General features: G+C 46.8%; 1 protein-coding gene across 1 annotated transcript; it reads left to right on the top strand.

The window, feature by feature from the left end:
* The first annotated feature begins 42804 nt into the window (after positions 1–42804).
* On the top strand, positions 42805–69722 carry LOC129384400 (fatty acid synthase-like). The gene is made up of 9 exons (XM_072284116.1): positions 42805–42868; positions 44432–44570; positions 53725–54051; positions 55625–55825; positions 64140–64262; positions 65032–65265; positions 67400–67701; positions 68161–68553; positions 69711–69722. Exons 2-9 carry the CDS (start codon positions 44438–44440, stop codon positions 69720–69722), a joined length of 1725 nt encoding a protein of 574 aa, XP_072140217.1. The 5' UTR covers positions 42805–42868; positions 44432–44437.
* The last annotated feature ends 2367 nt before the right edge of the window (positions 69723–72089 follow it).

Genomic DNA, 72089 nt, shown 5'->3' with positions numbered 1-72089 from the left:
CGCGTTCTTGGTGTCTGATGCTCCACTAAGACGGTCGTGTTTCTGAGTGCTCAATAAACCGAGTTACATAGTTGGTGGAGCTATGCTGGGTACTCCTTCCCAACCACCCTGGAACTACGTAATCGGACACGGCCGGCCATCATGCCTCACGACGCCAGCCAAACAACACCTCCGGCGTCGCCAAGATTCATTTGTCGTGGCTCAGTGCGTCAACGCGAGCCTCCCATTTTCAGCGGTTCCGACGAATACGACGTAGAGGATTGGCTCTCGATATATGAGCGGGCGAGTGCCCACAATAAATGGGACGATGCTGCGAAGCTCAGTTATGTGAATTTCTATCTCACGGGTGTCGCTAGCGTGTGGTGCCACAACCACGAATCCGACCTCAGCATCTGGCCAGATTTCAAAGCGCGCATTACGCAAGTCTTCCGTCGCCCTGAGGTGCGGAAGCTCCGTGCCGAAGAGCGCTCGCGCAGCCGTTCCCAGCTACCCGGTGAAAACTTCACCAAGTACATAGAAGACGCTGTGGACCTTTCAAAGTGCGTCGATCCATCGATGACTGAGTGTGACAAGATCGCGGCATGTAATGAAGGGCATTGAAGACTTCCTAGGTGTACGTTGTGGCCCAAAATACATTTCTTGAAAAGGCACAGAAGAAAGGAAAACAGTGAAGGCAGAAAGACAACGCTTCACGGTCTTCCTTTCTTCTGTCCCTTTTCAAGAAATGTATTTTGCGCTGCAGCGTATACCTAGAAAATGTAAGCACCAACTTGCCCAAGAAGTCCTTTTGGGTTGAAGACGACGCATTCCAAATGCTCCTCTCCAAAAACCCGCGGACCGTGGTCGAAGTCGCTGAATTTTGTCAAAGCTACGACGAACTCAGGAGGCAACGCTACTCACTCGACACTCTTCGATCCCCCATACTTGCATTTCAAGTTTAGCCGCTGTGACAAACAACGACCATCTGCTCGGCGAACTCAAGGAACTTATACGCTCCGAAGTCGCCCGCCAGCTATCCCACTCACTGCAGTCGCAACGCCGTCCTTGGCTTCTACATTGCGTCAGATGCTCCAGGAACAAGTGTCCGAAGCTATTAAGGCTCCTTGTGCAGCGCCACCATTGCCTGTAGCTCTAAGCTACGCCGCGGTTGCAGCACGACCACCTCCATCAACTTTTTTGAGCACCACCGTTTGCTGCACCGCCACGTCCAATCCCTCCAATGTTCACCACCAGATCACCAGCTAGCACGGGACCCTGGCGTACACCCGACTATTGCCCCGTGTGCTTCTTCAGTGGAATCCCTGGTCACGTGGCACGGCACTGTCGCCGTCGCTTATGGCTTCAAGGTAATGACCAACCTGTCCTCTCCTACGTTACGCCAGCTTCGTCCTTCTCGCCACCAAATGACTCGCACTTGCCGTCTACGAGCAACGTCATTCCTTCTGCCCGTGATCGGCGCTCGCCATCCCCACGTCGCCGCTCACTTTCCCCCTTGCGGCGGTGTCCGGCGCCATCGGAGCAGGAGAACTAGCTACCGCAGTTCAAGAGGCGAGAACTGCGTTCCAGTCGAACCACACAAAGCCTCGCTCTCTTCCGACGAACGAATTCGAAGTATCTGCAGAAGGTGTCGTCACACTGGCATTAGGCCGCACAGGCGCCGCCGTTTCTGTAGTTACGGAAGAACCTTGCCGCAAGCTTGGAAAAGTAATGAGGCCCTTATCTGCACTGTCACTCCGGACAGCAAGTTGCCGCATCAAGTTGCCCCTGTTGCCGCATCATCATTCAAGGATACACGTATACAGTCAAGTTCGTTGTCCTCTCATCCTGTTCATATGACGTGGGACTTCCTTCCCGATCATCAGGCCATCATTGATTGTTCTCGCGCCGAAGTTGAATGTTCTCCGCTCCCGATACCCGTTTACATGACCTTGACGATTTTGGTGACAAACTGGCCGTTACAGAAGACACCACGATCCCTCCACACTCTTCTGTGATTGCGAATGTCTGCTCTACTTTCGCCGCTGACACTACTGCCCTGTTTTTCCTATCGGACACTTTTGTTCGCCGACGATGTTTCCTTCCCTTCGCTTTCCTAACTGTCAGCGGTGGCTGCACGCGACTGCTCGTTTCCAACGCTAAGTTCACGCACCTCGTCTGACGTCGTGGGGAGTGCCTTGGACGTCTTCAGCCTGTCGACTAAGTAACCATCTTTGACACACCTCTTGACAACACCTGTTCAGACATCAAGTCGTTGACTTCTAGCTTGCCTTGTTGCCAGCCTACGCAAGACGTTTTCCATAGCTCAGTAGATGCCCTCCTGAGCCCTACGCAGCGTTCGCAGCTTCTCAGCCTTCTACGAAAATACCCATCTACGTTCCACTGTCAACGAGCCCCACTAGGCCACACATCGACTGTACGTACGACATCGACACCGGCACCCACGCACCACTGTGCCAGAGGCCCTATCATGTATCACCCGTGGAGCACTGTATTATTGAAAACCAAGTAAGCGAAATGCTTGAGGGTGGAGTGGTTCAACACTCTAATAGTCCCTGGGCGTCACCTGTAGTCCTGGTCAAGAAAGAAGGTGGCTCAATTCGATATTGCGTCGACTACCGCTGCCTTAATAAAATAACTCGCAAGGACGTCTACCCTATACCGCGCATCGACGATGCTCTGGATTGTTTGCAAGGCACCGAGTATTTTTCATCGCTAGATTTACGCTCAGGCTTTTGGCAAGTGCCCATGAATCCTGCCGGTCGCCCGAAGACAGCCTTCGTGACCCCAGACGGCCTATATGAATTCAACGTTAGGCCATTTGGGCTTTGCAACGCCCCTGCTACATTCGAATGAATGATGGAAAATCTCCTTCATGGGCTAAAATGGAAGACATGTCTGTGTAACTTTCACGATGTCGTCGTCTCTTCTCCGGATTTTCCCACGCATCTGTACCGTCTCGAACAAGTCCAGCAGTGCATCACCGAGGCAGACCTCCAGCTCAACTTGAAGGAAATGTCGCTTTGGAGCCAAGCAGCTTACAATACTCGGACACGTCGTATCGAAAGATGGCATACTACCTGATGCTTCCAAACTTCGCGCCGTCGCCGAATTCCCGAAACCCACGTCCCTGAAAGAACTTCGGAGCTTTATGGGGCTCTGCTCCTACTTTCATCGTTTTATCCGAAATTTGGCTTCTATCATTACTCCCTTGACTCAGATGCTTCGCGGCGACACGCGATTTTCTGCTTGGGTCACAGCTTGCGATGATGCTTTTGAACAATGCGGCATTTGCTCACTTCGCCTCCCATACGGCGCCATTTCGACCCCACGGCTCCCACGGAAGTCCACACCGATGCCAGCGGCGTAGGACTTGGTGCCGTGCTTGCAGAGCGAAAAAGTGGGCATGAAGAATACGTAGTAGCCCACGCAAGCCGAACACTAACTAAAGCAGAATCCAACTACTCCGTCACCAAAAAGGAGTGCCTGGCTTGGAACTTGGAACTTGGTGAGTGCTTGGCTTGGAACTTGGTCTGGGCACTTTGAAAATTCCGACCCAACTTGTGCGGCCGCCCCTTCGACGTCGTTACAGATCACCGTGCTCTATGTCGGTTATTGACTTTAAAATATCGGTCTTGCCATCTTGCGCGATGGGCTCTACGGTTACAAGAATTCGACATTCGCGTCATTTACCGGTCTGGCCGTAAACACACCGACGCGGATGCCCTCTTTCGGTCGTCCACACCAAGAGACATGACTTGCATTTCAGTCATCGAATCGGCGTTTTCGTCGCCTGTGCACGTCGACATGGCTGTGGAGCAACACAAAGATCCCTGCATTGTGGCACTTATGGATTGCATTTCTGACACTTCAACAACACGCTCTTCACGCGCTATCCACCACCAAACTTCTCATTTTGAGTTGCGGGATGGTGTTCTCTATCGTCTAAATTACGCTTCCATTGGCCGCAAATGGTTATTAGTCGTCCCCCGACATATGCGCACATATGTATGCTGCGCTCTCCATTCAGACCCGCAATGCGCCCATGCCGGCCTCTTCAAGACTTACGCCAGGCTTCGCTCCCGCTTTTATTAGCGTGGCATGTATACTTTTGTGCGAAAGTACATTCGCTCGGGCACAGCGTGCCAATGACGCAAGCTTCTTGCCCCTCGTCCTTCTGGTCCTTTGCAGCCCATTCCTTGCCCGTCCCGACCATTCGACCGTGTCGTCATCGATCTCTACGGTTCTCTTCCCTGCACATCAGCTGGCAATCGTTGGATTATTGTCGCTGTCGGCCACCTCACCCGCTATGCAGAAACTGCGGCACTGCAAACAGCGACAGCCCGCGACATTGCGTCCTTCCTCCTGCATCACTTCATACTGCGTCATGGGGCACCGCGGGAACTTCTGAGTGACAGAGCGCGTGCGTTTCTTTCCGAAGTTCTTAACGCCCTTCTGACTGCGTGCCATACCGTCCATCGCACCACTACAGCTTATCATCCGCAAACGAACGGCATAAGAGAACGGTTCAATCGTACTTTGGGCAGCAGCATGCTATCCATGTACATTACATCGGATCATACAAACTGGGACCTTGTTTTGCCATATGTTACGTACGCCTATAACACCGCTTCGCAGGCTACAACAGGATTTTCGCCATTCTTTCTCGTATATGGCCGTGAACCTGCGTGTACGCTAGACATCATTCTTTCCTACCCGCCTGAGCCATCAGAGGGCACTCCTCTGTCTGAAGCCTCCAAGTATGCCGAGGAATGCCATCAGCTGGCCCGTTCGTTCACGGCGGAAGACCAGAGTCCCCAAAAATTCCGTCGCGATGATGACCGACCTCCCTGCACATACCAGCCGGACTGACTAGTCTGGCTGTGGATACCTTCAAGCACCCCTTCAAACTCCTCGTTCAATACCACGGTCCCTACCGCGTCGTACAATAGACGACGCCACTCAACTACGTCGTCGAGCCGCTTACGCCATCTAGTGACTTGAGGCGTCGCGGACGCGAGACAGTGCACGTCCAGAGGCTTAAACACTATTACGACCCCCTTGTCCTCGCTTCTCCTTGAGTCGCCACGATGGCTTCTTCTTCTCCAGGCGGCAGTTGTAGCGAGGAATACTCGCGCGTCCTGTGGACGCAGTATCGCGCTATCGGTGTCTGACGCTCGACTCAGGCGGTCGCGTTTCTGAGTGCTCAATAAACAGCGTTACAACTACAAATAAAGCACTACAAATAAGGACCCCATACCATCAAGCAGTGCTTCGAATGCACTGCTATTTCGCTTACCTTTTTCTAGCAAAAAACAGTTTACAAATTAATCGTATGTGGCAGCACCGATTGTCCCCTTCATGCTTATCACCGTTAAGTTTCGAGATGTGTAATATACCCCCTCCCCTCGCGCCCCCCGCCTTAGTAAGATAATAAAGCAAACTGCGGAAATGACGATCATCGATACTGCATTTCGATTTCTCATGCAAAGAATGGCCGCCTGTTTGCGCAGTACAGCTCAAGGAGGTATTTTGGCGCCTTTCCCTAAATATTTCGTGCATAGGCTTTGCGACAAGTCCTTTGCAATAAAAATAAAACGGAGCAAGTCTGAGGTACCCAATAATCACTTTTGACCGATTTTTGCTTGCTGTAAAGAAGATGTGCGTAGAAATCAACAGCATATGTCGTCTGTAGATTCAATGCACAACTTTAAAATAAATGTCACAGTTTCGCCCGACAGGCGAAGCATCGATTTCAATAGCAAATCATTAGAAGCTACACTATGTAAGGTGAGTCTTTTTATCAGCTGCATAAGCTGTTGTACACATTCGTTTACTCAATGAATTAACAAGCATGTTGCCAAGCGCTCACTGGCAAACATAAACACACGGAACTCCATGAGTGCGGATACATCCAGTCAGAACTCTGGCTTGATGAAGAGCAGCAGCAGCGCTTAGCGAATTCCATTTCGGGCTGCCTCTCGCTTCCATGCCAAGTAGGCATACGACGACACAACGAACACGAAGCCATCACCTATCTCAGGGCGTCTTGCCTTCGAACGCAGCGCAGGCCTCCTTCGAGATAGGACGTGCGCGTCCACGCTCATCCGCCGCAGCTGGAGTAGAAGAGGAGATGCGCACTGACCTGACCGCTTTACCCCCATCCCCCTGCTAACACGCGCATATCTCCCCGCTCCACGCCTGAGAAGACGGCGCGCACCATCCCCGCCTGCCTTCTTTGCGAGCGCGAGAAGACGCCGCCGCATCAAGCCACTAATGTCCTCCTCGTTTCACCCTCGCAAGGTTTCGCTGATCACTAAAAGCAAGCAGGATGCGGCCGCGATGTTATCTCACTTCGACTTGAAACGAAACATCGCGGCGATATCAATGACGGCGGCGGAAATTCTGCTGGAATGTCCATATCATTGCTATCCCTATAATAAATAAATAAATAAATAAATAAATAAATAAATAAATAAATACCAGGTGTCCCTAGTTACCGCCCACGAAACGCGATGGTGAATGCCATGTAAAGCCTGCAGTGATTCACCTTAAGCCAGCTTAATCCTCTTTAACCTACGGTAATCCATCCTAATTTATCTTAATACACCTTAATCCGCGCTAATGCACCTTAATCCACCCTAATCCACCTTATTCCATTTTAATCCAATCACTGATCAACCATTAAATAACTTTGCTTAAAATATTTCGAATGCTTATATCCACTTCATCGTGTTTCATTATTCCAACGCAACTGCTGAAACTAGTATTCATGAATTCGTGCAGGTGCGACCGAAGGAGGGCTGCTAGAGCACTGGTCCTAGCCCAGCGTTTGCCGTCGATGCTTTTCCGCGCGTCTATTTGTACGAAAGCAAGGCCTACGTCATCGTTGGAGGCCTGTCCGCCTTCGCTCTAGAACTGGCGCAATGGTTGATAGACAGAGGGTGTCGCAAGCTGCTTCTGAACACTTCACTCGGGGTGAAAGAAACAGGGTTCCAGCGTTTCCGCGTTCACAGATGGCAGCGCGCTGGAGTCACGGTGCTCGCCAGCGACGTCGACATATCAACGAAAGAAGGAGCGTCACGGATTGTCCATCATGCCGCAGACATGGGGCCCGTCGGTGGCATCTATAATCTGCTTGCTGTGAGCCGGGGTCATTTTTGTGCGCTAAAGAGCCTGCACAGCAGGGTCAGTTAGAATAAACTGAAAGGCTACATGTGCTCCTCCAAAAAAAAAAACTATTATCCGGAGTCTAATCATTGTGTTCAGCGTTTTCATCACTCTGTATATTGTCACGTGGTGGTGACGTTAAGAACACAGTAGCAATACTGTGAAAGGGAAAACTAGATTTTATTGGGCGAACCTGTGCCCACAAAACAGGCTACACTTATAGCACAACGAAAGCAGCGAACACAGTCAGCGATCGTCGGAAATCTGATCAGCGGGTCAAGCACGTCGGCTTTTATACAGAATCGTCGAATGTTCCAGACTAATCGTTGGGACCCGCGTGCCTTCCACAAAGTTCTACACCATTCGCGTCAGGCGAATAAATCAGATAACACAAGGTTCGGCGACAACAGACTGCGGATAGAAGCATCGATAACTTTCCAGAAACTTCGGATACATGCAAGCGCGTCCCGCGCTGTGCGATAAGATTTGTTAGACGGCGAAACGTGGTCGCCCGATAAATATAAGTACACGTGTCAATACGATACAAAGACTGCTTTTCGACGTCATCGAGGATTCGACAAACACCAGTCGCAAAGCATCGCATAATAACCGAAGAGTGCGCTCGACCACTACGCCAGAGCCCTTACCGAGTTTCGACGCGAGAACGCGAAGCTATAAGACAACAAGTCGACGAAATGCTGCGCGACGACATCATCCAGCCGTCGAAAAGCCCGTGGGCCTCTCCTGTAGTCCTGGTAAAGAAAAAGGACGGAACCCTACGCTTCTGCGTCGATTATCGTCGACTGAACAAGATCACGAAGAAGGATGTGTACCCCCTTCCACGGATAGACGACGCATTGGATCGGCTCTGCAACGCTAAATACTTCTCGTCGATGGACCTCAAGTCTGGCTACTGGCAAATAGAAGTCGACGAGAGAGATCGCGAAAAGACTGCCTTCATCACGCCAGACGGCCTCTACGAGTTCAAGGTCATGCCATTCGGACTGTGCTCGGCGCCTGCAACGTTTCAGCGTGTCATGGACACGGTGTTAGCCGGACTGAAGTGGCAGACGTGCCTTGTTTACCTGGATGACGTCGTTGTCTTCGCCGGAAATTTCGACGATCACCTTAGGCGGCTTGCGACAGTGTTAGAAGCCATCAAGTTATCAGGGCTCACTCTGAAGCCGGAAAAGTGCCGTTTCGCTTACGATGAGCTTTTGTTCCTAGGCCACGTGATCAGCAAATCAGGAGTACGCCCCGACCCACAGAAGACAGCTGCCATCGCAAAGTACCCAGCACCTCCACCAGATGTCACGTGGTGGTGACGTTAAGAACACAGTAGCAATACTGTGAAAGGCAAAACTAGATTTTATTGGGCGAACCTGTGCCCACAAAACAGGCTACACTTATAGCACAACGAAAGCAGCGAACACAGTCAGCGATCGTCGGAAATCTGATCAGCGGGTCAAGCACGTCGGCTTTTATACAGAATCGTCGAATGTTCCAGACTAATCGTTGGGACCCGCGTGCCTTCCACAAAGTTCTACACCATTCGCGTCAGGCGAATAAATCAGATAACACAAGGTTCGGCGACAACAGACTGCGGATAGAAGCATGGATAACTTTCCAGAAACTTCGGATACATGCAAGCGCGTCCCGCGCTGTGCGATAAGATTTGTTAGACGGCGAAACGTGGTCGCCCGATAAATATAAGTACACGTGTCAATATTCTAAAGTACCGGATACAAACAGGTGGAAGCTGCGGACAGGCACAGGGCAAGAAATCGTAGCTCATGGGCGGTCCCATTTTCTGGCTTGTCGTCCGTTTGTATCTAACCTCTCGCGCCAAACATGGGTTGCTGGTTATGGGCCTCTGTATACGTGTAGATATACATGTAGATCCTCGTGGTCTATACTGGCATGTGACCACTCTGAGGTTTGGGCCGGGAATCGGGTGGGCGAAAGTAAAATACAAAATAAGACTTCAAAATTTTACATGCATGACTTTAAGGAAAGGAAGGTTCTACCACAACCATAAAAAATAAAACGATTCAAATCTAATGTGAATGAAAGAAAAGGAAGCTTAACATTTCTTATTATGTGGCGCTCTTCGGTGAACCTCTTTCAGGCCAATTTGTGCCACTGGCCATAATCTTCAACGACAAAAAAAACCTTTAAAATATCTCTTCTCTCGTTCTGGGCGAAACTGTCATGCACATTCAGACAACCTTGTCTGAATATATATATATTGGCATACGCGTGCACTTCACGGCGAAGGCGCTAGATGGCGCAGCGTATCCAAATAGAAGTGGTACAGAGGAGCTCACCTACAGTGCACGCTTCAAATGTCGCGCGTTTTGCCCGTGCCAATGTGCTGTATCGCTACATTGCTTCAATGCTAATTGCATTAGTGTCCACAGTCGTCCCGAAATGGGTTCTCCCGGAGTTTCTTTTTTTCGTGAGCACTCTTTCCCCTTGAGCGGTCGCTCTCGCGAATGATGTGTCCAACTTTCCAGTGACTGCCATCAATTCTTACGAACAGTTCAACTGTTACTGCTTTGTTTTTGTCGAAACGAGTTCTGATTCTACAGCGATGACCGCTAATGGTTTGCATTCTTGTCGTTTTGATGTCCCTCGACATTGCCTGTCGCAGGACTCCGATAATGCTTCGCGAGATATTTGTAAAAAATCAAAAGCCGCAGTGTCCCGTGAAGCTTTGGACTCCACGCCCAGGGGACGTCAGTTGAATATTCTCCCTCACAATCATTGCACCCACACTGCAGCAACGAAGGTTCTTAGCCTGAAGAACAGTCTGACTGGCCTCTTGACTGCTCCGTTCAATCAATGACTGATGCGGTGCGCTTGAACTATTAACGCGATAGTGTCGCAGAAAATCTGGCATCGGCGTCCAGCGTCGACCGTCGTTTCGGAAGAAATCTTTCCGAACCAAGCATACCCAACCACGCAGGCCCTACTTGTAGCGCAAGTAAGTTACTCAAGTGATTGAATTTCTCAAAGTAAAATGCGCCAGGAAAATTGTAAAGTACGACTCGCACACAGCCTGCAGGCATGATAGCGTCGGATTGTAATTTGAATATGCGAGAAAATATAATTCCGTTACGCGGAAACTCAAACACAAACCCCTTTCAACGCGATAGAGTTTTCCAACTGCCGCTTGGGGTCTGTCTTAGTAGAAGCGGCGCGGCTTCCTTGGTTCCTTGCACACCATCAAAAAAAAAAAAAGAATGAGCCACAATCCTCGCCTTCGTGCACAGCATTCGCCGCCAGCGTTTCCCGCTAAACATTGCTGTTATATAAGCTGCAGTTACTGGGAAGCGTGAAAAGCACTCAGGGATCTTTGAATGCTATCTCTCTCCACTATTAAAGGCGAAGCTTAAGCGTCCTCCACATTTTTCACAAACCAGAGCCGCGGTAAGAAGCCGAAGAAGCGATTGGAAGGAGGAACAATAAATTGTCGTGTCACACCTAGAGACGTATTCTCAGACCATCGCTTTCGGCGAGTACGCTTTCAGTGAGCGCTTATTTTCTCGTTAGTCAAGTGTTCGATGAAAACTCGTCTGGCGAGGAAACATATTGGTGCCAAAGAACATGCACTCGCCAAGAACAAAATAAAAATAAAGAACAGACGTTTCAGGCCCGAGGAAAAGCAATGCATTTCCTCGAGCACCTAAATTCATTCAAGCCGAGTATACAGTTCACGGCTGAAGATGAAAAGAGTGGGCGAATTCCCTTCCTGGATGTCCTCGTAGAGAGGACTTCAAGCTGCTTGAGGACTAGTGTGTACAGAAAGCCAACGGACACGGGAAAGTACATGAGCTTCGACTAGGCGCACCCAATAAGGCGAAAGCGATCCATCACAGCAGCACACTTTTCCCGGGCATTCCGCATCTGCTCCGGCCCCACGAAACATAGGCAACGGCTACAGGTCGTGAAAAGGGACCCGTTGAACAATGGCTACCCTCTACAACTGATCAGTACGCAGGAGCGCAAATCAGCGAAGCCCCGCTGGTAAACGACGAAAGAAACAGTGAAGCGCGGGATGGTACCATACACAGTGGGAACAAGTGAATCCCCTTGGACGAGTTTTTAAGGGCTACGGTGTTCAAATCGCCCACGTGCCTTCCCAAAAACTTGGCCAACAGCTGGTTCGCGCAAAAGACCCTTTGCAATACACCGACTCTCCGGGAGTGATATGCAAGCTACCATGCAAGGACTGTGCAGTGCCGTACTTCGGCAAGAGCGGAAATTTTAAATGGCGCCTGAAACAACACATGAAAGACGTCGCCAAGGGCCACACAGCAGCGAACGCCTTGGACGACCATCACGAACTAACCGGGCACATCATTGACTGGGACTCGGCAGCCATCATCGCAAAAGGGGAACACTTATCTGCCCGTTTGCTTTTAGAATCATTTTACATCCAATCAACTAGACACGCAATAAACAGAACGCGAGGTAATCTTCCCGAGATATACACTCAAATGCTGCGCCACCTCACACATAAACAGCCACGGGCCCATGCTTACACCTTCATTGTCATCAAGGGACCCGTACGGGGCCCGAAACGTATGTCCTTTATATTTTTTCTTGGCAAGTGCAAGTTTTTTGTCGCCATTGTTTGCTGGTTGGGCAAACCGCATGAGCTGATTGGCTGGCTGAGCGACGCGTCACGCAGAAGCTGTAGTTTGGCCGCAAGTGTTCGTCCGAGAATGCGTCTCCATTTGAGTGAGTCATAGAAGAAAATCAACCAACAAGCTCACCATCCAATGCTCCGCCACTGGGGAGGCCAACCTTCGGAAACGAAGACGACTCGTGCTGCTTTCTTCGTCTTCCCAAAAGGAGAATGCGCACGCATAATTGGCGAATGTCAACTCCAACCGAGGCCTCATGAAGCTACTTAATAATTACTGCGCCTAACAATGAGCCAGCTATCACATCACTGCTCAGCAGTACTGTATTAACTGCAACATTTAACTTCTCTGTCGTTCTCGTTGCACTAAAATCTTTCCCACAGTGCTTCGGCCCTCCTATCGCTTTACTCATTCGTTCTGGCCACTGAGAATGAAGCATCACAAGTTCTGTGTCGAAGTCGACTATAGAGAAGTTTCGTTTTTGTGAAACTGACGCATTCCGGGTAAAGAGTGAAAACAACCACTTTGTCATTTCTCTTAATCATGGGCCTTAGCCGATTCTAACAGAAGTCTTCGCAAGTGACTTCTTTCAAATTTGGCCTCGTATCGTAATGTTCCCTGCTCCAATCTTTCACGCCAGCTTAACAGGCCAAGTTTGTTTGGCCGGCACCGAATGCGACAACACTGTCACTTCATTTTGATGATGTCACACTTTGCAGTGTATCTACACCGTTTGAAATTCTAAATGCGACAATCTTAACCATTCTCACATTACGGAATTTTGTCTCTAAAGCAAGGTAAAAGTCACAGTAATTATATCATTGCCCCTGCTCCTGCCGAGGAACCTGTAGTGCCTGGGTTATCATAACAAGGCTTAACTTGTTGGCACTACACTTCGCACTTATAAAAATATGGCTGATACGAGTACTTTCGATCTGTGGAACCCTGGTGAGAATGAAGAGCTTTTCTCATTTTTTCGTAATACAGTTACCTCTGGACGCACATGTGATGGAACATAATGGCGATGAGCTCGACCTTTTCATCAAGCTGAAGGTTGACGGCACCCGACATTTGGACGAGCTGTCTAGGAAATGTTGCCCACACCTCCACCACTTCCTCGTCTTCTCATCTCTATGCTCAAGTTGTGGTAGCCCTTGGGAGCCATACAGTACTTACGCCGGCTCTGTCGTTGAACGCATTTGCGAGAACCGAGCCGTGGATGGACTACCCGGTGAGCTGTCTCTCTTTACGGCGAGATTTAAGGGGTCAAATATTATTACGTAATCTTAGTCTAGAAGCCACAAATAGAAGGACTTGAGGCTTTTGAGCGCATTCTTTGTAGCCGCTCGTTGATAACACAGACTCAAATGCAGTATATAGCCGGAGTGCGCGGGCGTTTCCCTCACCTCTTCCAGCCGACGCAATAAGAAAGAGGGGCCTAGCTATCAATAAATCTAATATAGAAACGACGTGCTTCGTTTACATTTATCAACGAAGTTTGTTTATAAGCCTGACTTCATGTGTGCTTACCACAATACAGAAAAATACAAAAAAAAAATGTATTTCCGAGCACCTTAAGGTGTCTGCGATTCGGAGAAAGGAGTTTGGCGCCATGTGATCGGCAGGGCCTTTTGTTGAGCCGGGCAGTTTCCGTATAAGTTTCTGTCAACTTGATGGAAAACTTTCGTGCTCAGAACAAAGGAGTGTGAGATTTTTCGAGTACGAATGACTATTCTGTATAATATAAGAAAACTAAAGCGGGAAACTGCGAGTCGCTTTCATTTCTTTCTTCGTGCATTTGCACGGAGTTGCAACAATAGGAACCCAGCGACGTGCTATATAAAGCTCGTCCAAACCACTAGCCATAAAACACTATCAAATGTTTGTTTTACAAATTGCTACAAGGCTCATATTTAATCGTAGATCTTGCTTACCGATCATCCCTATCTTCCTTCTAATTTTCCTGCGAACAAAAACTCGTTCCCACAATTAATTCTACGAGAAACATCGGGGCAGCCAACGTAGAATCTGTTAGAGTACTTCAGATGCACTAACAGCTTCAGAAAGATTATTTTGCATGTCTTTCTAGGACTCGCCATACAGTGGGACGCCCTCGAAGACGGTAGCCCCACTGACGATACGACGAGCCCCGAGGGGACGTTGGATGGCACACTACCCCAGCGATTCAGCTCCTGCTGGAATGTAATTGAACGGTTCCTGAGCCAAAGCCATCCGGTCGTCTCAAGCTTTGTCAGGACAAACCTGTCTTCGGAGTCCCACGAGACCGCAGATAAGCCTGACCTCGTCTACTCCGTGACACGCATTTTCGGCATTCCAATAGTGTTTTCGAACTTATCTGATTCATCCTGTCGCGCATCTATTTAAAAAATTCCCGCCTTTGGCACGCGAATCTTCGGGAAAACAAAGGTTACTTGCGAATTATGCACTCGTAACATCAAGATAAGGCCAGTTGGCATGCACCCGTATGTATTTCTACCTCTGTGACGATTTATCTAAGTATGAGTGTCCTACACATTTGCTTTTCTCTTCTTAATGAGGAGGTAAAGAAATTGTAGAACCAACAAAAAGATGGGTCTTGCTGTAGAAATCATGGCTGTTCCGAGCAGCAGCCTCAACCACTCCGCATCGTTTCGGCGCATCAAAGAGAAGGGTTCTACCATTATGCAGGACTAGCCTAAACTCACTCGGTGTAAGTAACCGTGCTAACTCTGCTAATAACGTACCTGGATTGCTTTACCGTAACACTAGATTCCCACCATTCTCAGTTAAGCACCTTGCTTATTAAGTTTCCTTCTTAAACTTGAACATGGCAATGTTGCATTATGTATCTACAACTCTAACTAAAGCTATAGAATAAATACAAAACCACGAGACTAGGCTCGTTCTTGAGGGGTACTTTTGTAACACGGGCATTAGGAACACTGCTTTAACGTGCTGCGCTCGCTTCTCGCTTTTTAGATCACACCCCTCTGCCATTACCACAATGTATTTATGATTTCCCAGCATTCAACAACCCGATCCCCCCCCGTCCCTAATGCTTCCAACCGCAGCTACCACAACGCCGTTTTTTTTTTTTTTTCGAGAACTCATACACCCACAATGCAGTGGTCCTTTTTCCTACGCACAGCCAAATACTGGAATCGGCTGACAGCCCGTCATGGCCAAGATGAATGCTCCATCTCGGCTCAAAACCTCCATTACTCTTGGACCTTGTTCACTGTACAAATGTGGCGCCACTTTCAACACTCATCCTCCTTGTAATATCCCACCATGGGTACAATGAATGAATGAATGCATGAGAAACAAATAAATCAGCCAATACACACGACAATAGAGTTGATGGCGGCTGCTGTTGCTAAGTGGTGCACCACCGCCCGTGCCATGAGGTAGTTGTAGCCTTGCCTTTATCTGAGAAAAGGGGTCTTTTCCGCTTTCGTTTCCATTTTCCTATTCATTGTGCATTTCAGTGAAGCGTCACAGTTAATTTCTCTTGTGGTTTTCATCGCTGCATTGTTTGTTTATTTATATATTCGTAACTAACTTGTTTCCGCACGGTTTCAAGATCAGATCAAGTTGGATCCTACGATGAGCCTCGGCGAGTTGTGCATGGACTCTGTGACGGACGTTGAAGTTCAGCGACTGATTACGAAGGAATGTGGACTCACCTTGTCTGTACAGGAGATCCGACAGCTCATCATCGACCACTTGCGAAAGAACTGCGGTGTCAAGAGTGATAGCGCAGCTGCCTTCAAACGCAGTTCCACGTGCCATGACGCAGGCGGTGGCAGATGGGGTTGCCTGCCTGCAGTTTTGCACCAACGGATAAATCAAATTCTGCGCGGCTCTTTTTCACGTTATGCCACAACGCAATAAAATCTATGTTCATTCTTTCGTCTCTGAACTGATCTACGGTTGGCAGTAACACAGTTTTCACCGCGGACACTGTATTCTAAAATATTTTCGCATCGCCGTGCTCGTCCGTGTTCTTTGCATAAATATACTCGCTCGTGTGGACTCTTCTGATGGATGACCGTACCATTGGTGACTCAAACTAACGTTAGGTGGTACTGCGAAGCGTGGCCATGTCTGGCTACACTGCGCAGCATCGCGGATTCACGGAAGTCCCCGCGTGCGCTGTCTTTGGTGAAGATGTTAAGTTTCTTGCAGTCTGTCTTCAATTCCCGCTGCTTTGTAGATGAAGAGCGCATAGTTGCCGCCGAGTACGTCAGCTTAGTCGGCACCAGTGGTACAGTGAGTCGTGTGGTTGAAGTGGTCGCGCTGTTTTTGCATACCTCCCGTATGGCCGCTGACCCACACGAGATTCTAGCGAGAATCACCGACGCATTCCGGAACCTATCGATCGTGGAGGCAAAGTGCTCGTGCACTAGGGGATTGTCCGAAAAAGTGCGAGCACCGCTGTTTTGATCCACTGTTACAGCGAGTCACCTCATCGACGTGCATCGGAGCGAAGAGCAAGCCCTCTGCTTCGAGAGCTTTTGAAGGAGGGCCGGCATAATGTGATTCTGCTCCTATTTCGAACCTGTTCTATTCATTTTATTGCAATAGGAATCAGATGGTCGCTCCGAGGGCACTCCTGCCGGCGGCGTCTGCGTCGCCGTGCGATTCCCTATAAATTCGAACGGTGATGGCCGTCACCGCGCAGCCTACGCTCTATGCGCGAGTGAAATCATGCGAGGGGAGCCGACCATCGCTGCTCAATACCACCCGCGCGAAAGAGAAGAAAGCGTGGAGGAAGCGCGAAGTCTTCTGTCACGCGCGAGGAACCCAACGTTTCGAGGCACCGGTGGGGGGGGGGGGGGGGTAACGACGTTCTACTCCTTCAGCTACAGCGCACGTGGCGCCTGCGCGCAGTCGCACGGCCGTCTCTTGAGATCGATCTCCGTTGGTGGCAGTCTAGGTGCGTCGGTGGCTTCTACATTTACGTGTGCTGTGTGTTCTCGTCACTCACTTTGCATCGAAGCAATAAACAGCAAAAATGTTACTTCGCTCGCTGCTGCTGCCGCGTTTCCTCACGCCAGCGTTTTGACAGCCAGTTTCCGCGGTGATCGAGTGAGATGTGTTCATGTTTGCTAGTGCGCGCGTGACACCGGGCTTGTTAATTTAGTTAGTATGCCTATGCTTACAAGTTTATACCGAAAATGAAACTACTATCCCTACTTCGTATAAGTGTCCGCTATTTTGCTATCGCAATCCATGCTTCGCCTTTCGGGCGAAAGTGTGACTTTCTTACACAGTTCGATCATGATTCGTCAAACACCGCGATTGGGCGCCCAGGGTGCTGTTGACAACCAGTTATGGGGAGTTGGAATAGAATCGAGGAAAAGAGTCATTTACATTACACCAACGCAGCTCACATTGGACATCCTTGCACACTAAGCTTGTGGCAAGTAATCTCAACGCGAGCTTTGAACTTCGTCATGCAGCCTAGCTTAGCTTGGTTTGCGAGAGTATGGCAAAACTTTCTTCCTAGTTTTGCGTTCCGGAAACTTCTGTTTTCTACTTTACTTTCAACATGAGTGCACAATGACTGCTGCTTCGCTTAGCCCTAGTTACTGCAATAAGTTGCTCACTATTTCTGTCGTAGAAAAAAAACGAGAAAAAGACATAGAATGATCTGCTTTCAACAAAAAAGCACTTATGCACACCGGGTGCAGGTTTGACTTGTGGTTCATGACCTAATCGTAATTGATTGTTGCCTGCCTGTTTTGCCACCACCATTGGCTCTTGTATAAACTAACGAAAGAGCAAAACTCTGTTTCAGTGTAAACTAATGCTGACTCAGCTCATGCGCCAACCTAAACTTATGTTGCACATTCCTCTGCAGTTGTATCCTGCATTTTAAGGTCATGTTCGCCTGCCAACTGTTCATTTGCTTCAGACGCTAATATGAGAGAACATTGCTTCAATTCTTACACATTTTGAAATGAATGTGCCACTTACTCCCCAGAGAAATAATTCTAACCTGGTAAACGGACATTTAGACCCTGATTATTTCGTTTGTGTGATTACAAAATGAACGTCTTTTCTTTTTTGTTTTCACGAACACATCTGCATTCACGGTTGAAAACAGGAGTGCGAATCACTGTTGAGCTAGGAGAATAGTTACATTTCGAAAGAGCAGTGTTCACAAACTTCGTGAAGAGCGACTTGTTCAATTTTTTGTCGTATACTGTATGGTCGGTCAGAACTATATATTACTTGGCGCATTGATGTGTTATATGCTACCAGACATCTTTTGCAGAGTTTTTGTTCTTACCTATGCTTTTTATATAACCAGAGCCCATGGAAAGCGAAAGCAACTCACATACGTAAATGTGATTGTCGCATTTGAAGGGGTTAGATATTATAACACGTGCAGTACAAATACAAATAATTTATTTTTACCTTTCGTTACAAAGAGAATGGGGCAGTCGCTAGAAGATACTTTTACAAAGAGCTTGACTAGGCGACGGCCCCTATATTAGCAAACATACGGCATATCAAAGAATCAAAGTACAAACAAGATAACTGCATGCATTTTACTAAATGTGTTTTTTTTTTTGAGCACTAGATGGAACACACAAGAGGAAAAACACAGAGAAACATCATCACTACGGCTACATCGTAGCTGCAGGTACTCTGCTGGTTTACAATGCTATGCTGATGAATTTGCCGCCTACAACTCGTGTATCTAAGTTATGCTTTGTGCAACGAAAACCTCTTACACAGCACTTGGGTCCCTGCCTCCGCTTAGCTGCACAGATGTGGCATCTGCATGGGGGCAAAAAAAAGAAACTTCTGCAAGATATGTGCGCAGCTGTACCCATGGGGTAATATTTCCACATGAAGCTGCCGGTCCCTTGTCCAAAAATTCACGTGACTGATGCCACGCAGACGTTGCAGGTCCTACACAATTTTGCCAGAAGTTCTGCTATTGCACTTTTCAAGTAAGAGTCCACCAGTAACGCCTTTTTTAATCGAACTCTTTTCTATTGAATGATACACAAATGCTATAGCTGGTGTGTTTTTTTTTTTTCACATGTAAAGTGCAACTTAGATAGCTGCCACACCTTAGTGCTGAATTTCATTTCAGCATTTTATTCCTTACCTTGTTATGCTTTTACATATGTGTTAATTTGGGAACTCCAAAGTGGCTGCAGCCGCGCAAACACTTGTAATGTCAAAGAGAACGAAGCAGCCGATAACGCGCATCATCCAGTAGACAGCCAAACTAAGTGCAGTGGCTGTAGTGTCCTGTTGTTGAGTATAAGTTCACAGCTTTGGTTCTGGATGTAGCAGTCACTTTTCAATGGAGGTGAGATGCGAAAAGCAGTGTTAGTAAGGCTCACGTTAAAGAAGATGCACAGAGGTGGCCGAAATGAATTGTGAGCCATGCATTACGGTGTCTCGTATGGCCTGGGTGTTGCTTCGGGAGCTGAAACATAGTGAATTAATTAAAACGCTTGCAAAGACCACTCTGACATTTGGTTGGTGCACAATGGCCACCGTAGCTATTGCTCAATAAAATGTAGACAACTATCATATAGTAGCACCAATGAAAATCCGCTGCCGAAAGAATGATTAACAGAAGAAATGTATTTTGATGTGAGCAAAGAAAAGATGGCAAGCTTGATTAGCTACCTGCTTGACCGTGCTCTGTGTAATGTTTTGTTGAAAAGAGGTATCTTTATTGCTGCTCGTGTATGTCTTATTGACCTCCTATATGAATACAACAATCGAACCCCGGCCCTCAGTCCCCAGCAGCCGCGAAGCAGCTGACCACGGCGGCGGTCAGATCTGTGACGCTGCAGAGGGTGCTAAGAATACCTGGCTCCGGACAGGCCGCCATTGGAATCTGAACCTGGCAACGTTTAACGTTAGAACGCTATCTAGTGAGGCGAGTATAGCAGTGTTATTGGAGGAATTAGAGGGTAGTAAATGGAATATAATAGGGCTCAGTGAGGTTAGGAGGACAAAAGAAGCATATACAGTGCTAAAAAGCGGGCATGTACTGTGTTACCGGGGCTTAGCGGAGAGACGAGAACTAGGAGTCGGATTCCTGATTAATAAGGAAATAGCTGGTAACATACAGGAATTCTATAGCATTAACGAGAGGGTGGCATGTCTTGTTGTGAAACTTAATAAGAGGTACAAAATGAAGGTTGTACAGGTCTACGCTCCTACATCTAGTCATGATGACCAGGAAGTCGAAAGCTTTTATGAAGACGTAGAATCGGCGATGGGTAAAGTCAAAACAAAATACACTATACTGATGGGCGACTTCAATGCCAGGGTAGGCAAGAAGCAGGCTGGAGACAAGTCAGTGGGGGAATATGGCATAGGCTCTAGGAATAGCAGAGGAGAATTATTAGTAGAGTTTGCAGAACAGAATAATATGCGGATAATGAATACCTTTTTCCGCAAGCGGGTTAGTCGAAAGTGGACGTGGAGGAGCCCGAATGGTGAGACTAGAAATGAAATCGACTTCATACTCTGCGCGAACCCTGGCATCATTCAAGATGTAGACGTGCTCGGCAAGGTACGCTGCAGTGGCCACAGGATGGTAAGAACTCGAATTAGCCTAGACTTGAGGAGGGAACGAAAGAAACTGGTACACAAGAAGCCAATCAATGAGTTAGCGGTAAGAGGGAAACTAGAGGAATTCCGGATCAAACTACAGAACAGGTATTCGGCTTTAACTCAGGAAGAGGACCTTAGTGTTGAAGCAATGAACGACAATCTCATGGGCGTCATTAAGGAGTGCGCAATAGAAGTCGGTGGTAACGCCGTTAGACAGGAAACCAGTAAGCTATCGCAGGAGACGAAAGATCTGATCAAGAAACGCCAATGTATGAAAGCCTCTAATCCTACAGCTAGAATAGAACTGGCAGAACTTTCTAAGTTAATCAACAAGCGTAAGACAGCGGACATGAGGAACTATAATATGGATAGAATTGAACAGGCTCTCAGGAACGGAGGAAGCCTAAAAACAGGGAAAAAGAAACTAGGAATAGGCAAGAATCAGATGTGTGCGTTAAGAGACAAAGCCGGCAATATCGTTACTAATATGGATGAGATAGTTCAAGTGGCTGAGGAGTTCTATAGAGATTTATACAGTACCAGTGGCACCCACGACGATAGTGGAAGAGAGAATAGCCTAGAGGAATTCGAAATCCCACAGGTAACGCCAGAAGAAGTAAAGAAAGCCTTAGGAGCTATGCAAAGGGGGAAGGCAGCTGGGGAGGATCAGGTAACAGCAGATTTGTTGAAGGATGGTGGTCAGATTGTTCTACAGAAACTGGCCACCCTGTATACGCAATGACTCATAACCTCGAGCGTACCGGAATCTTGGAAGAACGCTAACATAATCCTAATCCATAAGAAAGGGGACGCCAAAGACTTGAAAAATTATAGACCGATCAGCTTACTGTCCGTTGCCTACAAAGTATTTACTAAGGTAATCGCAAATAGAATCAGGAACACCTTAGACTTCTGTCAACCAAAGGACCAGGCAGGATTCCGTAAAGGCTACTCAACAATAGACCATATTCACACTATAAATCAAGTGATAGAGAAATGTGCAGAATATAACCAACCCTTATATATAGCTTTCATTGATTACGAGAAAGCGTTTGATTCAGTCGAAACCTCAGCAGTCATGGAGGCATTACGGAATCAGGGTGTAGATGAGCCATATGTAAAAATGCTGGAAGATATCTATAGCGGCTCCACAGCCACCGTAGTCCTCCACAAAGAAAGCAACAAAATCTCTATAAAGAAAGGCGTCAGACAGGGAGATACGATATCTCCAATGCTATTCACAGCATGTTTACAGGAGGTATTTAGAGGCCTGGAGTGCGAAGAATTGGGGATAAAAGTTGATGGAGAATACCTTAGCAACTTGCGATTCGCTGATGATATTGCCTTGCTTAGTAACTCAGGAGACCAATTGCAATGCATGCTCACTGACCTGGAGAGGCAAAGCAGAAGGGTGGGTCTGAAAATTAATCTGCAGAAAACTAAAGTATTGTTTAACAGTCTCGGAAGAGAACAGCAGTTTACGATAGGTAGCGAAGCACTGGAAGTGGTAAGGGAATACATCTACTTAGGGCAGGTAGTGACCACGGATCCGGATCATGAGACTGAAATAACCAGAAGAATAAGAATGGGTTGGGGTGCGTTTGGCAGGCATTCTCAAATCATGAACAGCAGGTTGCCACTATCCCTCAAAAGGAAAGTGTACAACAGCTGTGTGTTACCAGTACTCACATATGGGGCAGAAACCTGGAGCCTTACGAAAAGAGTTCTGCTGAAATTGAGGACGACGCAACGAGCTATGGAAAGAAGAATGATGGGTGTAACGTTAAGGGATAAGAAAAGAGCAGATTGGGTGAGGCAACAAACGCGGGTAAACGACATCTTAGTTGAAATCAAGAAAAAGAAATGGGCATGGGCCGGACATGTAATGAGGAGGGAAGATAACCGATGGTCACTAAGAGTTACGGACTGGATTCCGAGGGAAGGGAAGCGTAGCAGGGGGCGGCAGAAAGTTAGGTGGGCGGATGACATTAAGACGTTTGCAGGGACAACATGGCCACAATTAGTACATGACCGGGGTAGTTGGAGAAGTATGGGAGAGGCCTTTGCCCTGCAGTGGGCGTAACTAGGCTGATGATGATGATGATGATGTCTTATTGGTCTGAAATGTTTATATTTCACCCAAGAGTGATTTAAGCTTATCAAACTCAGGGAATAACCACAGTGACAAAAATAAATATTTTCCCCTCTTCATAGCGAAGGCTGGGCAGCGCAATTCTTCGGGCTTTATTAAAAAAAAAACACTTGCATAAGACACAATGTGCCGAGAGGTGTTATTTAGATTCATTTCTCCGTCACACGGCTGCTTTTTATTTAATACTGTAAATGTAGCTTCTGATGCACTGGTCACATTGATTTGAACATATGAATCCATCTTACAATTTTAAAGTGATCGATAGTGCTAGTAATTTAGGGATTAAACTTTTTTCACTGGCAGCTGATATAAGCGTTTTTTGTATACAACGTCATCACTCTTATCAAGTAACTCCTATCCCCTTGCACGAGCGTTACAGTTGAAATATACCAAGGAAATATTAAAGGGAAAATGAGACATCCACCCAATCGTAGCAATTGCTACAGAGGAAACCCATATGGTTTCCTCGAAAGAAAAGCGTCGCAGTCGAAGAAAAATTTGTTGCCAGTAAGTTTTACTGTTGATCTTCTATCCGCCTGGTTAGCTCAGATGGTAGACCGGCAGCCACGGAAAGCGGTGGTCCCGGATTCCAGTCCTGGACCAGGACGAATTTTTCTTTAACTGCGATGCTTTTCTTCCGAAGAACCCGTATGGGAGTCCTTTGTAGCAATTGCTGCGATTGGGTCAATATCTCATTTTCCCTTTATTAATTACTTTGCTCCACCTTGCGGGTTCCCGCCGAACTATTACGTCAATATACCAAGGAATGAGTGAATGCAATGCTCATACAAAACCTTGACAAGTTGGTGCATGGCGAAAGTGTGATTTTTCTGGGTTTTAGAACGAGACATTTGGGCTCAATAGAGAATGTAGTAAATCTGAGGGATTGTTCAAAGCCAGTAGAACCAAGCTGATGTTGTAATCTAGCTTTATTTAGCTCAAATGACGAGACCGGGCTATGTACTCCGCCCCTTTTCTCCCAATGTGAAGTTCGGAAGCCTTGTAAAGTTTAAGAGGATGTACAAGATTCTTCCTCCACTGCTATTCTACTTCTCACCATTGTTTATGAAGAACTGAAGTGTCTAGAGCTTAACTAAAGTTCACAGGCAGCGTTGGTGCTGACTGAAAAACTCGCATTTGAATACATGTATTATTTCAGAGTAAATTGTGGATGATTCAGAGGAAAATGACCCGGTGGTATGATATCAGGACCAACAGAAACCACTATACTATGAATGCATAACGAAAGCTTTGAAAAAGCTGTAACAGCGTAGCGCATATGTGCGTTTCTCTTTTCTGTGTGCTTCGTTTAAGTGCCGGTCTTCCAGAATGTTTAACTAAGCTGTAGCTCTTTGTAAATCTCAATGTATTCCGGAGCATCACATTGTAATTCTACATATCGGCACCACCGTTAAAGAATTGTTGGAGTCACAGAAGTACTGTAGCACACAATAGATGAATAGCAAAATTTTAAATCTGCAAATGAATTCTACACTGCTTCCGGTTTAAGGGCGACTACACAGCTCTTTATCCTATTACATTTATCACGGCTGCTATGGCAGCTATCGTTTTTTTAGATCACCTGCCTTGCTTGCTCCGTAGCTGCCATGTTCTGCTATCGACCACATGGGTCATGCATTCCGTTTCTGACTCCGACAGGTGCAATGCGCTATAGTTAAAATTGAAAAGACCCCTTGTACTTGGGACTTGTATGCAATTTAATGGCCGAGGTACATTAAATTTTAGCATTAAATTTTAGCAAATACTGTGCTTTTGGTGCTTTTTATAGCTCCACTGCAGCTCTGAAACAGGAAATCCCATCAATTAACGTTTCTCGTTGTCTTTTTCCTGTGTACCTTTACCATTGCATACCATTTCTGAAAAACTGTATTGCAGTCGCTGTTTGGCAGGCCTGAATCCTGATGGTGCACTTTTGTCATCTTATGTAGGAGTTCTGTCGAGCACTTCTTGTATCGGAATTTTCAGGTGGCTGGCATTTCTTATCACGTGCTCAATAAGGATCCATGCTCGGAACAGTTGCTTGCATGCACGTAAATGATTGAGCAGTAAGCCTCTTCTCAACAGTAAAAAAATACTTATTTATTTATTAATACAAACGCGTGATACAAACTGGTATCTACCTCGGCTGCCAATCTTAATTGCTTGTTTCTCGCCACCAATGTGGACGCTGGTCGACACTGTTGTATTTCATCTCATAGAAAGCCAGACATTCTATTTTCTTTCCTGGAAGTGTCCTCGCACCTTAATGCGAAGTGCGGACCGTGATCACACCTAGTGAAGTATAATTGCTTTCAAAGTGCACAGAAGACTAGACATTGAGAAGCCGCAAAAAAAAATGTTACATAGCAAATTACACATCATTTTGGGATCCTCCTATTGAAAGCACCTTTTTTTCTGTATAACCTGCTTTAGTTTTTAGAGGTCACCTGTCTGAAGCTTTCGCCGCAGTGACAGGTTGCATTATTTGCTACAACTATACATAACCTACATGAGAGGGCATACAATGGCTAAGTAGGGCAGCGGTTACACTTGAATACTGGTGGTGCAAGTAAACAAGTCCCCGTCTTACGACACTGAGAATCTTCTCTTCTGGGCCTAAATAAGCAGGTGGCAACCACTTTCAGTAATCGCTGATCGATAATTGGCGCCTCCCCCACCAGTGTAGGCGCTCCGCTAGATATAGCTGGTGACTAAGCAGTGCTACTGTTAGTTTCATGTTTTTTAGTAGCATTTTCTATATTATGAATTTTGCATAAGTTGTTCTTGGATAATTTTTAGTGATATCCATAGCTGCAGGATTGCAATTTTGGTGCGGACTTATTACTCTGCAGTTGCTTTGTTTCTCCTGAACCTGACGCAGGTCTGACGTTATCTTTACAGCTAACCAAGCCTGCCATTGCGGCCCACATCCTATGTCGGAAATGTTCATGGTGCAAGCTAATGAACTCAAGCAGAAGGCACCAGAAGAAGTAATCTTGCATGTGTGCGACTTGTATGGTAGACAGAGTGCCAGGAGTGAGATTGAATCCTTGAAATGGGGACAGTCGAATTCACCAGAATGGCACAGATATCGAAAGTGCCTCGTAACTTCAAGCATTGATCATGCTTGCATGACTCGAGCGAATACTTTTCTTCGTTCGAAAGGTGCGGCCAACATTCATCTGCTTCTTGTGCTTATTTGGGAAACAGAACTGTAAAAACACCAGAAAAGCGTGCCAGGTTTTCAAAGGAAAGTGCAGCACGTGTTGCATGCAAAAGGTGGCAAGAAGCACTGGGGCGCACACTTCAAGTGCGCTAGAGAGGGCTTGTTCTGTACGAGGAATTTTCCTTCATATGTTCTTCTCCCGATGGTTGCGCAATTTTTTTATGCAAATGCTGCAAGGGCCAAGAAGTTCTTTTGGAGATTAAATGTCCTACAAAGCTTCAGAATTCATTCAAGAACTCTGATGCCTTGGAGCCTAAGTTAGAATATTGTCCGCAACTTAACCAGTACATGGCAGTGTGCCATGTAAAGGAGGCCCATTTCTTGTTTATCGTAGTGACCTTTCTTTTTGTTGTGCTGTTGTACACTACAGCAGCTGTGCCATTGAGGAGTTCAAGGATGCAATCATTAGCATACTGACACGTGGACATGTTTATCTTTTACGGGTAAGCGCTTTTAACCGTCTAACGAATGTTAGAGCTCTGCACGGGACGCGTCCGCATGCATCGCAAGTTTCTCGAATATTATCGGTGGTTCTGTTGTCAGCGATCTGACGCAGGCTTATAGAGCCGCACGTCAGATCTACCCTCCGCCTCACCCATCCCTAGACAACAGACATGTGACACTTTGGAGGCGACTCCAGACCCACACACTCCCCTCCCCTGTCACCCTACCCCATTACCATCCCTCTTTCCCCACCCCCGTCTGCGCCCTCTGTCCCGTCTGTCCCGAATCGTTCGCATCCGCCATCCACATCCTCTCGCTTTGCTTGGCGGACCCTCCCCCGCGGGGTCTGGAGCACCTGACATCGTGGGAGGACTGGGAGACTGTGCTCCGCTCTGAAGATCCGGCAACGCAGACCATCGCGACCAGCCGGGCTGCGAGTGTTATGGATCTACGGAACATAAACACTTGAGTGGAGTACGGTCGTGCGGGGGCCCAGGGGCCTGCGTGTCCTGAACACCTTTGTTTGAATAAAGTTTTTAACAACATTGTCACCGAAGCTTGTGTAATCTGATTGCATGCGCGACTCCAATTCTCTAGAACTTTCGGGAAGACACGCGGGCACCACCGATTACTGATATAAACCATCAGCTGTGATGAAGGCCGTCTTCTCGCGGTCCATTTCATCAATTGATACCTGCCAGTAGCCGGATCTAATATCAATGGAACGAGGAGTATTAGCGCCCTGCAAGCAATCCAGGGCGTCATCGATGCGTAGTAATGGGTAGACGTCTTTTCGGGTGATGTCGTTTAAATACAATAATCGACGCGAAAATGGCGGTACGATGTTTTTTTTTCACAAAGACGGCAGGTGAAGCCCAAGGGCTGGCTGATGGTTCGATGAATTCTTTGCGGAGCATTTTGTCCACTTCTAATTGGATGACTCTCCGTTCAGCATGCGATACACGATAGGGGCGCCGACGAATGGGATTCGTGTCTCCAGTGTTGATACGTGGGTGAACAGATGTTTCTCCTAAAGGCCTGTCGCCAAAATTAAAGACGTCACAGTACGATTTGAGGAGGAGACGTATGTCCGTGCCCTGTGAAGAGGTGAGGCCAGGTGCAATCGTCTTTGTGAAGTCATCTGTTAGGGAACCAAAGCTGTGAGCAGCAATTGGCGCTAAGACACCACTCGCGGCATTCAGACATTCAATGTCAAATTCGGAAGAATTAGAAACGCGGGCCAAGAACATGCCGGCTGGAAGCACTTGAGGACGCAGGCTGAAATTGAGAAGCGGAAGAAGGACGCCGTTATTAGTAATCGTTACCAGCGTATGCGGAAGAGCAGCGTTTCGGTGCAAAAGCACGTCTATGATGGGGCGAAGGACATATTCACCGTCAGGAATCTGTGGCTGAGAGGCCACAGCGACGTAAGTGACTGCCTCAGGTGACGGACGCACATCTTGAAGCGAAAACAGGTGCGGTGGAGCGGTGCTCGGAGCATCGGTGACTTGAGGCAGTCTCAACTGAGGAACGCCGGTTGCACAGTCGATGAGAGCGGAATTATTGGATAAAAAGTCCAATCCAAGAATAACGTCGTGAGGGCAATTGTCGATCGCAGCAATGAGAACAGAAGTAGGGTGACCAGCTATACTTAAATGCGTAGTACACAATCCAAGAACAGCCAGCACGCTGCCGTCGGCCACACAAAGCACTCGGGCAGCTGCTGGGATGAAGACCTTCTTTAAACATCTACGTACGCTAGCACTCATCACAGATACGTGGCCTTCAGTGTCGACGAGTGCTTGAACAGGTACGCCGTCTATTTTAACGTCAGTTAGACTCCTCTTTGTGGGCCCAGACAGAGGATATGCTGCAAGAGTAGGCAATGCAGCACCACCTCCGAGGGTTGCATTTCTTAGTTTTCCTAAAGTGTGCGGCCAAAAGTCACAGGGGACGAAAGGCGACGTGCCTGCGGTGAACGGGAACATGGGCAGCGTGTTTGGGGAGAACGAGACTGGTGTCCGCGCGGCGATGGTGAGCGACTGTGCCACGTGTTCCTAGCAGAGCTGTCGGCACTGCTAGACTCGGTGGTTGGCGAAACATTGCGGGTATTTACATTAAAACGGCTGAGCTTGGTCGGCGTGCAAGGTGTTGAGGGCCACGAGTTGCGACATTATCGGGCGACATCACCAATTCGGCGACAACTGAATTATATCGGCTGGTCGTCCGCAGTTCTCCAATCAGTCGGGTGGCGATAACGTGAAGAGAAGCGTTGGAGGTGAGCGAAAATAGTAGGAGGCGTTCGTTGGCTCTGGGGTTGGCCACAGCACCGAGAGAATGTAGGCCAATGTTTTCAAGTTCCACGCGAACGATGGCTTGTACGAGGGGACCCGAAAGAGTGGTAGCACCAGGGCTACACGAACAGAAAGCTGCGGGCGCAATCGAGTCGAGTTCGCGTCGAACGATTCGCACCACGTCCTCTGACGGCAACGCATGCTGCTGGGCGGGCTGATCTTCACAGGTCGACGTTGTGGCACTATTAGGAAGTCTGGCGAATGGTTGCAGGACGCGTCGGCTTTTGGCCTGCTCGAATGGTCGGCACTCTTTGATGATAGCATCAACTGTAGAGCAGCTTTTGCACATGAGCAGATTAAAGGCATCGTCAGCGATTCTCTTGAGCACATTCCCTACCTTCTTTCCCAGCTTCTGTCATGTCGTGATCGGCTTTACTAGAAAGCGCAGGCCCATCCTGGATGTGCGAAACACCGCACTCTGTGGGGGATTGGGCACGGGAGTCCAGTTCCTGGCTTTGCGGCAATGTTACGGCCGTCTGGCTTGCCAAACAACTCTGTTAACTTTGCATTCGTTCCAAAGGTCAGCTCCTCCTTATGGTTTTCTTACCGCACCTTTGCCGTGCCTCTTACGTAGGACAACAGGTTAGCTAGCACTAGCGTAGGACCCCATCTGTTGATTCCACTCACGCACTCGTACATAGCCACCCACTCTTCAACGTCGGCGCCATCAGTCCCGCAGAAAGTTCCGGGATCCTTGGGTTGCACAACCACAACCGAAGGGGACGGCGACGTAACTGGCGATGGTGACGTTGGAGGCGGCAACGACGTTGATCCCGCGTGCTCACCGTCATTCAAGGTGAGGACGGTCACGCGACGTCCACTTTGGAGCTCCGTTTCCAGCCGTGGCGCGCAGCACCTGCTCTAATATGTTACAGGGATGTTGGGAGTATAGACAGACTGTATTTACAATGTATTTATAAGCAGAGTCAATGGGGTTAAGACGGCTGACTAGCAACAACATGCAGCAGCCAACGCCTCGCGATCTTCTTCCTCTCTCTTCTTTTATCCTTCCGTAACATTAATCTCAAAGTGTTAGTTAAAATTTAAAAAAAATATTTGAAACCTCTTTTTGGGAATGTCCTATCTGCACACACCTGCGTGACTCATTACTTCAATGCCGTCATCGCACTTTCCCACTACACCGGCGCATTAGTCACATAAACGGGGAGCATTTATACTAGCAGGGGTAATTAGAGAGTAGTGTCAGAAGTAGTTTCACCTGACCAGCCTTAAACAGCTCGCTGTGCGCGCGTTCGCATGCTTGCTGCACTGATGTGCCGCAGGAAACATACGGGCAGAGGAGCTCTGAAAACCCAAGTTCAACTCACTTCACGGCTTAGAAGAGGCAAGAAATACACTGGCCAAGTCGCTTTCCTTTACTACCTCTAAAACAGCGCGCTCAGAGTGCACAATGAATGTAATTTCAATTTTAATATTAGAATTATCCGGATCGTAGCGATCGTGATAAAGCGTTGTAAAAAATGTTGTAGTTGCTCCCGAAAGGCCAAGCATCCAGTGCGATAGCAAATTAGTTGACACCTATACGAAGTAAGGATAGTACTTTTATCGGCCTAATAACTATGCAACCTTCGCTCGCTAAATTACTTAACAAGCACGGTGTCTCGCGCGCACAACTAAACACGAACCCATCTCACTTGATGAGCGCGGAAACTCCCTGTCGCAACGCTACGGTAAGGAAGCACAGTAGCAGCCGCGAGCGAATTGGCCTTCGTGCTGCGTCTCACTTCAATGCGAACGAAGCGTTGAAAGCACAGCGCATACGAAGCTACCAGCACTAGGCGCACTTCCTCCGCGCATAGAAGATCGTTTTCAAGATAGGGCGCCCGCGCGGCCACGCCGTACACAGCTGCCGCCGTCGCGTCCTCCCCCCGCTGCCTCGGGCGCGTGACGGAAGACGGCGCACTTCCTCCCCGCTTGCCTCCCTCGTGCGCGCGAGATTACCTGCGATCGTCCTGTGACCGTCGCAAGTTTTACTCGCACACACAGCATACCGCGCGCAGGGACGATTTTACCGTGTTTGGATTTTATACCGAACATCGCGGTGACGGCGACGGCAGCAATGCGCCTTGAGTGTCTATACGATTGCTATCGCAATAAGATATTCTAAATTTTTCAGCTTTCCGCATGCTCTTCTACTACAGCATTCCGCCAAGCTTCGTATTACCTTCGGAGTAGTGGAGTTAGACTACGTAGAGAGCTGCGTTTATCCCACATCTTCCCATCGCTTATCGCATGTACACGCATAGGTTACCATCGTGATATGTGCTAGGCGCGATCCTCGGTAAACGCGCGGAGAAGAAGCGCTTTTCAAGAAGAATTGTCTTTGAACACTAGAAAACCTCATTAAGAAAAAAAACAGCCATTGCGATATTTAAAGAGGCATGAAATGAAAGAGCCTTTTATAAAGCATACCTCCCGAATGAACATAAATACAACACAAGGCAATTAACTTACTACAATGGCAAGATACGTACAAATTACAGCATGCGAAAGCAGGCATTCATAGTTCCAGATTTGCTGAATCATCACCCTGGCTTACTCACTATAATAAATGAATCACCGTCCCTAAGCACTCTCGAACGGAAGTGAACATGTATTTTCTGTCGCTTCAGGTATGACTGTTCATTCTTTTGTACACAAATTACATTCAGTATTTCTGTTACGTATTTCATGTACTTTTTTGTGTATGTATCCACTTTGTGTACCATGCTTGCCCTGTGCGCTTGAGTGTTTTGTGCACTGGGAACGGGTCGGGGAAGGGGACTGATACTTAGCCATTCGTGCCTTTTTGTCAGCCTCTTTGACAGAGATTCTTTGTATTTTTTTTTTCTGTCAAAATAAACATTCATTCATTCATTACGCGCTGTAGCACGCGCTAGCGTGGTCGACGGACGGCTCGCTTTTCTAATGAGAGATGCATATAGAAGTAGCTCTAGATGGTAAATATGCTAGAGATCAAATGTTAGAGTACAATTTACGTGATGTGCACAATAATCAGCCTTCGAAACGGCGACATCATCCGAAAAATCATGCGGCAGAATCCCTTACAATTTTCAGGCAGCAGCTAATATTACAATTGGGAAAGCAGCTAGGCAAGTTCCAGCGGAGGCATTGCGGTAGCATCTCTACTTTCCACGCTGCCATCCCACGTTCGACTCCGCGTTGCACTTTACTATCTTTAGCGGCAGCTATTTAGACGTGGCTGAAATCTTTTCGCCACCTAATTAGATCTGACGATTGCAAATGACAGCAAGCAGCGCATCCTTACTGCCTCTAGGCGGCAACGTCATACTGTACCGCGGGGTCATGCGTGTAAGTTACGTTTACTACGCTGATTTTACAAGTACACTCTAGCAGATTAAAAAGCGCTATGCTTATTCAGTTGGTTCATGTTTGCTATGTAGAGCTGGCAAAAAAAAACCAGTGCAATCAAGTAATTCAACGCATGATCTGACGGTCCGATCCACGTGGCTGTTCAGCTGCAGTGAAGATGCACTGCTTGCTGTCATCTTGCCCGGTCTGTTCTAAATGCTGTCACACGAGCAACTTCCAATCATTTCTATACTTGTAATGTTGCGCACCGGCTGAATTATTCTTTTTTTATTCGTTTCGGCGTTTCTGAACGTCGCTTCGTGTTCACTTTACGCATGTTTTTAATTTAACCTTCCACATATATGGTATTGAGAGCCTACCACCACTTCCGAACGTCCTTAAAAAAAGCGAGCCCTCAGTTGCACTGCTGCGGTTAGCATAGATGCGAGGTAATGCGCCTACGTTCTCCCTCACCTTTGCTCAATATCCCCACTTATACACCACTGCCTACTTAGAGTAGAGGAAACAGCCTCAATGTATAAGTGTGTACGGACGCGGCCGAAAATGCTTTTACACGTGCGCATAACCACGACGCTTCATACGACGCCCTAACTCAGGTTATCTATTTCTAATTCTTTTGTTATGCGGTGTGGTTACACCTGTCCCCGAAACAAGCGTCAATAAGGAACGGCTTGTAAGCGACAAAGGAAAAGGTGCTGCAACAGCCACTCGCGCCTCTTAGGCGAAACAAATCTGAGATGACGTACAGAGCAGTCAGCGGAGCTAACTGTTCGAAAAATAGCTGCGCTTCCGTGAATTCGTTAGTGGTTAACGTTTCTGTTCATTTGTGTATCGCAGTTCCTGCGTCGGCGTCTCCGTAATTGCGAAACGCTACAAGACGGACGCAAGTCCACCAGTCAAGTGTACCGGTAGCTAGGCCTAACTGCACCGTTGGACTATTTGCGATAACAAGTTGCCATAGTATCGTCTTTTTGGGCACGGAACGGAGTGCGTTTTTTTCTTCTTGCTCTGAAAGAGCGTGCGTCAACCCTGTGGAACAGGATGTGGCAGATGTTGTTGCAGCAGCCATGAGCTCGCCGATCTGAACTGGCGGCGCGGACTCAGGCGCGCTTCACCGCAGCGCACACAGGATATGGGCGCCGACGAGAGGGAAGCGTGTGCCTAGCGGTTCAGCGCACACATGTGTCCGGGGTATTCGAGCGTGAGACATGACAAAGCAAGCGAGATACGGCGGACGTGCTCCCATAAAATTGCAAACAATAGATTTCGACGGATGTGTCGGATGCAGCTTCGGCCACCGCTTTGCTTCAAACATAGCGTCCTAGCTTGTACAGCTGAACAGGTGGCATCCGCTGCAATGCTGACATTACACTCACTAAAGCTGGAACCGCATGGCGCGTTTTTCGCGAGCGAAAAACGCGCCGTGCGACTCGCGACTCGCGGTAAACGCCCGCGTTGCCGCCGACGCGCGAGCACCCGCACGAAAAAGTGAGCGGCGATTTCGCGTCGCGTTTTCCGGGTTGCCAGACAACATAACTCCCAACGACATGAATTGCCTCTCTTACCGCATATATAATATGCGCTTAAACTTACAGAACACTAGAATAAAAACAATGTTAGTTTAATTAGACAGCGATATTTTGTCCGAAGTGTATTTATCAAGCTTAATTTCAAGCAGGAAGATTGTGTGCGAAAACTGCGACTACGTACCTTCCGCATGCTGAGAGGCTGCTGCTTGTTTACAACTTCACATAGAAAATAGAGTGTCGGCTGCTTACTACCGAGCAGAAGAGGCGATTGCTGCGCTATTAAGGAGGATGCTGAGGGCATCTGCTATAGCGTCTGCGCTGAGGGTATCTGCTATAGCTCGCCAAGCCTGGTCACGTTTAATGTTGCTCTTGTAATTGCGGTCGCGTACGTCCCACAGGACGCGACGCTTCTCCACTTCAGTTATTACGACCTCGTTGAAGGTTGCTTTGTCCATTTTAGGTGAACACGATGCGCGAACGAAATCACGCTAGCACGTGCTTTCTCTGACGCACGCGCCACTTCTGCCGAGAAAAAAAAAAAATGCGCCAGAGAGGTTCCGTCGAGATGCGCAGAGGGCAGGGCAATCTGCTGGCAAAACCAAAAACCGAAATGCCACTTGACCAAATGCCACGTGACTTACCTGAACTCTGATTGGCGGACGCGCCGCGCGACGCGGTTTTTTCTTTTTTTTTTTTTTTCTACTCCGAGCAGCAGCACGCGGTGGCGCGATTTCGTGACGGATCATGCTGGGCACGCTTCAAAATGACGCGCGCGTCCCACCATCCGCGCGTCAGTCGCAACTTAAATCGCGCCATGCGGTTCCGCCTTAAGGCATCTGCCGCAAAAAGTTTAATACCAGCTTGTGAATTCGATTTAAATTGCCGAGTAGAGCAGCCCGGCGACGGCACAATATAATTAATATAAGACCTTCCTCGTTTCAACAAGACCTTTCTCGTCTGAAGCTGGAACCGCATGGCGCGTTTTTCGCGAGCGAAAAACGCGACGGGCGGCAAACGCCCGCGTTGCCGCCGACGCGCGAGCACCCGTACGAAAAAAAGGAGCGGCGCTTTCGCGCCGCGCTTTCCGGGTTGCCAGACAACATAACTCTCAAAGACATGTATTGTCTCTGTTACCGCATATATAATATGCCCTTAAACTTACAGAACACTACAATAAAAATAATCTGAGTGTAACTAGACAGCGACATTTCTTTTCGAAGTGTATTTATCAAAGCTTAATTTCAAGCAGCAATATTGTGTGCGAAACTGCGATTATGTACCTTCCGCATGCTGAGAAGCCGCTGCTTGTTTACAACTTCACATATAAAAAGGAGGGTCGGCCGCTTACTACCGAGCAGAAGAGGCGATTGCTACTATTAAGGGGGATGCTGATACTGAAGCAAGAAAAAATGCGGGTCAGGAGGAACATGTGGGTGCGGCCTGCTTGGTTGAGAAGAGAGCTAACACCATACACTGGTAATATTATTAGCAAATTGTCTTGCCAGTATTAGCGATGGTTGACTTCATGAGTCTGCCGAGCTTCCCTCCGCTAAGACTTTCCACTAGCTCAACGATATCACATGTCGCATCGCACTCGGTCGTCACATTCGGTTCTCGTGCCAAGTATAAAGATGGGAAAGATAAGACATAGAAGCTTGAGCAGGCTTGCAAGGAATGCAATAAGCAGGAAACCAGGGATCGGAGATCGTGCTTTGAAACGCACGTTCAGTTTTCGTTTAGTGTCGCCTCACGCGATGGGTCTAGGCCACGCTGAGTCGTCAGCCGAGTCCGGCGGCTGACGACTTGCAAGATTAACGCAGCAGAAATATACTCAGCGCCCTTTCACTTTGTAAATCAGGATGACCAACGAAGCTGTGTAAGTGAGCCCCTTAATGGCGAACTGCACCTCCGACGCAGGCCGGCCCGGCATTGCACTTTCTTCGGGATCGGCGCACCTATGGGTAGTGCTTAAGGCTTGCTTCACCTCCGCCGCCGGTAGGGCCAATGTTGCACTGTCTTCCGGATAGGTCCATGTATGGGGAATGAATAAAGTTTTCTTCCTCCCCCGGGTTTTTCTTTCTCTGTGTTTTTATTCGTTCTCCGCTTTTCCTAAGTCACTGCAGTGTTCTCTGCTTCAGTATTCCGGAACTAAATATGCATGATGTCAATCATTTGAACTGAGTTTATTTACGGACAGACATTAGCGGTTACACTGAGTATATAGGCAAACTAGGAAAGAACGTTCACATTAACGAAAAAAGCTAAGCAAAGGCCTCGGAGCAGTCCCTCGCTCCGATCGGGCACCTGAAGAGATCGGTCCGTTGTCTCTAAAGTCTCAGGTCACACTAGAACCTCTCCGTATATACTAAACAAGGTAAATGACTTCATACTAACGAATGCGGCTCAGGAAAGGCCTCCGAGCAGTCCGTCGCTCCGATCGGGCGCATGAGGAGATCGGTCCGTTGTCTCTAAAGTCTCAGCTCACACTAGAACCTCTCCGTATATGCTGAACAAGGTAAACGATTTCATACTAATGAAGTCGACTCACCAAAGGCCTCGGAGCAGTCCATCGCTCCGATCGGGCACCTGAAGAGATCGGTTCATCCTCTCTAAAGTCTCAGCTCACACTAGAACCTCTCCGTATATATTAAACAAGGTAAACGACTTCATACTAACGAATGCGGCTCAGCAAAGGCCTCGGAACCGTCTGTCGCTCCGATCGGGCACCTGAAGAGATCGGTCCGTTGTCTCTCAAGTCTCAGCTCACACTAGAACCTCTCCGTATATACTAAACAAAATAAATTACTTCATACTAACAAATGCGGCTCAGCAAAGACCTCGGAGCAGTCCGTCGCTCCGATCGTACACCTCAAGAGATCGGTCCGTTGTCTCTAAAGCCTCAGCTCACACTACAACCTCTCCGTATGTACTAAACAAGGTAAACAACTCCATACTAACAAATACGGCTCAGCAAAGGCCTCGGAGCAGTCCATCGCTCCGATCGGGCACCTGAAGAGATTGGTCCGTTGTCTCTAAAGTCTCAGCTCACCCTAGAACCTCTGCGTACATACTAAACAAGGTAAACGACTTCATACTAACGAATGCGGCTCAGCAAAGGCCTCGGAGCAGTCAGTCGCTCCGAGCGAGCGTAATACCCGATCGGTGCGGTGTCTCTCACGTCTCAAACCACACTGGACGCTCAGCCGCGCACATTCTCACCCCCGGCCGCGGGACCATGCATCCGGGCTGCGTAACTAGCACCGGCGGTGACCGCCGCTCGAACCATCCGAGCCGCCCGCGCCGCCTCGGCCCACTCCAAACACTCCCCAAAGACTCCCTTCTCCAGATGCCACTACAGCGGGCTCGCTGCGCGATTTATGGCGCTCGCCAGAATCAGTGCGCGATAACCCCTGCCGCTCCCTTTTTCGCCAAACAGCGTCCGGCCACCGCCTTCCCAAGGCGGACGCATCTCTGGAAGCGGCCTGGGTGCGAGCCAACGTGACAACATTGCAGTGCAACAGATACACAAACACAGAGTGGATCCCAGAGAAGTAGAGCAAGCACGCACTTCAACCAAAGAAAAAGAATGCACACATGAGTTTCACCAAGGCGACCTTTCACAACGACATTATAGAGTGCTTAACGCCTGCTTCACCTCCGCCGCGGGTCGGCCCGGCATTGCACTATCTTCTGGATCAGCCCAGGTAATGGCGTTTTATTCTAGTAGGGCCGCGTCAATCACGGCACGTACTCGACGGCACAAACGCAGGTGATGTCTGACGCGGATGCAGGAGGAGAAGGCTCGAGTTTTGTGTTAACACACGGACGCGGTCCTGGAGGCAAACGGGTATGGTCGATATTCTAATTGACATTAAGGGAAAAAATGGAACTGGGAAGATCATGTAATCCGCAGCTTGGATAACCGTTGGACCGTTAGAGTTACAGAATGGGCACCAAGAGAAAGGAAGCGCAGTCGAGGACGCAAAAGAGTAGGTGGGGAGAGGAAATTAGGAAATCCGCGGGCGCTAGTTTGAATCGGTTGGCGCAGGACAGAGGTAATTGGAGATCGCAGGGACAGGCCTTCGTCCAGCAGTGGACATAAAATGGGCTGATGATGATAATGATGATGGCGACGGCGACGGTCCTGGGGGAAGAGCCCTTAAAAGGCCCCTCACCAGGCCACAAAGTAAGCTTTGGGTTCCCGCTGGAAGTTGTTACGTGTTCTCTAGGCAGCGTTTTGCCGCAAAAAGTTTTCCAATTGGCTAATTAATAGCCGAGATAGAAATATTTCAGTGTCGCATACCAATCTAAGATGGTGATATCTAAGAGATATCACCATCTCAATATTATACCCTATCTGTCTAAATTCTGTCCATATCTGTCTACATTATAATATAGTTTTTCCCGTTAACCATTGAACATTGAAACTCATTGCCTTGTGCCATTCGTTCTCTTCCGTTTAAACATGAATGTTATTGATATATTTTTTGTCTCTCTCTCGGGCTGCTTACCTTGCAAATTTGTTTACGATATACAACTGTCTGATTCCCCACTCCTACCATAGCCCTGAAACGGCTACCGAATGTAAAAATAATAAAATAGCCTCTTTCATCTTGGTATGGTCACGCGTGCTCTGAATGCATTTGCTCACTGGCGTGGATGAGCATATAGCGTCTGTGCCATCATTCATCCGGTAGGACTCAACTGTGGTGATCTAGCGACAACACGCTCGGGCAGCGTGCAAATGAAGTACTTAGCATTCATTCGGAGACCGACCCAGGCAGTAAGAATGGCGTTTGTTATCTCAGTGGACACTCTGTTTCTAAACCTAGCTTTAATTATATTTAGCGGACAGGTTCAATTTCCTCTAACTTACAAAGGGCCACAAACAAGCTACATGTTTGTGACACGTGCTGCCCAAAATATTGCAAGAAAAAATAAGTTCTTGTACTGTCAAAAAAAAAGGATGGGGGGAAGCTTGCATTACATGAAAAGCGCTAAAAAACACCCCTCCCGCTAGAGAAGAAACTTTCCTGCTAGGCAGCGCACAAAAATTCAATAAATTTAGCGATAGAACCGCTGAATTGGAAACGTTAATCAAAAGCGAGGTCACTGTCGTTGGCATGCGTTAGCCGCAGCGTCAAGCTCGGTATGCACGTTGCGCTCATAGACCAGGTGGAATGTTGTAAGACGCATTGTGTCCGGCTTCGCAGTGTTGTCTGCAGACGCGACGAACCTGAATAATCTCCTCTCAGATTCTGTGCTGAAAGCACAAGTACATTCACAGCATGTCTGCAACAGTCTTATTGAATCCCGCCGTCTTCCATTCGTCTGCGGATTGTAGGTCGTTGTCTTGCGGTGGCTGGTACACCTCAGCTTGAAAACGCGTTCCACCTGCAGCTCTGCAAATTTTGTTCCTTTATCTGTCATTGCGTGTGATTGGGCGCCGTGTCGCAGAATGACTTGGTGCTGAAAGAACTGCTTGACTTCGGTAGCCGTGCCACGAGCTAACGCCTCGGTCTTGGGATACCGAGCGAAGTAGTCCGTTGGGGCTGCAAGTTAGTCGTCGCCCACACAGCGGCGAGGCACTCCTTCTGTGAAGTAGAATAGCTGGACTCAGCTTGTGAGAGAGCGCGACTGGCTATGACGCGTTCAATGCCACCGTGTTGGTGTACACGGACGGCACCAAGTCAGACGTTGCTAGCGTCCTAGTGGACCTCTGTAGCTGCTTGCTCATTGAAGAGGGCGAGAACGGGCGATGTTTTCAGGCGTTGTCATAGTTCTTTGAAAGCAGTCGCGTTGTCTATGGCCCTGAAAAATGCTACATCTTCTCGGTTGACCAGAGTGAGCGGAAAGTTAGCCATAAAGTGGCCATAATAAGGGCAAAAACCGAGGAAACGCCTCGCTACTTTTTTTCTTGATGCAAGAGGGAGCACCACGACGGCAGTAGTGTTGTCGATGTCGGGTTGAACGCCACCTGAAGTCGCAACGTATCCATGAAATTTCAGCTACTCGTAGCCTAAATGGCACTTTTGAAGTCTCATTATCAGGTCGGCTGAGCCGGTGGCTTCCGAGGCCCTTCTGAGGCACTACAGACGTTCTTTTTTTAACTCTCCTAGATGATGACCACATCATCCAGGTATTCAAGACCGCTTTACCAAAACAAGCCAGCAAGAAGGACACCCATCAATCACTGGAACGTGTCTGGAGCAGACCAAAGGCTGAAATGAAGAATACGGAATCCGTATAGGCAGTCGGGAGTTAGAAATGAAGTATCTTCTCGGTCTCGCTCATGAACCTCAACCTGTCAACAGCAACGTCTCAGGTCAAGGAATAACAAATACTTAGCGCACCGCGACCTGTCTGAGAGTAGTCGACACTTGCAGTATTTTAATGGCATTCTTGTAATGCCGTTGAGCTTGCTGTAATCGACACAGGAACGCAGAGTTCCATCTTTCTACTTAGCTGGAACAACTGGCGAGGACCACGGACTGCTGGTTGACGACATCGTCAAGCATCTCCGACGCTTGTGCCTGGATGGCTGCGCCTTTTTTAGCGGAAATGCGATTAGGCTGTTGTCGAACAGGACGAGCCTCATAGTCGGTCATGATTCGTTGTCCGGTAGGGGACATTTGGCCAATTTGGGAGGAAAAGACGTAGTGAAACTGAAATTCCATCAGAAGGTTGCGAAGTGCTACCTTCCCTACGTCCCAAAGCTTCAAGTTCACGTCAATGCGTCCAAAAAAGCGTCATCATAGAGCGTTTCCCCAGATGCAAACCATTCGGCCATATTGGCTGCGAGATGTCCGTAGGCCACGACAGTGCTGCGAAAGATGTGTCGACGTTCATAGCTGAAATTCGCAGTGAGTATCAGCAACCACACGCCAGGAACCTGCACAAGGCTTCGTGCCGCGGATGCACCTTGCAGCAGTAAAAACTAGAAGTCGTTTTCGGCGGTCACGTTGCCGTCTTGCAGTCCTTCGCACAGGACCTCAGCCAGGGCAGTTTCGCCTGGGGAGGTCACGTTACGCTATCGCAAAGATACCCAGCACAGCTCCACGCCTACCGTCTCGCTCTGTGGTTCGTTTTGTTGAGAGGGTCACGATGCTCTCGAGCAGATTTATAATTGCCCCGTACTCACAAAAGAAGTCTTCACCGAGAATAAGCTGACGAGAGCAGTTGCGGAGGACAAGGCAGGTGACCATAAATTTCGAAGCACGAATTTTCATTCTGGTGGGATAACAACGTGTCCGCCAGCCGCGCTTATTAGCGTACCGTTCCAAGGCGTCTTAACCTTAAAAGTACTGCTGCAGTTTACCGCTTATACTATAATAATCTGCAGCCGAATTCACTAAAGCTGTGGCCTGAAGATCATTCCCCAGCACAGTTACATCAAGCGAGACCCTCCCACAAAGTTCAAGTATGGTGGCCCGTCTTTGTCACAGCAGTCAAGCGGGAATGCGGTGTTTTCTTTATGGCCATATACTGTTTTCTTTATTGAATGTTTGACATTTCGTGCACGCGGCAATGGCGAGTTGTCCTCACGTACAGTTTGAGCAACCTCACCGAGAATAGCCTCTGCCTGCAGTTTTTCGGACGAGGGCGTCGCCTCGAAACATGGGCGAATGGTTCGCTATACCAGCAAAGAGCTGCTCCTTCGCGACACGCATAAGAGGGCGCAGCTTTTTCACATCTGTCAGGGCAGGATCCACTCGGTTGAAGAGGCACATTATGTATTCGATGTACATCGGAACGGTCTCATTTGGGATTTGAACACGAGCATGGAGCGTACATTCAACTTGTTCGTGGCTATCAGTGCTTGTGTAACAGTCCAGGAGCCGACGCGGGAATTCATGCCAGAATGTTACGACGCTTTACGTATTTTGGAGCAAACAGTTGCAGGCACCGTCCTGTAAGCTGAAGTAGAGGTTGCGGAGATTCGTGGCGTCTTCTCAGGTATTGAGATCAGCGACCTGTTCAAACTACTTTAACCAGTCTTCCACGTCTTCAAATATTTCTCAAAAAAAGAAATCAGTTTCAGCGGCTTCTGAAGGGTAGAGAAGGTCTGCGTGGGGTCTTCCATGGTGGTATGAGTTTATGTCGTGGTCGCTGTTTTGGCAAGTAGCTCCGATTCCTACAGTAGGCCTCGTTTTCTTTGATTTGATCGATGCACTGGCGGTGTGCAGAGGCATAGGGCACGCATTACGGCTGCGGGACGTGGTCTGATGCGTGGAATAGATCGCTGTAACCAGCACCTCCACGAGTTTGCCAAGTAGGCGAACGACAAAGCCATTTGGGTGCCTTGGGTGCTCCTGGTCGCTCAGATCAGGCGATGGCGCGTGCATCCGTTCCTATACTACGCCGCCTTCTATACGGCACTTTAAGGCCAACGCCAGGTGGCGATATGCACAGGTTGTATACATAATTTATAGGCAACTGTCACTTTTAGAGATACTGTATCATCTCCAGGACCGGTGTAGGTCCTCACAGAACCAGTTGTAACTTTTTTCACTGCACTCTAATAAATCGCTTTTCAAAAATCAGTTGTTGCCACTATACTGTTGTCGCCGAATTCGCATTGCGTCACTCACACATGCGTATGTGTGATACGCATGTGTGAACTTGTATGTGTGTGTGAACCTGTATGGTATGTGTGAACTTGTTGGTCTGCCTCATAAAACTTTGCAAAACCCCAAACGACACTGCATTAGCAGCTACGTACAACATATTTTCTTTACCTTGAATGCCATGGTGCCCAGGACCTGCATTATGTTTTTTCTCCAATACACAATGAACGACTATCGTAACACTACACACACACACCAACACACAGACAAACACTGGTTGATTTTGCTGTTCGATCTGTAATTGCATTACTTTAAGGAAATTGGCCAAAAAGGAAGGGTAGGCTGTGCACATTGCAGGTTTCAAATCACAAGTTGGCCTAAAACGAAGATTGTTTAGTCGCGTCGAAGCTATGCTGAAAATCATCCTAAACAGTTGGATGGTACTGACTAGTTTGCGTCTAGCAAGTCTTCTTGTGTGAATGACTTCATTTCCGGTGTTCTGTCTTTTTCCTGTAACCTCTGCCACTAACGGTATAACGAAAAACATCCGCTATAATAACGAAGTATTTGACCTCATGAATTATACGAAATTCTTAAAGTGAATCAGTGTGAAATATATATGTATCTCGTGGGTTGAACGTCGCGACAGCTGGAGAGCGCACGCAAAGAGCCAGCGCATGTCTATTTGTCGTCAGAGGCGCGCAGCTATAAAACAGCGGTGATGTCTGTAGCCATATATCTCGCACACTGTTGCAGCAGCGGTATTATCGGGTAACCATCGTTGCCACCGGATGCTGCGTATCACAACACTTCTGCCTAAAAGTTAGTATTATTCTTGTGTTTCCACTGTTGAACGTTTTTGGGGTAGGAGGCCTTCTTATTTTGGATAGCATGCGAAGCATCAAGGGCGCATTTAGAAGAATAAATATTTTCATAAAAAATTTTCTAGTAGCATCGTATCTCATCCAGGCAGTACGCGCTATCGGTCACTTTTACCGAAGGTTCAGTTTTAGTGATGCATTTAGAGATGGAGTTCCCTTGATGCTATATTCAGCGTGCGCATGCAGAGGTGTTGTCGTCCTGCGGGGACAAAACAAGACCGCAGCAGGTTTCTGATCGCCAAGTCTGGGCAACATCGAAGCTTTCGCTACCCTTCGAAAGAGTGTCCATGAGCCCTCGCATTCACCAACATCTACCTAATAGCAAATTGTTGCTATGACTGAGGCTTGCAAACCCCATTGTTTGCTGAAATGACACAGATTGAAGTAGTTTTCGGTAGCTAGTCCTAATTAACAACTGGTTTGTTTGACACTTGGAAAACAAATTGGCTCCTAAATTAGTATGGCTGCACGTGTGTTTTCTATTCAGTTTTCATCGCAGAAGGCTTTGCGGGCAAACTAAAACAAACAACATTGTTTCTTAAAGTGCCATGTATGCAACACATTTTGCAGCAAATTCTCATGGCCAAATGGACTAGTTAGGTTATGCACTTTTTGCAGTCAGTTCTCATCACCGACTGCTTTCTTGGGAGCCTTTTTAAGATTGTTAAAGGGGCACGGTTATAGGTGTATTTCGCAACGACTTCTCTGTAATTATTTATTTGTTGCAAACGTAAATGTGCCCTGCTGTGAAAGTGGCATGGTTGGTATACAGTTAGCAGTCAGTTTGATTGCAGACAGCTTTTTTTGCCGACTTGTAAAAACCATTGTTTGCTAAGTGGCCTGGCCAGACGTAACTCTCGGGCTTCATTTTCAACACTGTCTGGCTTGTTGCAATTCTAAAAAAATGCGCATTGTGTACTGATATACCACAGTTGTGCGACAAGAGCCACATATCTGGGATCACGAACAATGTAAACTTTTCGTCACGTTGCTTCAATTAAAGACCGCTTGCCTTTTCCAAAGATAAAAATTACAATAGATGATCGTGTTGCAGTTCTTTATGTTCATGTTGCATCATGGACTGTCACGTCACCCAGTTTCGGTTGAAATGTGCGTCACATTAACGCTTCCCTAGGCCAGGTTGTGGTAGAAATGTTTCCTATAAAGTGGTGCAAAATACATAAACACCCATGGAAAAAACGTACGTAAAGCGTTAACGTAAAACGCCGCATGAAGCCTTTTTCAAGCCGAAGAAGTGCTCTTCGCCCATTGCTTCTAGTTTAAGTTTGTAAGAAATAACATGCTATATTCACCAGAGTGGTCTAGGAGTCTGTAATGGTTATAGCAAATGGTTAAACACAACCACGGTCGATTTTCTTAACGTAGACTGAAAACGGCCTGTCAAGCCAAACTATGCCATGGACTGTGTTCATAGTAGAGTAGTAAAATGTGGTCTTCAGAAAGATTGCACATTCTTATGAGTCTTCTTTCTTTCCGCTCACAGGAAATCATGACGAAAGAGGATATCATCATCACCGGCATCTCCGGACGATACCCGCAAGCAGACAGCTTGTCGGAGTTCAAGGAGAAGCTCTTCGGGGGCGTCGACCTTATCACGGACGACGAGGCTCGCTGGCCACGAGGTAGGCGTAGGAGAATCCTTTGGAAAGTGAAAACATACCAGCACTCCTCGCAGTGTTTCAATCTTGCCTCCCGTCAACAACTGCGGCGAAGCTTAGTACTCTGTCACGGACTGTTCGTACTTCTCCATAGTACAAGAGTAAGTGAAGGATGTGCTGGCGGCTGTTTAATTGAACCCACAAATGTGACCAAGTGTCGTAATTTCGGACGATTCTTTGCGCGTTTCCTGCTGTTTTCGCGACTGACTCACACGCTGACGCAGCGGCGTTGTCACTGATACCAGCAGCTCGGACGACGAATGCGATCAGGTGCCTACAATCCAGTGAAAATAATCACTACACAATGTGGCCCCAGAATGTCTTTTGCACTAAATTATGCATTAAAGTCGAACATGTGCATTCTACGTTCTACGTCGTGGCCAACAGAAAATCTTGCAAGTAAACCGAAATGTCCCCGCAAATGCATCATAATGAGTCCGAGTGACAGAAAAAGCACATCATGTGATGCATGAAGACGATAACAGCGGTTGTTGCGCTCTAGACACTACTTCTCCAATGTGCCATATTCCACAATGAAAAGCATACGTACTGGGGTTCAAGTAGAATCTTCCTAATGTGTCGGATTGCAAATAAGTACAAGTACGTATACGAGAATGCATTCTATCATAAAATGTGAACAGAGGATATCAAAAATGTCAATCGCCATCTATCGAACTATAGCAGAGCGTCATCCGCCATCGTGTCGAAATTATGGAAAAACAAAACAGCGCGCTAAACAGCATAGCTGCGCGAATAGCTGCTGCTTTCATCCTTGTTCTGTTGTGACCTCACGCGGTCTTTTGCTGCTTTATGCGAAGCTAGAGGTTCTTGGCAATGCCGACAACAACCTAGGCTTCTTTTTGGTTGGCAATTTCCGATTTTATAGTCGACATCTTTATGACGTTGCAACAAAGTCCTGGATGGCATAGCCAACCTTCCTGTCACTGTGCGCAAGGGTCGAGGCCTCAAAAGATAGTAAATTTTGAATATTTAAGTGTAATTGAAGAAGGCGGCGTGGTGTTTCTAATGTGCTTTTTCGCAACTCAGAATATCTTGAACAATCGATGGCAAAATGATTTATTGTTTCATGATCTCCACGAGAGGGACGGTTTGGCGAGTGAGCCAGACTAACTATGTGTAGGTAAAAATTTAGAAAAGGAACTCGCCAGCGTAGTTAAGTGATTGGGACTTCAAGTTCTCGCGTTTGATAGGGTTGCCTATGCCAATAATGCGACGAGTGCTGAAAAATATGAGGAGTTTGGTAAAGAAGAGGAGGGAAATTCACGGAGCCTCATTCGCCTCCGAAAGCTAGGCCCTGTGAAGAAAGCTGATGCCGGTAGAATTTCAATGAATGGGCCATGAAGGAACGCTTTCGCAAACCAACCTGTCATTTCGTTTAGAAACAGGCCTTTATATCCTGCTACCCAAACCAATGTCATCAAAGCTAAATACGGGACCACTAAGCAGTGGCAAGCGCAGACGTTGTTTTGCCCCTCGTTTTTTGTGTCTGTGTGTTTACTATGACGTGCATGAAAAATCAACTCCCTCCATCCTCTCCTACCCAGATCTTTTTTTTAGTTCGGGGGGGGGGGGGTGCTCCATGTCAGTGTTATTTCAAAGAATGTTCAAGGGCGACGGTTCCTTTCCCATTAAAATTTATTTGGGAAGGCGTAAGGCTGTTTAGCCTTTATATGTGACAACTATTTTTGTAATAGTAGTGGGGAAGCACTGCACTTTCATCTACAAGACAGATATATTTAGGCGTTTAGGCACTGTGGCGGCAAAAAAAAATTCACTAACAACATTCAGTACACTTCACGGGTTGCAGTGGCACACATTTTACTCTAAATATTTTGCGCACCAAGTAGAAATGAAGGAAACTTCCGAAGCATCAATGCAATGCTCACAAATATTGTATTATTATTATTATTATTATTATTATTATTATTATTATTATTATTATTATTATTATTATTATTATTAAAAAATACACCCAAAGGCCCTCATTACGAGGGTATTACATGGGGTGGGGGTGATCACAGGCACTTGTAATAGTTTGTACATCATAATGAAAACAAGAGAATGTAACAAAAGTAATAATTCAGTTAAACAAAGGTAATATAGAAGATAATTTAGTCACAATTATTAGAGAGAAAACATTAGTTCATATTAGGATAACATGAGGCAACTGCAATGAAAAACAACAACAAACATCGAAAGCACTGTAAAAGTCCAAAAAAATAATAATAACAAGATTAGTTGACAAGTCGTGAGCGAATTAAATCTTGAGACTTAGTCAAGTCTGGTTCCGTGGCAATGTCTATTGGTAAGGCATTCCATTGAGTTATTGCGCGTGGTAAGAACGAATATGCATTATGGGATGACTGGCCGTTAATGCGTTTGACTTTGTATGGGTGGTCATGGCGTGGAACGATAACTGGTGCTGGTTGAAAGAAATCATCATGAAGTGATGGATGGTGACAAAGCTTATGGAAAAGTGCTAGGCGAGAAATTTTACGGCGAAGTGCTAAGTTGCCCAACTCGGCTTTATTTTTAACGAGGTGACGCTGGTGTAACGTGAATAATCTGAAAAAAAATGAATCGCGCAGCAAGGTTCTGCTAGGCTTCGATGTTATTGATGATAAAAGTTTGTTCGGGATCCTAGATGGCAGACGCGTATTCTTGTTTAGGACGAATTAATGTTGTGTATGCTAGTTTTTTAACATGCATTGGGGCTTCTATTAAGTTATGTTTACTAAGTCCGAGAGTAAGGTTTGAAGATGCAAGGATAAGATTGGTATGATTATTTCAGGATAAGTTTGACTGAAGATTGATGCCAAGGTACTCGTAAGTTGTTGCGAGTTCCACAGCGTTGTTATCAAGGGAGTAGGTGGTTGGAATTCGTGGCCTATTGGTGAAAGACATGAATTCAGTTCTCGAAAGATTTAATGGCATTAGCTAATTAGAACACCATGCACTTATTGCGTCCAAGTCAGTTTGTAGTAAGTGGCTATCAGTGTTACTTGCTAGACATCGATAAAGTAAACAATCTAAAAATATTGCGTCAACTTGGAACGTTAATAAATCCTGCAGGTTGGGTGTCGCATGAGTAGCCCTTGCGAAAACCGTGCTGATGCATAAATATAATGGTATGCTCTTCAAGGAAGTTGATTACTTAACTGTGTATGATACATTCGAGCAATTTAAAAATAGTGCTAGTTAAGGAAAGGGGACGATAATTAAGCGGTGAAGCACGATCACCTGATTTCAAAATGGGTATTATTTTAGCAATGTGCCAGTCATTAGGAATACCACTAGTTGATAGTGACTGGGAAAATAGAGCCGTTAGCATAGAACATATACTATGCGACGTATTTTTAAAATTTTATTATTGAAACCTAGATGGTTGGCACTAGATGACGTTTTAAGATTGGTCAGTAGAGATAAAACCCCAGCCTCACTGATGACTGCCTCATGCATTGTGATTCCTACTAATGTCTTTAAAGTTGGCAATGAGTTAACGTTTTCACGAGTGAAAATCAAATTCTTACAAACATATGATTAAAAGTTGAGCGCAATCTGAATCGGGGATAGGAACACCATAAGAATCAGTAAGACTGATGCCAGCACGAATTCCAGGGTTCACAACACGCTAAAAGCGTCGAGTATTATTTTTTAGCATGGATGGTAAATTTTGAGAAAAGGAGTTAAGGCGAGTAGATTTTAGCAAAGCCTTATAAGCCTTTTCACACGCTTTGTGTTTATCATGGGCACTCGCTAGACCAGTCATCTTTGCCTGCTTGTACAGTGTCTTCTTCTTCTTGTTAAGCCACCGAAGCTTGTTGGTAAACCAAGGAGAACTGCTTTTGCAGGAAATGGATAACATAGGAATGTAGGTGTCAATGAGTGAACTGAAGGTGGCTTTAAAGAGGACCCTGTTCTGTTCAATAGAACGTTGATAAAGATCATGCAGAAATTGATCTGAAAATGTTGTTAATTCATGGTTAATTGCGTCGGAATCGGCTTTACCGTAACATCTTATTTTCTTTTTGGTAATTATTCTTTTGCTCACGCAAAAGTTAATGCAGCCAGTTATGACATCGTGGTCAGCGATGCCTGCTTCATAAGTTATGTCGGCAAATATATCAGGATTGTTAGTTAAAACTAAGTCTAGTAGATTGGCAGAAGTTTCAGTGGATCGTGCTGGTTCGCTAATAAGTTGGCTTAAGGAGAAGTCAAGTGCTGAGAAATGTATGTGCGGCCGCATCCGTGGCCGATACGGAGAGCGTCAACCAATCGATATTTGGAAAACTGAAATTGCCAAATATGATAATTACCAACCTCGGAAAAAGCGCGCACACCTCGCTCAGCACTCGATGATACTCATCAGCAAACGCGCCAGGCATGTCGGGTGGACGGTAAAAAACGCCAATGATCACACCAAATGCAGCACCCTTCAAGGAAATCCAACGACATTTAAGAAAAGAATCGATAATGATGGGTGCGGCAATGAATTCTTCTTTATCGCGATGAGCACCCCCCCCCCCCCCCCCTATGCGCTGTTGCCTATTCCATCGAAGAAACTTGAAAGTGGATTTACTCGTAAAGATGCTGTTATCGTGTATGGTTTCGTTAAGCCAGGTCTCGGTAAGTAGCACTAAAGAAGCCTGGATTGAATCGATGAGTGATGAGAGTGCAATACCATTATCGCAACACTTCTAGCGTTGGTGTATAAAAAGAGAAACTTATTATCAGTGCTACAGTGCAATTTTACGGGTGAGCTGGTAGATGAACCTCAGCTTAATGGAACAAAGCAGGGACATCATTAATTCCTGCGCTGGGAAGCAAGAACAGCCGGGCCTTCTTTGGTGTTCCACTTGTAAACATCATTGCTCAAGTGCAGCGTGTTGAAAACAAGACGTACTCGATCTCTGTCTTTCTTCATAGTTCGCGAGAACTGGACAACCTTGCGGCGCTTTTCGAGAACTGCTTCCGAGTAATCTCGCGATATGCGCAAGTCAGTGTTTTCAAACTTACGGCTGCGGCTCAGAACCAAGTCGTGCTTAAGAAGTCGTGCTACCCAAGTCGTGCTAACGAAAGAAAGAAACAAACAAAGAAGATAGCGCTTCGACTCGTTAACGTAAGCATTCAGATGGGGTCATTTTTAATACCAATTTTACGCTGAAAATTTTAGACGGCTCGGTAAAGCCCATCCAAAACAGGATTTCTTGCACGAAACACGACCGCAATGGGGAAGACGCGAAACCGATCGCGCCGTGAGAAAATACGATGCGTGTGGTGGCAAATGCCCGACAGCAGCGAACCTAACAAACTTAACTCCTTACCGTCGGTTTGCGGACCAGATTAGCCCTTCATTTTCGACTACACATGCACGTGCCATGCACGTGCCACCTGACCTCCGCGATTTCAGTTCGGACGCTCGAAGCTAGAATCCAATGGCGAACAGCGCAACCACCGTTGCTCATTATAGTGACGAACACATTTCTTTATCACTTTCGACTAACCGCACTTGTAGTGGAGCTTCCATTTTTTTTTTGTCGCGAGAGACGGTGTTTTATTGCACAACCCAAAGTAATCGGGTGATTATAATGCAACGCGATGTCGTTTTCAGAGGCTTCAGTCGAAAATTTGAGAAAAAAAGTTTTTTTTTTAAATTATGGCGTTTTACGTGCCAAAACCACTTTCTGGTTATGAGGCACGCTGTAGTGGGAGAGTACGGAAATTTCCACCACCTGGGATTCTTTAACGTGCACCTAAATCGAAGTACACAGGTGTTTTCGTTATTCGCCCCCATCGAAATGCGGCTGCCGTGGCCGGTATTCGATCCCGCGACCTCGTGCTCAGCAGCCTAACACCATAGCCACTGAGCAACCACGGCGGGGAAAAAAAGTATGAGCAGTTGTTTAGGGTTCTAACCTCGGGTTTTGAAGCACAAGACTCCGCGTATGGAGGCTCGCTGGAAGTTTCGATTTCAAAGGAGTACATCTCTTGATATCCGTGGGTGCGAAAACCAGCGGACGTTGCTTCGTTGAATAGGGACGGGGGCGGGTGCATTGACGTTGGCTCTCAGGCGACTGTTCCATTTCTAGAATCCAAAATAGCCACACGGCGATGAGTTGCGGAGCCATTGAGTACACAAGCGCTTAGGAACTATGCCTCACAAAAGATGGCGGACATGGATCAGTGTTGCGAGATCACGACGGAATTTTTGAATATTCCCTGTTTTTCACTGTCATGTGTCAAGAGTTAGGTGAGGTTTCCAGGAATACCTACATTAACAGTGTTTGCACAAGCCTTAACAAAATGGAATATCTTGAAATAAAGGGTGGGGAGGGGGGATCTATTCGTTCGTATGGTTTTTCGGTTGCTTAACAAGGTTTCCACCTGACACCTGTCTTGGTTTTGACATAAACATGTGAAAATGTTACTTACATGGATGATTATGCAGTGACAGTCTTGTTTGTTGATGAAAGTGCACTTCACTCTTCAGTTCATCCTTCATCTGAGAAGCAAGTGAATAATAACTTTTGTGGACTCATGGACAATTCTTAACGAAATGGAATGCCCAGAAACATAGCGGTACCGTATCAATAACTTGTAAAATATTCTTTACCTTTATCCTAAAGTAGGCAAGCACAATGTAATGAAACAGGTTTTCCTCTTGGATACCTGGGTACAACTTATAGCACATCTGATTGTAAGTAACGCAGCCAGAATGTGTTGATGAAGCAGACCCTTGCTAACGTATCATTCATAAACCAGTCTTTTTCGGTGGGCAACAGATATGCTGTCTGGTTATTGTTGTGCTTGAGGCATGCCTAACCTTGCGCCATCCAGCTCTAGTGTGCTTTGTATCCCCATTTATTAAACACATTTCAAGGACATGACCCATTCCCCAATTTGCGACCACATTTTTTTATCGAATAATTGTGCTAGGTTATGTCTGTAAGATTCCAATAAAGCTACAAATTAGCGAACTCGACAAACATAAATCCAGGCAAATTTCGTTCTTAATTGTATCACAGCACAATAGCTTTGCTACATTATGAGTATTCCTCTCCCAATTCTAAAATATATCTGCGCTTAAGCCGTTCAAATGCAGTGGGCATTCATTTTCTCAAAACCAAGGTAGAATAAAAAGGGCTTTTCAAAACAGTAGTAAACACAAGAATTATCTTCTACCACGTTGTATAATGTTCTGTAATTTCTGCGCTGCCAAATTTTGCCTAATATATTACGTTTAACCTTCTGTCTTTGGGCAGTGAAGGTGACGACCACTTTCTTAAATAACAACAAAATGAATTACGTATACGAACAACGAGTAAGCCAACTCAAATTCCTGGTGAATGGAAACTTGCTCACATGGTGCCGATATTTAAAACAGATGATAAGAATTAAATGTGAAATTATCATCCAATAACCTTTACATCTATCACATGCAAGCTGCTAGAACGCATTTTGTCATCTCAAATTATGGAACATATGGCCGACAACAAATGCTATTTTCAAACCAACATGGCTTTCGATGGGGATTCTTTTGCGAGACACAGCTCTTCGAGCTAACTGGTGAAATCCACACCAACCTGCATGAACTAACACAAACTAATGCAGTTTTCATTGACATTGAAAAAGCCTTCCACAGGGTGAGCCATAAACGTCTGATATATAAAATGAGTCTTCTTCAAATAGAAAATAAAGTCATTGACTGGGTTAAGGAGTACTTGTGAGATAGGCGCCAAACGATTCTGGTTGAAAGCGTTGTGCCCGACTTTGAGCCTGTCACGTCTGGTGTACCCCAGGGCTCAGTATTGGGGCCAACGTTGCTCTTAGTCTTTATTAACAATATTCACATTGGTATAACTCAAATGTTTGTCTATTTGCAGAAGATTGCGTTATTTATTGTGCTGTAACTGACCATAGCCATTGCGAATAAGTAGAAAATAACTTGTGGAAATTAAATGAGTCTTGTCATGGTAGGGCCAGATGAGAATTGCTTATTAAGAAAACAAAATTAATGTGGTTCACTACTTGTAATAATATTTTGTCGCACACTTATACAATAAATGGTGAGCGAATTGAACCAGTTGAGTCATTGAAATATTTAGGTGTTCATTTAAATTCCAGCCTAACTTGGAACACATATATTAACTGCCTATTTGGAAAATCAAATCGGACTCTTGGCTTCCTCCGAATCAGACTTCCCCAAGCTAATGAGGACACAAAACTTATGCGTACAACTCAAGAATTCCATCCAAACTTGAATACTGTTCCGTTACTTGGAACCCTCATCAAAGCATACCTCATCAATAGGCTTGAACCGTTACAAAGCAATGCTGCTAGGTTCATTGTGTCGGATTACTTTTCCTATTCAAGTGTATCTCAAATCAAAGACCGCCCGGACCTTGCAACACTAGGAAGAAGAAAGAAGGCGCCTCGTTTAATATTTTTTTTCACAGGGTATATCACAACCCAATACCTTACACTACCTGAATACTAACGAGACCATCTGCAACGTTTCCGCGCTTGGACCACTTTTTTGAAGTTCGTCAAACACTTGCCCACACCGACCTACTTCGTTTTTCATTTCTCCATTTGGCAATCCAGCAGTGTAACCGATTGCCGAGATCCGTAGCTGAAGAAGAAAATAACGATAAATTTTAAGAAGCAATAAATCAATTCTTATCGCTTACCAAAAGCTAAAATGTTCGGTAGTTTTGACACCTGCAACCGGCAAGTCTCCTTGTAACTTTCATTACGATGTTCTTCAGTTCTTTTGTTGAGATGTGTCAAATCATCGCACGCTTCAGTTTCTGTGTGCCCAAACTGTTGTATTGCTTTCTGTAAACAATTTTTTTTTCTGTTTCGTATTCCCACCTTTGTGGAAGAATTGTATGTGCACTTCTTTATGTAAGAGTGGTCATGCAAGTGTTATTAGCACGGCTATTTTCTTTGTTGTGTGCATACGCTTAGTGTTAATTGCGGTAAATATGTATACCCCAACATATGTAATGCCTGATGCACCTTTAGGGTAAATAAAATTTTAAAAGAAATTTAAGAAAAGCAAACGTTTGTAATGCACGCAACATGCCTCCCGCAGGTTTCCTCGGAGTGCCCGAGAGAATGGGAACCATCAAAGACTTGTCGCGCTTCGACGCAAGCTTCTTCGGAGTGCCGCCTAAGCAGGTGCAGCTCATGGACCCTATGCTGCGTCTTCTTTTAGAAACTTCGTACGAAGCCATCGTCGATGCCGGCTACGATCCGGCAACGCTGAGAGGACGCAAGATTGGCGTCTTCATGGGAACCGTACTGTCCGAGACGTTGATTGCGTTTGCCGGTGACGCGGCCACGATCGACGGTTACATCATGACCGGAGCATCGCTGCATATGTTCTCGAATCGGGTCTCCTACTGCCTCGACTTTTGCGGTATGGGACTGCCGTAAAAAGCACAGAGCAACTTGCTTTATTTGTGTCGCGCGTATTGTTTAGATTTATTAGTTATATACGAGGCTAATGTACTGCATATTAGACTAGCAACGCATTCGTCATGTTATTCACAGTAATGTATCAGTCATAGTCATAGCGATATCTTACTCAGAGATTGATTGATTGATTGATTGATTTATTTATTGATTGATTGAGCGAGCGAGCGAGCGAGTAAGTGAGTGAGCGAGTGAGTGAGTGAGTGACCGAAAAACGGAGTGTCTGACTTGCCGAATTGAAGCGACAAAGCCGACATTTCTGGACAAAAAACAAAAAAGCGTGGAGTGAAATTTATCTTTTAGAAAAGCAGGCTTCATAACGTTGATGTGTACAAGTGGACAAGGAACAGCAGCGACTAATAAATGTTTCCACAGCCGTAAAAGCTTAGTAGGCGAACAAACTAAAGCGTCACCTTCTTGGTCTAATTTTGTCCCGCGACGGCAAGTCACCCTTCTTGAAGGTCGATGATTTCCGATCGTGGATATGCGGCGACCCACCGTAAATACAAAGTTCAATGTTACTACCTATTCCCTCACTCTCCATGTAGCTGTTACGAAAAGAATAACGATTTCGGAATTCCTGCACTGACAGGCAAAAGTCACGATGAAGGCGCTTCATGCAACAAATAATAGCAGGAGGAGGGGGACGCGTTCTACTTCGGTTGGCCCGGGCAGCCGCGCGCGCACTCCCGGGCCATCTACGACGGGCACAGTCCAACTCGCCCTGTGTCTTCGCGGCTCAGTTCGCGTTGATGCGAGACGCCGCACGAAGGTGAATTCGCTCGTTGCTGCTGCCGCGGTTCCTCGCTCTAGTGTTCTGACAGCGAGTTTCCGCGGTCATCGAATGAGATGTGTTCATGTTTGCTTTTGCGCGCGTGACAACATGCTTGTTAATTTAGTTATTATGCTGAGGGCTCCAAGTTTATACGGCTCATAAGCTAACTAATTTGCTATTGCAATCGACGCTTCGCCTTTCGGGCAAAACTGCGACTTTTTTCGTCTAAAAACGGATATTCGCTGTCTTGATATCACCCAAATAAACCACTATCTCTGTTATTTCCCCGCCACCGCCACTGATATCTTTACCACCACTGTAGTGCCGTCGTCGTAGCAGCCATCGTGTCAACGCACTTTATTCCATGTAGTTGGGCAATTTCGCACAGGACTCCGGAGTTGTGCGCAACGTTTGCTCATTGAGAGAAGTCCGGGAAGTAATTAACTGTCGTTGCATTGAATAACAGAATAGGAACAACTGTTGTTTCAGCCGGGAGGCCAACATTATGGCAATGCCACTTATCTTCGCCATGTGACAAAGGCAAGTCTCTTTTTCAAAACAATGGCTAAAGCCTGAAGTGACATCGCCTGTTTCATTTAACGTCGAACGCTTCGACCCTCCATTATCTCGTGAGCATCTGTCTCGTACCGACTCCTGCGTCATTAAATGAGTTTGCATTCGAAGAAGTCACTGAAGACTGGTGATTTTTTCATAAAACCTCTTCACTCTTCTTCTAAACCAGGACCAAGCATGACGATCGACGCGGCATCCTCCTCGACCATGACAGCATTGAGCCTAGCGCTGCAGTCGCTTCGCTGTGGTGAATGCGAGGCGGCCATCGTTGGGGGCTCCAATGTCATGCTCGATCCCGTCTCCACACTGTGCGAGTTGAGATTCGGCATGCTATCACGAGATGGAAAAAGCAAGAGCTTCAACGCCAACGGTGAGCTTTAGATTTCTTTCCATTAATTGGACTTACTCCACGGATCTCGTTCTTTGTCATTCGGGGCCTCGATAGCCTCTGTTTTAAATCTTGCTGTAGACACCAGAATATCGAGTAAAACGGACCGCGGACCTGTTAAGTCTTACTCCAGTTCTGACAAAGGCAGCAAGGATGGCAGCTTCCCGAAGGCAAAGTCGATGTCGAGAACGATGGTGGCTACTATGATATCCAGCTCTTACGAAACCCGCAAGGACAGGTTTGTGAAGAGAGCATCGAATTAAACAAAGATGAAGATTACTGTGCTAACTAAACAAGGTGGCATGTGAGCAGTCTTTCAGGAAGCTCGGTAAAAAGTTTTTTTCCGCACACAAGAAAGCCTACTCGAGCTTTCTCTTGCACATAACGAAGCCACCTTGAGCTTTCTCGTGTTCTGATGAACAAAGTGCTCAAATATGCTGGTAATATTAGCTTCCTCTAGCTGTTTTCTTTCTTGCTTGCTTTAACCGACGCGCGGCGACGTTAAGTCGCAGCAGAACGTTGCGATTGCGTTCCCATATTTTCCTGTGAAGCTGTCTTCTTAATTACCAAACTGCTTTGAAAGATTGCCACAAATGGAACCCACCTTCGACCGCATACTCTACGCCGAAGCCGCACAGGCTATTGCGAGCGGGGCATGAAGCGTTCTCTCCCTCACCCTCTCTCCTAGGCAGAAGGTTTTATTTCCTCCGCGGCACGTTGCGTGTACGAGATGTAGGCACGTGTCTGTGAGTGAAAGCAAGCCTTCTCACCCTCTTTTTGTTACGATAGCATTTATATGGACACTCCAAGTGAATTTATGCCGTCGCCGTGAGGTTCCGCATAAAATCCAAGGTGATAACACGACCGTCGCGTGCCATACGCTGTATGTGCGAGTGAAAGCTTGTCATTTAGTAAAGCAATGAAGGGGCCTAGTTGGTGAACGTTCATGGTTATATTGCGCTCAGTTTTACACTGATGATATTAAGTGAAGGACAGGACGTGGACGGACGTAGCGCAAACTACCAACTCCGGCAGCGTTGGTAGTTTGCGCTACCTCCGTCTCCGTCCTGTCCTTCACTTAATATCGTCAGTGTAAAAATAAGAGTAATAAAACCATGAAAGCTTGTCAGGGGAGCCGACGATCGATCCTCAATCTGGAGAGGAAGTGCGCAGTCTTCTCTCGGGCGCGAGCTCCGAGCGTTTCCAGACACCGGATGAGGGGGGGGGGGGCATTTTTACAATTGCTGGTAAGTACAGCGAAGCATGGCATTTTCCGAGGAATTTCCGGTGGCGCCCGACGTTTCTGCGCAGGCGCAAGTAAGAGTGGGTGCGAGAGAGAAAATCTGGGGTCTTTTGCTCCTTCAATATCTGACTTTGCCTCGGCACTACGAAGTTTCTTTGCTCGTGCTGTATGCGTCTGCGCCGTAGCCATGCCGGCATTGCGTAGTGGGGTCGAGTTTACGCTCTGACGCTGGCTGCCCACTGCTGATAAAGCAGTGGGCACGGACGCCCCATTTGGTGATCACTGCGTCGGAATTACGTCGGAAAGACTTTCTCGCGCCTGCGGCTATGGTGCCGAGTCAGTCTAGCTTTCTCATCAGCTTTCTACCTTCAACAAACATCACTGATTGTCCCGGGGGAGCGGTATGGGCAGCAATAGACGCCGGGCCTGTTCTGCTGGTGCAGCATCTTTGCTCTTGGCAAAGATGCTGCCCTTTGATGCTGCTCTTTGCTCTTATACTGCTGTCCGCGACTTTTCAGGAATATTTTTTATTGGTTCCCTTTCAGTGAAATAAATGCACAGCGCCTTAGCTACCTCAGTTGGATGCCATTACCTGATGTCACGCCGTGAGGATTATTAGCTTCGCGTCTCGCACCTGTTAAGTTAGATTAGCTTATGTTTAGGTGAGGTTTGGGTTAGCGCTAAACGCGTTAGGTTGGCGCGGCGAATTCTCACAGCGGTTACCCCGAGCGGATTATTGTCTTTGCGTCTCGGCCACGTTGAGCTACGCAAAGGTTAGGTTAGGCTACGTTAGGTTAGCGTAAAAGGCTTTAAGGTAGCGCGACGTATTCTCATAGCGGTTTCAGGGGTGTCGAGCGTCACCGACGGCCTTTCAGCCACTCACTTCAGTCGCGATTGCTAAGGTGCTCTGTATTCTACCTTTTCAAAATATGCGGCCTGTTCTCTACTGTGGTCCCTACTGCTCCCACGGAAGCATATGTGATGTTAGTTTCAAGCTACATCGAAGTAAGGCGCGACAAAGGTATGATCCGGCACGACTAACTTAGCACGAGCGCCGAGGGTGCGAGACAGTCTGTCCGACACAGGGATTGCCAAATGGGGCATCTGTGCCCGTTGCTTCACCTGCTTCACCGCGCCGACAGCCAGCGTCCGAGTGTAAGGAAATTCGACCCCACGGAGCAATGCCGGCACGCCTTAGGGACAAACGCGTACAGCACGTGTTAAGAACGCCCCCCCCCCCCCCCCCCCGTAGTGGCTAGGCAGAGTCATATAGTCAAGAAGTAAAAGTTCCCATATTTTCTATCTCGCCACCGTTCGTACTCGTGCATGCGCACAAACGTCCGACGCCTCTATAAGTGTCACGCCCCGCTGCACTCACTAGCAATTGTAAAGTGCCGTCGAGGAAGGGCGGGGGTTGGCAGGGAGGGCGGTGTTCTCTTTTGCTGCAAGTGCGCATGTGACAGCAGCGCGTCGTTGCGCGGCCGAGTCTTCAGAGCGATCTGCGTTGTGTGCAGAGTCTGTGGACCGTTTTATCGGCGACGAGGAACGTAGCCTCGAACCAGCGTGCTACGCCGCTCTCGTCGCACTGGTGTGTGCCGATTTCCTTTTCTCCCTGCGGTAGCTCGCAACGGAAATTGTTTAAATGCGAATTAGTGCGATTTTAACGTGTGCCGTCTGGCATTTCTGCGATGTGAGATGACTCAAGGTTGATGGGCTACCAGTCAGCTGTATTCGACTGAAAAAAAATAACTACTTTTGGAAGCAAGCGTGAAGTGCGTCTTCAGCTACGGCGACTTCGTGGACACCGCCGCTGCGGTAGAAGAGAAGAGCCCGCTTTGTATTGCCGCCAGCATTAGCAGATAGGGCTTGATGGCATCGCGTGCATGTTCGCAACGTTGTGTTCCCAGTGAGCGCTCGGCGACGAACTCGGAACTCGGCAGCCATGATCAAACTTTTCGGGTGAGCCAACTATTGCGAACGGATGGAGTTATAACTATTTTTTCATGCACGCACGATCGAATTGTTCTGTTCAAACGTGGTTTAAGATTATCGTGCATGGAAACCAACGTTCTGGTGGAATTTAACCGAGCACGGATTATGAAAACATTACGTGGCGACTAAAAAGTGAAGGTCTGTTCTCTTCCATTCTGTCATCAAAGCCGCGGCTACCGTGCGCCGGCCAGCCCTATTTCACATGGGCTCTCCCGTGCTTCGAATCCCGCCGGCAAACTGTGGACGCCGCTCATCGCGCGCTGTTTCACTGCAGAAAATAAAGTTGCTATTGCAAAGAGTAGTTCCTTTTCCGGTCCTCTCGAGTAAGTGAAGGGCCCTTGCACTATTAGATACCTAAGAGCGCATAATCTTTCAACACGTCGCGTGCGTCTGGTTGATCGTGGAATATTCGTGGCCACTATCATAAGCTCATCATACCCATTTTAACAGTCCTTTCGATCGAGTTATTTTAGTTTTTTATTTTGTAAGGCTTGATGCCGAGGTGCCAGATCAACAATGTTAAGAAAATCGCCACACGAAAAATTTTAGGAGCACTGAAGCTAGCAAAACATGTTTCCTCGGAGCTTCGATGTTAGCTGGATGGAAATTTGGGATGTACGCTTGTGCGGCAGAGCGCGTGACACATAGAGACACCTCTAGTTGTTGTCGCCTGATACCTTAACAGAGTTCGAGGCTAGACATACAATAGCAACACATTACATGTATACGTAACGTATCGACAATTTTCAGACTCGACTCGCCTCCTATTCTGATCGTGGGCAGAGCTGCAGGAGCGCTTATAGGCGAGTCGCCATTCGATATTGTGGCTATATCGAAGCTAAAAGCTTAGTGACGACACGCCAACAAATTTTCATATCCAAACAACTTGCTGACACCTTTCGGGGAAGCACGAAAACTTGCCGCTCCTCGTCAGCAGCACGTTCGCCGTGCACCCAACAGCGCGGTCCCACATACCAGCATGGCGCCCGACGACAGGCGGCGCTGTGATCAAAAAATGGCGGCGCCCGCAATAAAACTGCCTATAGGTGCTTCGGCAGCTCGTAGCTTCCTGTGTCCTGCGTGTTCTTGGCGCTAACTTTGCGTTGAACCAACAGACAGCGCGAATATCCCTTCGCTCCCTGCAGCTGCCACGCTTCCTCACGCCGGCGTTGTGACAGCTAGTGTCCGCGGTCGTCGAGTCATATGTGTTCATGTTTGCTAATGGGCGCATGACAGCACGGTTGACAGTTTAGTTATTATCTATGCTTAGAAGTTTATACGGCCAATAAAACTACTATCCTTACTTCGTATCACTGTTTACTTACTTGCTATCGCAATCGATGCTTTGCCACTCGGGCCAAACTGCTACCTTATTTTTTAACTCTTGCGCAGCACGTGATGCGTCTAAACTCAACGCTGCCCTGATGCGTGCGTGTTTGTGCGTTTCCCTATTTGCGTTGTGCTGATGGGCTCTCTGTGGTACTCGATGTGGTGGTACATGTTCCACGACACGCGGCATGTGGAGGTTCACGTCACATTTGTGCTGAGTGAGATAGGGTGGCTCGGTGTATGAATCAGTTTGTTCTTCAGTCTGCTGCAGCAGCGAAATGAAAGTGCGCCCTACCCCCCCCCCCCCCCCCCCCAACAGAAACGAAATCTTGCAGACAAAACCGGGCCCTTTTTCTAAATCAAGACGCTCTTACAGTAAACTGTTCTTAATAGCAGATATTAGCAAATTGTCAAGTCGGAAATATCATTAGACGAGGGAGCTGGCCAGTGACAAATTAGTTGTGAATGAAAAGCTTTGTGAATTCGGCCCCACATCCGTTCTACGGCAAATGCTTCGCAATCATCTATATACCCACAAGGCATGTGATTTGCGTAATTACTTACTGGTATGGCCGTGCCACGCTTTCATCTACTAATCAAATAATTTAGCAAGGACATTCAGTCTCACTGCCTTCCTTGCATCTTTAAAAACCACTAAAACAGATATCACAATAATCCCTCCGACAATATTGAATTTTACCGCGAGCGCTATTCTGTCTAAATATAGGGATTGTGCACCCGAATTCCGAAGTATATATCAGGCACGGGAACGTAAAGATGCAGTCAGGAAACACTCCGACACTTCTTTCCTTTTTCCTTTGTGCGGACAAGGTCTGCAAGCATTACCCAATGTTGTGTCTCCATACACCCAAGAATGATAGTGTGACGCTTGTGAAAAATATGCCTTAAGCTCCATTATTTTTCTTATTGCGTTTCATTCTACGTAAACTCACGAATATGCATTTATAGTTTCGAAGTGTCTAAAGCTGGGTGAGGGAACAAACACGAGTTAATTACATCTTAGTTGAAGTCAAGAAAAAGAAATGGACTTGGGCAGGACTGTAATGAGCAGGAAATATAACCGATGGTTATTAAGGGTTATGGACTGGATTCCAAGAGAGGAGAAGCGTAGTAGGGGGCGGCAGAAAGTTAGATGGGCGGTTGAGATTAAGAAATCTGCAGGGACAACATGGCGATGATGACAACATGATGATGATAATGATGATGATGAAAGCTACGTCAGACGAACGCGTGAACAATCCTGTGTGCAGCATTAAAGATACGACCGAATGGTGGACCCATAAGGAGAACTCTCTTTCGCAACCTTGTTTCGCGAAGCTTCACACTGCCTTCAGAATACAATTGAATTGAATACAATTTATTTCGACGTCTCTTTAAACAATTTTTATGCGCTTTACGTGCATTCTACTCTGACCATTCCGTGACGTATTGCACGCAGACAGCCACAACCACGTTGGCAGGGATTTCCATTGAAGTGAGGTACGGTACCTGTATTCTGGATCACCTTCACGGAGAACTCCATTTATACGGCACTCATTACTTTAGGTAGATGAAGCAGCCCCAAAGTGAAGTTTGTATATCTACTGATGCAACCGAAAGTGCTTATAAACGAACGGATAACCATGATGTCTTATACGATGCCGTAACTGGCGCTAGCAAATTTCAAAAATTTTATTTGTAGTCTGCCTATCCATACGATTTACGCAGTCTCCCGAAGAAGCGTCCAGAAAGGACTGCTTTGAGCTGCAAAGCAAACGGTACGTCAAGGGTTACTCGCACTTATTCCGAAAAAAAAAAAAAAAACTTGACGGCGACACAAGCAGCCGTCGGTGGAGCTGACACTGCGGAGAAGAGTTGCGCTTCATCGGTTTCCTCAACGCTTCTGTTAACCTTGGAATTCTAGTTCCGATTTTGACACTTCCGTAAACGTGAAACGCTGCAATGTTAACGGATTGCCACCAATCACTTAAGTGGATGGGTAGCGAAGCACGACTGCAGCATTGATATATTTGCTATAAGCACGCATTCTCTTAGTATCGTGTGGAGAGGCATCCAAAGAGTGCATTTTTGTTGCTGCGTATATAAGGTATTGGAGCAGACCCGGCTGTTACAGCAATGAAAAGCGCGCCGACCTGTGCAGTGTGTGCCGACTCATGCACGCTGCACCACAACACCCACCGAATAAGCGTTGACGCGAGTGAAACGTGTATTTAGCTGTTCAGCCAGCTCATTCCCAAGTTAACCTAATGTCAAGCGCTGAAGAAAGTCGGAGCTTCGCCGCAATGGCGATGCATCGATTGCGATAGCGAATTAGTAGATAGGTATACGAAGCAAGCATAAAAGTTTTCCTGTGCGCGCTAACTTGAAAATATTCTCTTACTAATTAAACTAGCAAGCATAGTGTCATGCGTGCAAAAGCAAACGCGAACACAACTCGCTGACCGCGCTGACTCGCCGTCGAAACGCGGGAGTGAGGAAGCCGGGCAGCAGCAGTGAGCGAATCGACCTTCGTGCTGCCTCTCGCTTCGACGCGAACTAAGCGCTCGAGAACACAGCGAACGTAAATCAATCACCACTCAACGCACTCTGTCCCCATGGCAGATCGCTTTCACGATCGGACCCGTGAGGCCACGTCGTACGCAGCCGCCGCCGGAGTAGAATGCTCCCCCCTCTCCCCCTCTCCCTCCGTGCCTTGCGCGCGATTGAAGACGACACGATTGCTTCCCACCTTCCACCCTTACGCGCGCGAGATCCACCAACGGCTTTCCTTCGCACGCTTTCACTTCCCACCTGCACGACACGGCCCGAGGCCACGGTGTTATAGCACGCGCACTTTATACGGAACGTCACGGCGGCTGAAATGTGCCTGGAGTGTCCGTATAATACTGCAATAAAACCAACGAGAAACGTCGGTGGTACCTCAATAGAAACTTTACCGAAACCGCCTGACGTACTTCTCAACAAAGTTGGAGGGACACGTCGGACGAACGTCTAGCCACACCCTTAGAGTTTTAGGTGCACTTGCTTTGGGAGGTATAGCAAGACTTCTTGCATGGACTACATGCTTTCTTGTGGTCAGATCGCCGAGACACGTGTTCAAACCGCAGAAGCATGTGGACTATGTGGGGTGTCCCAGCTAAGACCTACGATGTTCGGTCGTCCGGGACGGCCACACCGGACACCACATGTTTTAAAATAGTATCTTGGACTTTCAACACCTCGGCCAACGTTAGCCGATACACAGGGTATATGTCTAGAACATAACATGCTATCCATTCCACCAGGCTTCTCATCTTGCGTCTAATACTGGGCGAAAAAGTCTTACTCATATTACTTATTACTTATTATTTTATTGGTGGATAGAATCGTCCGCGCCTCGCATAGGAAACTGATTGGCGAATGAGTTATAAGGCGCTTGCCATAGAATTATAATTTTTCGGGTTCTGCTCAAAACCCGCGCCGGAGTGAAACGCGCGGACGGGCGTCGAAGCACTTCGCTTCACTTACACCTAATCGTGTGAAAAACATGTCACGTGGTTCAGCCGTTTATTGTGATGGTGTGATGGGCGGGCGCGTACTCTGCTGCTGCGTACTTGCCATTTAGCTTGTGGCAACTAATATTTTTCATTTCTCGCGTCTGAGCTACAAGCACAAAGACGGGCCATTCGCTTCTAAAGAGATCTTTAAATCATCACGCATATCTTTGTGCAGCGGACGGTTACGTGCGAAGCGAAACCATAGGAGCCATGTTTCTTCAGCCGGCTTCGGAAGCACTGAGGTTCTATGCCAAGGTGATTAACGTCAGGGGCAACGCAGACGGCTACAAGGTTGAAGGTGAGGCGAACTTCTTTTCGTTTTTTTCTCGACCATCATTTTCGCTTAGCCTGTCATTCCTAAACTTCAAATAAAGGTAGAAATAATTTCACCCATGCTTTTTTAGCCTGATCGGTTTCATATTGCCTTCGTCTATTATCTTCAATTACTCCTAAATACTTTCTTCATATGGTTGTGACCAACAAACATCATCGGCCAACCCAGTTGCCCCCTGTATATATATTTATATATGTCATAGATTTCTGATGCATAGCATGTACAGACCTGCACAGCTTCGCGGCACCGTCTCTCGCCCCATAGATAACCAAAGGACAAGCGAAATTTCAGAGTTTACAGTACGCCGTTTAATAACTTGGACTCTTCCTGCCCGACCAGATGTTATTCTCCCACCGAATGGAGCAGCAAGAGCTATACTTTTGTTTTGATACGTCAAAACCGAAACGAGCAAAGCCTAGTCGATCCAGTAGCTGTCGACCACGCTTAAACCCAAATTTGCAGCTACATTCACGTCTTTGTGCTTAAGATATGTAACGGTAATAAGAGGTTGTGCGATATAGGACCGCACCTCTGACCATCTTACTTATTAAACGGAACTCCTGCGAATAGGAACATAACGAAATAGATCCTGTTTAAGCAGATTCCACTCTATATACCAAATGAAGAGGGTGTAGTCTGTACATCACAATTGACGCTATTGACATGACAACGTAACGATGCTCATAGGGGCAACGAAAACATGTAGCATCGAATGGCTGTGTGAATGTCGCAGGGATCACAGTTCCGTCGAGCAGGAGGCAGGAGGAGCTTCTTCGCGAAGTGTACGCCGGAGCCAACGTCGACCCACTGAAGGTCACCTACGTCGAAGCCCACGGCACCGGAACGAAGGTGGGAGACCCTCGGGAGATGGCGGCGCTCAGCAGATTCTTCTGTGTTCCGGAGCGGAAGAAGCCCCTAAAGATTGGCGCGGTCAAGAGCAACGCGGGCCATGCCGAAGGCGCCTCCTGTAAGACAGCATTTCTTTATAAAATATGCAGTACGTGCTCTTCACGTTACACACCCGCGACGACGGCTCGCTGTGAGCGATTGAAACGATTCTCGAAGGCAATGCCTTAGTCGTACTGGGAAAATACAAACGCGTGCAGAATACAAACCATGGATACCTTTGGTGACATCGTGGAGTTGTTACGGTCAATTATATTCTTAGTGCCATTAGAATTTTTTTGGCGGGGGGGGGGCAAATTTACCCACTGTCCTGTTTGTCTGTTTGTAGCCAACCACTGTGAGGCCAGCTTAGGTCACTGGGAATGTGCCATTGGGTGTGGCCTCTGCTAGTCTGAAAATTATTTCTTTGAACGTTTATGCTGCGTGCAGCTAAATCGATCGCACAACGTATATATTTAGACAATCTTGTCTGAATATACACAGCACACGCCCCAAGCATGGACTTCGAGGCGGCAACGCTAGATGGCACAACGCGTCCTGAAAGAAGCGCTAGAGAGGAGCCCGGCTACAGGGCACGCCTTATACATGACGCGTTTCAGCGATGAGAATACGGTGCGTCGCTACGTTGCCTCTGTCGAAAACACCCGGCCCCGATGGACTTTCCAGTGAATTTTACAAAGCTTTCAAATCAATTATCAGTCCCATATTTTTCGACATTTTTATTACAAGTTTAGAAGTAGACACCCTTCCGCAATCTTTTTGCAAAACCCACAAAGTTCTAATTCCGACGTAATTTTTCAATCTGTTCTACTTCTATTGATGTCAGGTTGTGGTATCTGTAACCGAACATTAGACGTAAAGCAATGACTGCTTCAACGACTTCCCTGATTTCCCGTTGTTTCTTGCCCACTTGCATTGTTGTAATACTTCATATTAGGTAAAGTGAAAGCTTCCATTTCTATTTGTTACTTTAGAGATTCATAACGTTCCTGTTCCGTCTTGAACGACGAATGCTCCCAGATACCCGATGGAGGGGGGCCACGCAGTCGTTAGGTTTTCTTGTTGCTGGACGAAGCTTTCCACGATATTCCTATTAAAAGCCCTCCATGCGCTGTATTAGTGTTGCGAACTGAAGTAACGTATAAACAAAAAAAATGTCACAGTCAACTGCAAAGAACATCCTTCCGAGAAAACACGTGCTAGCCTCTTTTGTCTTCTGTCAGAATTTGTCATTTTCACATTTTCCATTTGCACGCTCACGTGGTAGGTGCGCCTATTCTAAAATTGCCACCAGCGATAGATGAGCAAACCTATGCTGCTTAAACTTTGCAGCAGCAGCGCAAATGTTTGTGAGAGGCCAACGTAATGGGTGCAAAGTTAGCAGAGGTGCTAATTAATTTCTGAATTGCGAAGTGCCGTTGGTATAGTGGACACGGACAATAGCGGTCGCTGTAGGGCCTCGTCAAATATCCCCGCGGTCTTTATAAAAACGTTTTCCCACATCAGGAATATTTGTGAATAGCACCGCGTGAGGTAAATATTTCATTTGGAAATTATGGGCTGCTTTGGTCTTTTACGGCTTTCCTTTCGGCGCACGCTATTCTTCAAACGTTTGCTGTTATGTCCTATTCAACCGCGATGATGAGAACTGTGGCCAATTTTTACTTTGGCATCGACCTTTCAAAATCTGAACCGTTCACCTGCTTCTATTTCGCAATTACAACTTGTTGGCAGAAGCTAGTAGTATTTTCTTCATCAGCAACATTTACCAGTATGTTTTATCATGCTAGTAATGATAATTCAATCAATTAACTCGAGTAAAATGTCCCAATTACATTATCTGCCGCATGGAACCAATCTTTGAAAAATTGTGCAGCGTTACAAAACACTTGTTATGTACGAACCCCAGTCCCAACCCGACCACCACCGCTCAGCCCCTCGAAGGAACGAAAAAAAAATTATTTTATATGAATGCAAACTGAACCTCAGCGCGTCATTCATAAGTTGGTTTTGTAAGTTATTCATGGTGGAATTTCGGTTTTTTTCTTACTGTCTGATGTCAAACGTCACATTAGAGTACCATAAATATTTCATCTCGTCGCGGTCTCTACTATACTCTCACTTTTTTCACCTCCTTCATCCGAGAAAGCGGCACCTGGCCGGTTCATGCTGATTTTCTTATTTGTTGTTCGCAGCAATCTCCACGATTTCCAAGGTGATCATCCTTATGGAAGCAGGCATGATCCCGCCAAACTTACACTTCAATGATCCTAACCCGAGCATTTCGTGTCTTCACGACGGAAGCACCGAGGTGATCTCCAAAGTTACGCCCTTCGAAGGAGGCCTGGTTGGAATCAACGCGTTCGGATTTGGTGGGACCAACGTTCATGCCATTCTGGAGTCAAACCCGGGACCGCACGTGGACACCATGACCCGGGAAAAGCCTGAGCTTCCCAGGCTCGTTCTCATGGCTGGAAGGAGCGAAGACTCGCTGAGAGTGGGTTTTACTCGTACTCAGGTTTTGGGGTATGCTCGAAAAACTTTTTTTTTGTCCTGCACATCAGAAACTAACGCCTACTCACCGCGCAACCAGCATTATGAAAATATAGCCGACTGCCGAAAATCAGGATGTTTCTTCCACATATCACGTCATTTCGCTGTTCCTTGTTAGCCATTGTGAGAACGTTGAAAAGGGGAAATTCCGATGGGGAAGTGACGGCGCACGGCATTTTTAACAAATTCTATTGTAACTGACGAATCATTGCAATGCCTTCTTGATCACAGTTTTACTGTGACCTTACATCCGCGGGTGGGTGTGGCGCAGACCCCAATGCATATGTGACTACAATGTATAAGCATGAGAACACCGCTATAGCTTACCCTCCGTTCATATTACAGAAGTCTTGTGTAGAGGGCCTCAAGCCTAACATGTTTAAAAACTCTATTTGCATGACAGAAAACTCTGGACAGGCTGGAAGCCGACGGACCCTACCCCGATTCCGCGTACGCCCTCTTGAACCGAGTAGGGCAGCCCAGCGTAAAGCAGTTCCCGTTCCGTGGCTACGCCTTGATTCCCGTGGACGGCTCACAGAAGGCCGTCACCAAGGTCGTCGAGGAGGTCCTCCCAGCAAAGAGACCACTGTGGTTTGTATTCACCGGCATGGGCTGCCAGTGGAATGGCATGGCAAGACAGATGATGCAGTTCGACGTGTTCGCCCGCTCCATCCGCACATCGCATGACCTACTGGCGAAGAACTTCGGCCTCGACCTCATCGACCTGGTGACCAGCGTCGAACCGCGAGGCCCGGAAACCGTGGCGAACGTCCTTGTGTCCATCGTAGCCATTCAGGTGGGTTTGCGAGCTTTCGACGTATTGTGTGCATTTCGACGTAATCAATATGTGACGCATCAAGAACACCTATAAATTTGCGTTCAAGAGGCTATAGCGAGTGATAAGTAATGTGGAATGCAACATCCTTCTACGTGACGGAATTTTGATCGGGAAAGCGCACCCTGGTACCGTGGGTAGGTGTATCGTCATCGTCGCAGTTCCATACTGACCTGCGTTAAATAAACTCAGTGGTATTATACGTATGTGACCGCGAACATCATAATGATGCTCTAGGGTACACTGTGTACGTAAAAAAACTGAAAGTTCCTTGAATGCATTCCCAAGTCCCGGTTTGCATAAAGGATGTCCCACTGGCAATTCTTATCTAAAATCCGCGTTGACTCTTTATTGCCTGCGAATCTTCTGTGTCAGACTTAATCGTCGCCACAGAAATCACGCTCAATGTACGTTCACTCGAGCACAGTACTCATGCGAACGTGGAAGTTGAAAAAAAAAATAAGAAATCGCAGATTTTATTTATTTATTGTAAAACTGCGTTAAATTTGTTTCCTTGTTTTTCTTTTTGGGTTTAGCATGCTTTTTTTATACCTCTATACCTGAATATGTTTAGGACCTTTTTTTTTTGCACTGCCCACGAAGACAAAGTTCTAATGGTCCGTTCCCTGGTTCTTTTTTTTTTTCTCTGCTGATATTCGATGTTCTAATGCGAAGTATTCTTTGCCTCATTTGTTGCACTATGCACTAGATATTCATGGTCCTTTCTGGCCTAGCTCTGAAAAAATAGGTTCCTTGTGATGCGGGAGTCAAACCTCTACCGTCAATCACAGGATCCGGATGTTCTAATATTTAAGCCACGCTCGCACGCATGCGTTAGAAGAATAGACATTTGGACAAGCTAGTACTGGTTGAGCATGTTGAAGAGACAGCGCAAGGCTGCAAAGACAGAAAGCACTGTCTAAGCGCTGTCCTCTGTCATTCCTGCTTTCTGTCTTTGTCATCTTGCGCTGCCCCTTCAGGAGACGCGCCCATCTCTCACGCGAAAGCCCGTCAGCTCTTTGATGATGATTCAAATAGACCACTGTCATGGTTCGCACCAAATAATTACTGTGCGCGTGCAACCCGTGCAACTATGTCGTCTTCTTTCCTTGTGACAGCTCGCGCTATGAATCGACGTGTTAGGGAACGCTGTCTCAGGGACCGGCCCACCTTGTCCAGTACTTTTCTCGTAGCAGCTTGCACTGCGTAGAAACTGCGACGTTGTAGAAACTTCATGCTCGCCCTTGTTAATCGAGTTTTAACATTTCTTCACCTAAGCACGAATGCCTCCGTAGTTTGAACACACATAACATGCAAAGGTTGTATGTACGTTCGAGCGTACATGTATACGCTGATGACATCACAATCAGTGTTTCTCTCGCTTACGCTTGTCTGAGGAAGGTAATGATGGTGACCATTATGATCACATTGAGCCATGTTCCGCAAGACCTCCTTACCGCGACCTTGCAGAACGCTTCGTCGTGGCCACTTGGCTGTAATCTTGAGATATAATTGCAGAAATCTGGATGAAAACTCCTTTATGAAAATTCATGAATGCTGGCTGTGATCTCCTTGAAAACTCCCAGTGATTGCGCAAGCAGGCAACAGTTGCCGAACTATTGCTATTTTATTTTAAGCAAACAAGACAAGTAAGTCTGCAGAACCTCTGTGAGGTTTCATTTATAAAGGGCCAGGTTTTAGCAAATGCGTACCGGAAGTTATGCTGAAATAGTTCAATGTTTCAGCAGTAGTGCTATGATGAACTCGCGGAAAAGCATTCCAAGCTGAAAGTTGCTGACGACGGAGTAGTTCCCAACAGACAGTAGATGCAATCTCGCTTAGACGAGGAAAAATTTCGCGGTGATTTCACACAGTGGAAACTGTCTTCAGCAGAGTATGGCATATGAAAGAAAGGAAACGGGCATCGTCCATGCTGACTATTTAAAATGCATTAAATACGGAAATAACATGTGTATTCCACGCCAATCTTGCACGGACTTTCCCACACGTCAGAAGATCGACTTCAAATATTTTTAGCTAGGGGACTACGCATATGTCAAGGAGTTCCAAGAGCGACTTCTAGCTATATTGTAATAGCTTAGCCTCGCCAATCCCTGTTTCTAGTTATGGGAACTACAGAAACATGCCGACATTATTTCCGTCTTCAAACACAGCATAAAAACCGCCCATTGACTCTAGACATAATGAAACGAGATACTAGTTTTGTTCACAAAGAAATTCCATAAGATCTTCATATATTTCCAAGGCGCAAACTATGGAATTCAGACGTCGGATATCCTCTGTGGCTGCTTACACTTCCGAAAATGTAATTGTCAGTGTACATGTTCATAGACATGTTCAAAAGAGACATGTTCATTCAAGCTGCTCAACAATTAGTACTTTACCAGATATAAATGCGGTTTTAGGATACAGAGAAGTCTATACAGATGGTTTCAGTGCAGCAACCTCTTCAAGTTCAGCATTCATTATACCGCACCCCCAGTACACAAGAATCGTTTAAATTATCTCGGGCGGCATAGTCCACAACGGCTGAACTATTCGCAATCCTATGTGCGGTAAAATTCATGACGTCAGTAACAGATGCGCAAAAGTAGGTAATTTCAGCGATTAACCGGCGGCTATAACATCACTGTGCGGGACAAAAGTAAAAAACAACCAGTGATTGAATTATATACGAAACACTTAAAGACCTCCCAAAGGCAAACCAAGCGAAGCATGAAATAGCATTCCAGTGGATACCAGGGCATTGTAACATTCCTGGCAACACAGCAGTGGATGAAGCAGCACGAAAAGCACACCTCAAAGGTGATTTGATTGCGCTTCCAATATCCAAGAATGAATTACACTGCATTATAAGTACAACGCTCACAATATATGTAGAAATACGTGGTTTGACCAGAATTCTAAGAGATCTGATTTGTATCACATTGATTGGTTTATTGAATTCGAATATTTATTTCAGTAGACATAAATATCGAAATCCTTATTCATTGATTAGGGCTAGCCACAGCCCACGCAAAACATTTCTTACATAGAATCGGCCGTGCGGAAACCCCCAAATGTGATCGTGGATTTGTAGAGCAAGATGTACATCACCTCCTTCTAGGTTTCCCACCTCACGGCAAACCAATACGCCGAGTTAAATCAACCATAATTACATTGGACCGCACATTTTTCAGTTTAAAGAAACTTTTGGGTCCTTGGCCAACAACGGCCTTGCAGAAGAGCGCTTTAAAAGCATTAAAACTTTTATTGAAGACAGCGGCCTTAGTGCCATTATTAACGCTTTTACTGCTCCTTTCATTTCAATGTCGCTGTATACATGTGTGTGTTTGTGGATTATGTTATGTTAATTGTTCTGTTGTGACTATATGTGATAAGGCATTCACACAATATACGTACCACCCGCTGACTAGAAACTCTATTGTTAGGCGACATTAACATTTGTATTTTTTAGACTTTCTCCTACAGAACTC

This window comes from Dermacentor andersoni, chromosome 8 (genome assembly GCF_023375885.2).
Source record: "Dermacentor andersoni chromosome 8, qqDerAnde1_hic_scaffold, whole genome shotgun sequence".
Classification (NCBI taxonomy): Eukaryota; Metazoa; Arthropoda; class Arachnida; order Ixodida; family Ixodidae; genus Dermacentor; species Dermacentor andersoni.
This window is presented reverse-complemented; position numbering and strand designations above follow the sequence as displayed.

What these genes read in the sequence shown, in the direction of transcription:
- LOC129384400 (XM_072284116.1), top strand. Translation starts at nt 44,438, where the DNA reads ATGACGAAAGAGGATATCATCATCACCGGCATCTCCGGACGATACCCG. An exon ending in CGAGGCTCGCTGGCCACGAG is followed by an intron (nt 44,571 to 53,724) that starts GTAGGCGTAGGA and finishes TGCCTCCCGCAG; the next exon opens with GTTTCCTCGGAGTGCCCGAG. An exon ending in AGACGGCTACAAGGTTGAAG is followed by an intron (nt 64,263 to 65,031) that starts GTGAGGCGAACT and finishes TGAATGTCGCAG; the next exon opens with GGATCACAGTTCCGTCGAGC.